The following is a 72,089-nucleotide window of genomic DNA, read 5'->3' as shown; positions in this document are numbered from 1 at the left end:
TCGCCAATATCTCACCTGGCATTTTGGTCAAGGGGGTGAAGTTATCATAATAAAAGGCAGGTCCGCTCCCTTGGGGTTTGTAGGGAGAATAAGTAGGCCTTGACCTGTTATGTTGCATTTTACCATAAGGAGGTCTTTTAGGGTAGAGATTACCTTTCTCATGAGACATCGAGGCCGAATTGGCTCTTCAGGGAGCAATGTCTAGTTCCTTAGCCTTGCTGATGGTATCTTTCCCCCAACGAAGTCTCTGACCTTGTCCATTAGCTCGTCAAAGGTTTCGGGGAACTCCTCACTCAACTTTTTGCATAGTTGAGTATGCTTCAGCCCATCCATTGATGAAACTATTTATCTTCGTCACTTTAGGGACTCCCTTGTTGTTCATGCTTTCCTTGATGAATCTCTTCATATATTGGTCTACCCGCTCGTTATCCTTCTGGCGGATGTGCATGATTTCGTTGGGATTCTTTATAACCTTCCACTGCTGGTTAAAATTCTGAAGGAATTTCTCACTCAGATACTTGTAGCAATCAATGCTCCCTGCCGGAAGCAGGGGCGAACTCAAGCATAGTCCAAGGTGGGCGGGCGCACCCCCGGGGAAAAAAAATTTAGTGCTAAGTTCCGTCGAAAATCTCGTCCGCACCCCTTGGAATTTTTCGTCCGCACCCCTTGCAATTTTTCGACCGCACCCTTGAATTTTTCGTCCGCACCCCTTGGAATTTTTCGACCGCACCCTTGAAATTTTTCGTCCGCACCCCTTAGGTAAAAAGTGTTATCAATTTATATTTTAAATTTTTTTAGTAAACTCTTATTTTTAACAAAAAAATACTACTAAATTATATAACTTTTAATACCTAACTAACTAAACCCAAATACCCATACCTTTACCCCTTTATTATTTTCCTAACTAGCTAGCCCACTAAGTCTTAGCCCATTAACCAAACCCAACAATATTTCAAACTATAATAAAATAATTAAAATCCAAAACCTTTAGAAATTCTCTCCCGCTCTCTCTCTCTCTTGTGTCCCTGCACTGCCAACGAACAACAGTCTAGCAACCGACGACCACCATAATCAACCACCATACCACCGTCGTTTGACCCTAAATCTAACCGGAATCCGAACATGGGTAAGTTTCTTTGTTATTTTGATGATTTTGGTTGATATTATAGGAGAAAAAAGGGTAATAAAATTGTTAAATAGGTTTGAAATTTTGTGTGTTTTGACGTTGTTTATGGTTGTTTAGATGATTTTTAGGGTGATTATATTGTTTATATATTTTTAGTGTGATTACAACTTACGTTATGAGTTCTAGGGATTGAATAGTTAAAAATTAAAATTAAAATTGAAACATTATATTATGGAGCGATGAACTTATGTTATATAGAGAAAGAATTGCTTAAGAAATTAGCTTTAGATGATGTTTTGGATAAATTTTAAAAAATGAAAACCCGTAGGGCGTCGACGTTTTAATTATGTTTGTAACAAAGTTTGACATGTTTTTGATGATTATATAAATTTAGTTTGATATTCGTTTGTTTTACATGACCCGACCCGATACGAACCGATTTTTTTACTTATATACCTAGGGGCCTAAAATTTTTAAAAATGTTCGGCACCCCCATGGAAAAATTCCTGGGTCCGCCACTGGCCGGAAGAATATCAAACCACAGACGAGCCCCCTCAGTCAGCATTTGTACAAACATGTGGTACCAAGTCGGCATGGACCATCTTCATACCTGCCTAGAACCTCTGAAAGCATGAAGATGATCCTCTGGATCTTTAGTCTCGTCGTATCTATCTATATTAACCGGAGGCTTGAGTTTGGGAGGTAGAGGGGCCTCAACATTCCTTTTAGTGAACTTTGAGATCTCAGCTAGGTCCTTTGGCAGGTATGGTTTATCTAAGACATTGTCACCTTGGTTAATCCTGTTCCTACCATCCCCTTCGTTGTCTCCCTTCCCTTTCACCAGTGCAGCTCTCTCCTCAGGCGTCATCTGCTTAAAGGCAGCCATAAAGGTTGTTAATGGGTCTGGGTTGGCATCCCGTCACATGGGACAATGTTGCGTTCATCTGGCGGTGAGTCAAAGACAAGTCTAGACTTGAGGCTTTCAAGTTTTACCCTTTTTTTCAAATCTTCTATCTGCTTCCGTAATTCGTCCTTGTGCTTGGACACGAAATCTGGTGTGATAACATTCTTCTTTATCGACTGTTCGGACCCGTTAATGGCTTCGAATTCACTTGTGATATCTTCGATGGTCACCTGTTCATCGATGGTCTAAACCAACTTTGTAACTTTTGAGTTACGGGGTAGTGGGGTAGTCATGTTACTTTTGAAAAGAAAAATCCTTCACAACGTGTAGGTTCTTAGTGGGATTACTCTATGGACAGGGGTCCCACGGATGACGCCAATGTCGGGTCCCTTTGCTCTGGTTTGAGGTCAACGAGTCTCGTCAACGTTATGATGGATTTTCCTTTGCCGACCTACAAAACAAAACACCGTTAGCCTCGCCATGGAGGACCCGGTGGGGGGGGGGATCCGTGACCAAGCTCCGGCGTGAGAATAAGAAAGCTTGCTGGAGAAGGTGGAGCTTATTCCGACGAGTTACAGTCGCCGGAATATACCTGGTGTGGACTCTAGCTAAGAGCCTTAAGTGCAAACTGGAGAATGTCCAGAGTCAATGCGAAGTGTGTGTTTATTGAATGTAACTGGAATTGAATGCTTACTTAGGATGATCTTGAACTTGTCTTATATAGCGGGGATGGTTTATCTCTCCGATGAGAAACCTAGTGCCATCTAACGGTATTTCGATACCTTTGGAAGACTCGGACACGTGTCCCATTCTCACCGGCATGATGCCTTGAGCATTAAATGAAAGCTACTCCTTCATCGTACCTCCTCGCGCAGTCCTGTCTTTTTTCCGGTTGCAGGCATTTAATGTCCCCTACAAGAGATATGACAACCCTTTTCCCGCTCTTTCTATTGTTCTCTCTTATAAGAAACAATAATAAACTTTGGGCCTACTAAGAAGCCCAACCGAAAGGAGCCCAAGACGAGTTACCCCAATCCAAATGGGCCTCGTCGACAGGATGCAACACCAGTTGGATCTTGAATTCGTAGAGTAATTTTTAATCTACAACAACATTTTAATAAAAGTTAAAAAAACATAGTCATGTAATTAGGGGGCAATCACAACCCGACCTTTCATTTCCGGGTAGGTTTGGGTAAAATATTTCTGCATTTGGGTTCCTTTGGATGTGTCAAATGTTAAGGACGGGTAAAAGTGGAACCCTAAAAAACTCTTCATCTGTAAAAGTGGGTCGGAGCGGGTTGAGGCAAGTGACCAACGGGTCGGAGTGGGTCAAGGTAGAAAATGAGTGGGTTATTCTTTATTCATACAAACTGAAGAGTAGCTTCCTTCATCTAGTGCCTTGGCCGTCGGCCCATCGTCTTCGTCTACCACCGTCCACCGTGGTCAACCACCGTGTCCACTGAGGTCAACCACCATCGTCCACGGCGTTCGTCTACCTTTAATTTTGGAAAGAGTGAGGCGAAAAAAAGTCGCAAAATCGATCTGAAAACGGAGTGCCCAAATAAAACCCAATTGAATTGAACAAACCATTAATTCCCACATTTTTATTGATTGAATCGCCAACAAGAATTTACATCTTGAATATTTTCTGGTTCTTCACGATTTGTGTGTGTGTGTGTGAGGTTGGACTATTAGAGATCTGAGTAGGTGGAGTGGAGAGAAAACCGATGGTAACTGAGAATATACTGTGGTCTGGTCTGTGAGATGACATATATACTATTATATTGTGCCAAAGCGGTTATGAAAATAGTTTATAAGCTTTTTTCAGCTTTTAACTTTTGTGCTGGATCACCAATTCACGATTCACCGTTAACCGTTTTAGATTTTAAGTTATTCAATGTTTTATTTCAATTCTAAGTTATTATTTAAGTCGGATATATTTTTTAATAGCTCGTTTTTCACCCGAACTTGTTCCGACCTGAACCAAAATATTCATCCGAACTTGTTCCGACCTGACCCGTTATAACCCAACAAATTGGCCCCTCGCTATACAATCTTTTTTTATAAAAAAAAAAAAAAGCAGTTTTTAACCGACCCGACCTGAAACCTGTTTTGACCCGGACACGTTCCAACCCGAACCCGTTCCAACCCGAACCAAAGGTAAAGAACCTTTTTTTAATTGACCCGTTTTGACCCATGACCCGTCCCGTCCCGACCCAACCCTTTTGCCAGGTCTACATGTAATCACATATTATACTACTGGTTGTAGTTATATATATAACTAAAGAGCTAATAATTAATACAAAGGACGAACCAATTCTGCGGATACCTGTAGAAGTTTCATCAACTGATGTTGAAAGCAATATGTTCATAAAGACATACTTTACTTGACTTATATTGTAAAAAAAATAAAAACAAAAATTATAACAACCTTTAAAAAAAGACGTACAAAATATATGAAAATTGATAGTTAATGAACGATATTTTAAAGGAATTGATATCTTCAATGTTATCATTGATGAAAAGCCTAGCAACGTAGTAAGAATCGGAAACATATGAATTAATTACCTTAAAAATAGAATGTAACAAATTATAAAGTATACATATTTTATGACATGCCAAAAAACTGGAAACAATCCATAATAAAAATAGAACATAATTATTGTACCTTGAAAAAACTTAAGTTTGTCAAATTGAAGAATGATAACGAAATTGTTATCATTTGTGTTGTTTTTAACATAAACAAACATTTGGTTAGGCCAAAGGGTGTGGCATCGCACCACCCCGCCACATCATCGATTTTGACGCCCTCTGGCGCCCTCCCCCACCCCCTACTCATTAACATAGGGGCGCTATCCCCTTGTCGTCAGCGTGCTAACGGCCAATTTTTGACATTTTCGAGGTGAATGGTCAACAAGACCTTTGGCAACGGTTGTTTGTTTAAAAAAAATTAAATCTAATATATATTTAAAAACCTATAACACACACCAATCACAAACTTAAACATACACCAATCACAAAATTCTCTACAATCACAAAATTCTCTCCAATCATTTTTAAGAATGTCATCTCACTCTTCATCCGATTCGTCCAGCTCTTCATCTGACGGTGTTCTCGACGATATGCTTATCGCAGTGACACAGGAGGCGATTAATTATTTGCGAGAAGAAGCCCAATCGTCTACATCGCGTACCAGACAAGCGCCTCTTGAACCAGATTGGTTAGGTGTGTAGGATCGTGTTCTCGACCCGAACGAGTCGTTCAGAGGCGTTCTTCTACGTTTCAGGTGCGGAATAACAAGAAATGTAGATAGAAATAGCTTGCACTTCACTTTAATCTACTGTTTCATTGATTTGACCACAATTACAGCTCAAACATCACGCCGGCAGCACCTCGGTATGGAATTCGTCAACCTTTTAAATGAGTTCGCTTCAATGGTATTTATACTGATCAGGTTTCGCTTGACGTGACATGTTCACACAAGCGAAACCTTAAGTGAGCACTCAAGCGAAACCATCCAAGACCATTCAAGCGAAAGCTCTAAGATATGTCCTTACAAGCGAAACCTTTTCTATCACACATACACTTGTCTATTTTCTCGTATATTGAGCCCTAATCTATACAATACAATGTAAGACTTGATCTAAGACGAAATCAACAGATGTAGTGCACCAACAGACTCCCCCTCAGATGTTGATGGAGTCGTTCATCACTAAGCTGTGTCTTCACATCTTCTGTCTTGATCAGTCTCTGGCTTTTCTTTTTCTAACTTCATCAATTCTCTTGATCAGATCTCTTGATCCCTTAAGTTTATCAGTTCTAGGATCGAAATCTGGTTCTCATTTTACTCAGTTATCTTTAGACTCCCCCTCTCGATTTGCTGGTATTCCTTTGTTCTTCAGCAACATCTTCAGGATCATTGTCTGGCCTATACAGGTTCTCAGGAGCAATCAGCCTGGCTCAAACATAGGTCTTCAGGACGAAACCTGGCACTCTATTTTTAAATCCAAGATCAAACCTGATTATACCTGCACATTCTTAATCCAGCAATAAGATTTCGAAAATTAACAACTTTAGTACACCAACACTAACTCCCTCTCAAAACAATGTGCACCAACTACAACTTTTCTTCAGAATACTTTCACTAAGATGAACCACTTTGTTGATTAATCAAAAACACAATTATTTTGATCATTTAGACACACACCACTCCCCCTCACAACAAGATCATCATGTCTAGCACTAGGAACTTTGAAAATCAGCTTTTCAACATCAGTTGTCAAAAATCCTTTTGAATTTTTGAAACTTGATGCTAAAACACACTTATAATCTTTTTGGATTTTGTAATAAAAGAACATGTAAAGCAGTAAATAAATATTTACAAACAATATTTTTGTGAGTTCGTGTAAGAGGATCATATCAGTTTATGAGACATGTCACTAACACCGTTAAGCTTGATTACATTTTCAGTTCTAAACAATTCACCTAGATTGTCAGTATATCGGTCCACTAAAATTTTCACACAAAGTTCCATTGATCCGAGATACGATGTTAATGTATTAGATACTAACTTATTCATGTGTCTCACTACTTGAATATACTCCCGTATCCAGATCCCAATATTCAGTCTTACTGGTGAGTATACCACAGCTGATATCTGTATAGGGGTTAGATGCGAGGGCCGTGAGAGCTCAGGTCGATACTTCCGTATACGCAGAGAGATGACGGCTTTGACTTTTCGGTGTGTCCCCTTTAGAGGATATTTTAGACTTCAACAGCAGTGACTATCAATTTTATTGTTTCATCAGCATGCTGAGGGTGAAGCTATGTTTCAAGCTTTTTGCGGAAAGCATTATCCGGGGACTAGGTCAGCACTTCCATACAGCAGAAGTCCCGGGATAATACCCCAGATATCACTGAGCATAAAGACCTAGTATCTCAGAATAAGGGATCTTTGAAACAAGATTTCAGGGGTTACCTATATATCCAAGTTTGTGTTAACCCACAGAACAAGCAAGTTTGAAATTTAGATTGATATCTCGTCACAATTTACTAAGTGTGTAAAAACCTACTGACATATCCACAGTGAGATTGTTTATCACATTTTATCTTTACATTTCTTTAGCATGTTGTGACAGCCTACTGATGTACTATCATTTCCTCTTTTCGCAACGAAACTCATTTTTGAATTTTATAATATTTTTTTGCTTTTACAAATTTTCTAATGTTTTTGGATTTTCTGAAATTTTCTACTCCCCCTAAAATGCAAACACATTTCAAAGGTAATTTAAAAACTACTAGACTCTTGACCCACTTGAAAACATAGAAAACAACACAAACTGTACAGAAACTTGACAACTAACATCGAATCACATCAAATCTCTATTCACTAGGCATAAACAATCTGAACTCCCCCTATCACTAACCATTTTCTCATTTAGATTTCAAAACACTTAAGTTTGTATTAATCAAAATGATTTTTCCGGAAAACGAGTTTGTTTTTACCACTTGTAAGTTTACCACTTGTTTTAAGTACGGGGATATGGTTCATCATCTTGTCAGTTTTATCCAATGTAGTAAATCAAGTACAACTTAATGTCCTTAATTCACTGTTTTGCAATAAAGCAACCTGTACCACTTGTAAAAATTAACACTTGTAGGTATAACCAATCAATACCAATTGTAGGAATGAATCATCTACATTTTACCCATCAAAGTGCCGATTCCTGCTTCACACTTACCAACCTGGAAGCTCCGGCGTAGTCCTTTCACCTGTAAAAATTCAAAACTATTCAAAATCTTTCAAACAAACTTTTCAAACACTAGAATGATGCCGATTCATGATCCACGATATAAACTTGGGATCTCCGGCATAGTCCTAAGACTATTATGGGAAGCAAACTTCCATCCAAGTCTTCTCAGACTTAATGGTTTTCAGTTCTTGCTCAGTGGGGTTGTATGTTGCCTTTTTAGTTGCGTAAAAGTCTTTAACCCCCTTTGCTTTCCCATTTAACATTTTCCCAAAAATCTTTTTAACATTCCCGTTGAATGTTTTCTCGACATCAAAATCTTTTTTCACATTGTAAAACTGATTTGAAATCTCTGTTTTACCAACTTTCTTTTTAACTTCTTCAAATTTCAGTGATGGAAAATCATCATCATTCACTGAAATTTTCTCCTCAACCTGTGGCTCTTCTGGCTTTATGGAACCAGATTCATCGCTGACATTCACATCAACCTTTTTAGCAACCCACATTTGGTTTTCTTTTCCTTTCTTTTCATACCTATTTTTCTTCGAACATTCACCAACCTCATAAGTTGAATTTTCAAAAACTTTAAGTTTTTTAGTTGGTGGTTCAACATCAACAACTTTTTCTTTTAATTTCTGAGAAACTCCCTGTTTTGTTTTTGCATTCTTCGAACAATTCCATGCAATGTGACCAGCTTCATTGCATTTGTAACAGGTTCTAGTCTCTCTTTGATACACCACTTCATCTCCATTCTTTCTCTTTTCAGCAAGAAACTCTTGGTTTGACTGTCTCCAGAATGGTTTCTTATGTTCCTCATCTGAGCTTCCACCTGACACAAATTCTGTTTTTGTTATAGAATTTTTATCATTTTTATAGTTTTCTGGCGGAACAAATCCTAATCCTTTCTTTTTGTAGCTACGATTTTGGTTAGGTTTCTTTTGAAAACCAGAACCAGAATTGTAACCTTTTTTTCTTGTTTAACCGTTGTTGAACTCTTGAAGTGTATTTTTTAGATTTTTCAAAACTTTTTAAAACTTTCAATTCAGGAATATTAATTTCTATTAGTTTGAAAGTTTTATTAATCAATTCTGTTTTAATACTCATTATTGGGAACTCTTTGTTGTAATATAATTTGTCAGAACCACTCAAAGTATAAACAACTTCGAATGTTTCATCATTCAAATTTGCCTTTGATAACAAAAATTCTTTACTATAAGACCGTTTGACCGACGAATTTTCCCTGTTGACTGACGAACTTGACTTTCCAGACTCAGACTTTGACTCAGATTCTTCATCAGTATCCAACACCTGATCGACCACTTTTTTTACTAACTCAGACTCATGATCAGTATCGGACGAGGTAAATGTGACATCAATGTTATCTGGTAAATCATCAGTTGTGTCGGTTTTTAGCTTTATATTGACTGCTTTTTCAAGTTGCTCCTCATTTGGTTTTCTAGGAGAGTACCCTTCCCAAATCGGAGGTGGACACTTGTTATAGCTAACAGTCGGTTTCTTACCACAATCTTTCTTTTCCCTCGGCTTCTCGTCTTTAAAAGCTTCCATACCTGCAACAGTTGGGTAAATACGATCAATGAGATAATCAGAACTAGAAAAGCTAAGCAGTAAACGTCTAATCCTCTCATTTTCGATCTTCTCGGTCTCCAACTCTTGCTTCCACTTAGCACTCTCTTCGATGTAAAAGTTTATGGCTTTTTGCTTTGACATCATGACAGCATTCATCATTGTCTGTGCTTGTTCTCTCTCTGAGTTTGTCTTTTGGAGGCCAGTTACTGTTTTGTTCAAGACATCATACGATTCTTTCACATAGTTGAGGTTAAACAGTAACTGCTCCTTCTTCTTCTCATACTCAGCAATGATGTCGTCTTTTTGTGCACAATCCTTGCAAGCTTCCAAACACTTTGTGCAAGGCTTGACAACTTCAACAATCTTCTCAACTTCGATCGTTTTCACAACTTCAATCACCTTTTCTTCTTCTTTCACCTTCTCAGCTTCAATTGTTTTCTCGACTTCAGTAATCTTCTCAGCAATACTTTCAACATTTTGATTCTGAACAACTTCTCCAATCTTAACTTGTTGTTGTTTTTTAGCAGCTCGTTTCTCCTTAAGTTTCTCCATTCGTTCTGCAAAATAGAAATGAAAACTTTCAGGAGAAAGATGAGTTTTAGCAACATTAATATGTTTCTCTTCCTCATCATCACTGCTACTATCAACAGGTGATTTATCAAACTTTACAGATTTTTCAGAATCAGCATCTGATGAACCAGAATCAGATGGTGTTTGATCAAATACAACTTCCTTTTCAGAACTAGCAACATGTTCAACACTTTCATCTGAACTCACTGAAATTTCCTCAACATTTTCTGAAGATTCATCACTACTTTTTGAATTTTCATCAGATGTAACAGACTTTTCATCCTCACTCGTCACATTCACTCCGATAGACTTCATCCATGTAGCAAACAAGTCTGGCTCTTTGACAATCTTGGCAATGAAAGCCTTGAACTCTCCTTTCTCATCAACAAACATATCCCAGCTGAAACCTTCAGGTAGTTTCTCATCTTCTTGATCAACTATACAGGCTTTGCTATCAGGAGATATGTATTTGTCCCAGCTGAAGTCCACTAAGCATGCTCTCTTTGAATCTTCGATCTTTCTACCATGAGCCGTCTGTGAGTCTTGAGATTGACCAACCTGCTGATAAATGGCTTTCCGGTAGTAGTCGTCTTTTCCGAACGGATTCTGAGCACTGCTAGCTTCTCTACCTTTGCACTCCCGTTTGAAATGTCCTTTCTCCCTGCATCGAAAACAAGTAACTTTAGATTTATCAAAACCTAAAGTAGATACATGCGCATCAAGAAAGTCGTTTCTCCCGGTAATCGTTTTGAACTTTTCAGCACGTCGAAGAACACTTGCAAGACACCATTTGATATCCATTAATTCCATCTCTTCGGCGTCTATTTGATCATAATCCTCTTTGGTAAGCATAGGATTCCTGATCCGACCAGCTACGAGACCCTCATAAGATAACAACACAGAACCAAGAAGTGCCATGTGGTCTTTAGCAGTGTCTTCTGAAAAGCTTTGACCTTCTGGAAGATTTAGAGCTATGTTACACTGAATCACATATCCATTTCCTGTCTTTGTGCCCTGAGACTGAAAACTTGTCTTTGACTCTTTGGGATTTACACTCGGAAATGATGAGAACCCACTGCTGCTGTTGCCCGAACCCTGATCAGCTTTTTCTGTTGAATCCCCAGCACTGAAAGCAGTTTGGATTTTTGGACTTCTCTCAAATTCAGGAACCGGAATACTACCTTTCTAATACATTTTTACATCCTGTTGACCACTCGGACTGTTCATCCTGGCGATCTTTTCTTGTTCTAGATCCTGACTCTCAATTTTTTCAATAAACTGAGAAATCTTAACCCATCATAAACACCCGTGTTTTTCAGAATCATAATCATCAGATAAGTTCCCCACTCTTTCTGTGGTAGTGCATCAGCCAACTTATCCACCCACTCTTCACGATCTTTTTCAACACCCAACATCGACAATGATCGCACTAAGTGACAGTATCTCTCAATTAGCTTCTTTGTATCCTCTCCCGGTAAGCTGCTGAACAGATCAAACTCTTTCTTAAGCAACGCCTTCTTGCTTTTAATCATATTCTCACTTCCCTCAAATTTCACTTTAAGAGCATTCCATATCGACTTTGCAGTTTTATCATGCTGTAGCAGAATGAATATATCTTCTTTAATCGGTTGCTGCAATAAACTGATCATCATCTTCTCGGCTTTGTACATCACTCGTTCCTGATCCGTAAACTCAGATAACTGTTTAATAACCTGCAACTCTGTTCTAGGCAACACATACTTCTTCAATATACACTCCCATGATCTAAGATGATTCGCCTGAACCCAGTTCTCAAATCTATCTTTCCACCCGTAGTATTCTTCGATACTCATCAACTTCGGGGGCTTTTGGGTGGTTCCCGTTTCGTTCTCTAAGTTCATGGCCTGAGCAATCGCAGCAGGAGTAGACGATGTTGCAAATGCGTTGTAAAACTCTGAATCCATAATGACTATGCACGTTTTTCAATAACAGTGACGAATAAGCGAAACTAAAATGATCACAGAAGCGAAACTACTGAAAAGCACTTGAAGCGAAAAACCAAATGTTCTTAGAAGCGGAACCACTGATGTATCAATAAGCGAAACTTCTTCAAGCGGAACTTTCAAGCGAGACTCTTAAAGCGGAACTATAATGCAATTTAAAGCGGAACTGTCAAGCGAAACTCCAAATTATCAATTGAAGCGGGACCTTTCAAGCGGAACTATCAAATGTTCATTGAAGCGAAACATAGTCCGAAAATCATTTGACCCATTTTTAATCCGAATTTTGGCATGAAACTTTCCAGGGTTTGTCAATAACCAGTAACACTCAATCTGTACAATTTTGACCCAAATCTAACCGATAAAACTTTCTGAAATGATAAAAGAAAGGTGTAGAAGCAGGAAATGATGATGAAATCTAGCTAATTTCTGTAGAAAACCTCCTCCCAAGCTCTGATACCACTTGTAGGATCGTGTTCTCGACCCGAACGAGTCGTTTAGAGGCGTTCTTCTACGTTTCATGTGCGGAATAACAAGAAATGTAGATAGAAATAGCTTGCACTTCACTTTAATCTATTGGTTCATTGATTTGACCACAATTACAGCTCAAACATCACACCGGCAGCACCTCGGTATGGAATTCGTCAACCTTTTAAATGAGTTCACTTCAATGGTATTTATACTGATCAGGTTTCGCTTGAAGTGACATGTTCACACAAGCGAAACCTTATGTGAGCACTCAAGCGAAACCATCCAAGACTATTCAAGCGAAAGCTCTAAGATATGTCCTTACAAGCGAAACCTTTTCTATCACACATACACTTGCCTATTTTCTTGTATATTGAGCCCTAATCTATACAATACAATGTAAGACTTGATCTAAGACGAAATCAACAGATGTAGTGCACCAACAAGGTGCTCATGAACGTTTAATGCACGATTATTTTTGTGAAAATCCGTTGTACGATGATGCATAGTTTAGGTGTTGGTTTCGTGTGAGCCGTCGTCTTTTCTTATGTATTTCTAATAATCTTGCGGCCAGATTCCCCTTTTTCACACAAAGAGAGAGTGCTAGTGTGACAACCAGTAATTTATGGCTTCTAATTACGCGATTAACAAACATTAGGACGATAATAAATAGTGTTTAAGACTCAAATTAACTTAATTAGTCCTTTGGAGTGTCTAGGAACGTCTAACCGGCTCTACAGTACGTGTATGATGATCTGGAAAAAATCTACGAAATGTTAAACGGTAACGAACTAACACCGTACAAAATACTGACAACGCCGACAATCGTGAATGTTCTACGAATATTTTACACTTATAAATTTAGTTTCACGAATTTATAGTGCTTCCATACGCCATAAAACGTAAACGTGAACGGAAAACGCGACTTTGACCGTGATTGACGAACGAACGCGCGAACGCGATTACCGACACTAAATTACGTTTCTTGATTTTGTAACAATAATTTACGATATTTTTTTTAGAAAAACGGTTGTTGAAAACGGGTCTCGTAGGAATTACGGGACACACGAGACGCAATATTAGGCTTGTGGGCCTTGGGCCCAAGCCCAAAGCCCACTAATATAACCCTAGTATAAATTAGAAGTGAACCCTAGTTCCACTTCAGATTCATCAGCCGCTATTTGTTGCCTTTCCCCTCTCATTCTCTCAAAACCATATCTCCATCTTCATAACACAAACAAAATTTGCATCATTTCTGCTTCCTCTCTCTCTCGATGACATCCATACACACACACAAATGAAACCCCATTCCGCCTCTCGATCTTCAACCTGTAATCACACAAAAAAAAGGAGAATCAGGTTCCCCATTTGCTCCCTCTATCTCTCTCTTGATGAACATCTGGCCCAAACACCGACAACCGGAGCCGGTTAACCGCCGACTGTCGATGTTGTTACCACCCGACAACAACATTTCTCCCTCCCTCTGATTACTCTCCGGATACCGGAATAACCGGAAGCCGAACCACCGGCGTTTCGACGTCGAGTTCCACGTCAGCAAACACCCCCCTCCTACAGCTCGTTCTCTCTCCCCATTTTTCCGGTCGGACCAGCTCCGATCGTCGTTTTAGGCGACGATGACGAAGCACGACGGTGGAAGACCAGGTGGCGTCGGAAAGCGGCGGCGGCAGTGGCGGTCTATGTTTCTTCTCCGGGTGATGATGGCAGTTGAGGTGGTTTTGGTGTGGCTCGGTTCGGGTTTGTTTCAGGTGTTTCAAGTGAGTTACGGGTTTTGTCTTATTCAGTTGTGGTTCGAGTCTCAGGTCAGACACAGTCGAGTCAGATATAAAGTTTCAGATTTAGCTCTATGGGTTTGGCTTTCAGTGCAATGGGTTCGGTCAAAGCTGGTCAAACCCCAGCTTCGGTTCAGTTCTCGGGATTCGGGCCAGTTTTGATCTCGGTCAAGCTCAGGTCCTCATGGTTCGTGGTTCGGGTCTTGCTACGTTTCGGGTCAACAACAGTCAAAAAAAGAAGTTTGGTTCAGGTCGAGTCGGTCAAACTGAGTCAACTCAGTCAACCGTAGTCAACCTGGTTGACTCGGTCAACTCAGCTGGTCAACTCAGTCAACGAAAGCGGGCCGAAAGACTTGGGATATTATAGAATGCGCGAGCCACGTCTTGGAAACGACATCGCAGAGTCGTATTTAGCTAGCTTGCACAGGAATGTCAAGGTGAGTTCATAACCCCCACGTTTTATGGTTTTACATTTTTATAAATGTTTTCGGGGATGGAAAGACATGCAAGTTTTACAAAAGTAAACAATTTTTCAATAAACGAAAACTCATATTTCTGAATCATGTTACGGATGGATTTCAAGGAACTCAAATGGTTTACGAACGATTTATACTAAATATACCGGTTTTACAAAAAAAATGTGTATTTTCGAAACGTGAATGATTTTCATGACTACAGACAGGATCGTCCTAGTTATGATATCGGGACTAGGTTGGTCTGTGTACGAAAAATGAGACAACCCAATGGTTCATGTCCCCCTTTTCTCTTAACTATTTTCGGATTTTATAACTCTCGGGGGTGAAATACATGTCAACATGGGTATGATTTGGCTATGAAATGAACTATTAGATCATGTGAGCATAGGCTGAAACTGAAGTGCCATTAACTCTCTTAAGAACCATGGACAAGGGTTAGATCCAACGGGTACGGCCGAGCCCCGCTCATGGTCCTTGTGTGACCACTTAGAGTGCTGTTGTGTCCCAGTTGAGGTGATTCGACAACGGTCAAGGTGATTTGACACAGTCAAGGTGATTTGATACAATCAAGGGGATTTAACACAGTCAAGGTGATTCGACACAGTCGAGGTGATTCGACACTAATAATAGTCTACTTGGGTTGAGTACTTCCTATGTCGTCACATATATTAATGTCCTTGCAAAACATTAATTGATCTGTTCATAGACGCTTTACATACCGGTTATCAAAAGAATCTCTCAAATGTTTACAAGTTTATTTGGAGCTCACAGTTTTCATATAACATGCCGAGAAAAATGATTTTACTATATTTTCACAACAACTTTTACAAACAAACTATGAACTCGCTCAAGTTTATGTTTATTTTTCGCATGTTTCTTTCTCAGGTTGCATTTCAAAGTTAAGGCACGGTTGGAATAGGAGAACCATGTGGAGTCGAGTATTTAGTGGGCATTCGTTTTCTAGAAGTCTAAGCTTAACTGCTTCCACTATGCAATGAAGATACCAGTCCAGTCACACTAGCTCTGATATTTCAGGGTGTGACAGATTGGTATCAGAGCTATAGGTTTCAGCGAATTAGGTTTCTGTAGAGATACCTAGGCTCTAACCTCACCTTTCTCTGGGACTTAGACTATTAAGACTTTGAATACATATAGAATGCCTAAGACTCAAATATAGTCTCCAACCGTTGCCGAAGACAATGAGTCAAAACTTTGTTTTTAAACATACGCACACGTTGTGTTTTATACACGGTACACAAAACAATTACACACAGAACACATAACTTTGAGAGTTTAGAAAACATGCATTTAGAACCTTTAGAAACTTATGTCGAAGTTCATTAAAGATTATCTCATAGGAAACACGACTATTAACTCGGGCGAACGCCATTATTAAGTCGTCTACGCTATTTTATTTAACCGAGCAGGTAACCTACGCAAAACAAAGCACGGGCGTGCAAGATTTCATGAAACTTAATCTATACATCAACGGAGGTTGAAGTACGTCACACACGACTATGGAGGCAAGGCCTTTGAAAAGACACGATGGCGCAATTCAACGACGACGCTAGATTCTGTCAACAGGGGAACTACCGATCAGGATGCGGTGATGTGTCACACGGTCCTGCAAACGACACGAATTACACCACGGAGAAGCCACATGTCTCCGCATTTCCCCTTCCTCATTAACGACAAATACTCTATGTTCGACATTCCATGCTAATGTCACCTAACAACCGGTCATCGCATGAAACCCTAGGTAAAGTTCTTAAATTTCTTTCAATGAAATTCCGACTTTTGCATCTAGTGAGTAGGTTTTCACATCTCTACTCCTCTTAATGGTCATTGCATCATGATAATTCCTTTTATTATAGCGAACACTCATTTGCTTCAACTCTTGAAAAATCCATATGCTACACATGCATCGTTTGTTACGCATGTCTAATTATTTCTTGGTGGTTCGAATGACCTACATTATTGTAAGTGTTGACTCCTTGCTATCGAGTCAACGAATTTCTTGAAACTCCTCTTTCTTTTCAAGTCACGTACATGGTTTTTCGTCGTCACCATGTTGAAAATTCCTTGTCGATACATGTATTTATTGTTTGATTGCGCTTAAACCAAGTTCAATTGTTTGAACTTGTCCGTTACACATATTCAATTTAAGACACCATATGATGTATTGAGAGCATCATATTCAAATCTATTTTCTTAACAAGCGATTCATTTGTTCCGAGTCATAGTGGACTTGTTTGGTTTTCAACTCCACTAAATCGTTTGTTAGTCACAACCATCTTGTGGTGGCGTTTTCACTAATTTGAAGCTTACGCTAATCTCGTTTACACATCTCATGCACGGATTTAATTATTTATTTATTGATTTGTTTTAAATCCGCTTTGATTTATCATATTAAAGCAGTCTTTACATGATCGTGTGTTAAGACAATGGTACACAAATTCATTTTATACTCCGGTGTACCTACTAACGATTCTTTCATTATTGATCGAATGTTTCGCGATATTCACTGCTTCTTCATTTTCGGTCAAAAACATTATTTCTTTGATGTTCTATTTTCAGTTGAAAATCCTATGAGGTTGTTTGAAACAAATTTTCAGATTTACTTTGTTGTGCTTTCAATTGATTTCAAACACGGTGAACTTGTTCGATCACCGTTATTATTAAATTATTTCATTCACTACGACACCTTGTGGTGTCGGTATAAACTTATAGCTTGTGCTAATCATGGTCAACCGTTTCATACGTAACTAAGTATACTTTTCGTTTGACTCATCATTTAAACACTCTTAATGCAACTATGTCTTAAGACGATGATACACCAGGTTAATTTGTATTTCATTTCGGTGTATCCTTGCAATTCAATAATGTCAACACGCTAATTTTATTCATCTATTGGTTCGAAAGTTGACAAATCATTTTCATGTTTCTATTTCATTGAGCCTGTCGATTCTAAGTTTCATCTAGAGGATATTATCATTTCTATAATTCATTTGCATATTGTGAACGTCCGTTTGGAATTCTATTGCTCAAACTTCCTCTTTTATTGGACCCCTGTTAATTAGTCACCCTGGTGACTGTATGAGTACGTCTCGTTTCCTTTGACATCAACTTCTGGAACACATTTCTTTTAACCGTTGGGTTCTTATTGCTGTAGTACGTCCTTGAATTCACATGATTCGATTTCATGTTCATTCACTTTGGTAATATTTGTATTTACCTACGCATAACATAACTCTAAGGAGTTAACGTAGTCTAAATTTCGAGGACGAAATTTTATTAACAGGGGGAGAATGTGACAACCGGTAATTTACGGCTCCTAATTACGCGATTAACAAATATTAGGACGATAATAAATAGTGTTTAAGACTCAAATTAACTTAATTAGTCCTTTGGAGTGTCTAGGAACGTCTAACCGGCTCTACAGTACATGTATGATGATCTGCGGAAAATCTGCGAAATGTTAAACGGTAATGAACTAGCACCGTACAAAATACTGAGCCGACAATCGTGAATGTTCTACGAATATTTTATACTTATAAAATTATTTTCGCGAATTTATAGTGCTTCCGTATGCCACAAAACGTAAACGTGAACGAAAAACGCGACTTTGACCGTGATTGACGAACGAACGCGCGAACGCAATTACCGACACTAAATTACGTTTCTTGATTTTGTAAGAATAATTTACGACATTTTTTTTAGAAAAACGAGTGTTGAAAACGGGTCTCGTAGGAATTACGGGCCACACGAGACGCAATATTGGGCTTGTATAAATTAGAAGTGAACCCTAGTTCCACTTCATATTCATCAGCCGCTATATGTTGCCTTTCCCCTCTCATTCTCTCAAAACCCTATCTCCATCTTCATAGCACAAACAAAATTTGCATCATTCCTGCTTCCTCTCTCTCGATGACATCCATACACACACACAAATGAAACCCCATTCTGCCTCACGATCTTCAACTTGTAATCACACGTAATCACACAAAAAAAGAGGAGAATCAGGTTCCTCATTTGCTCCCCATATCTCTCTCTCGGTGAACATCTCTCCCTCCCTCTGATTACTCTACGACGACCGGAATAACCAGAAGCCGAACCACCGGCGTTTCGACATCGAGTTCCACGTCGGCAAACACCCCCCTCCTACAGCTCATTCTCTCTCCCAGTTTTTCCGGTCGGACCAGCTCCGATCGTCATTTCCGGCGACGATGATGAAGCACGGCGGTGGAAGACGAGGTGGCGTCGGAAAGCGGCGGCGGCAGTGGCAGTCTGTGTTTCTTCTCTGGGTGATGATGGCAGTTGAGGTGGTTATGGTGTGGCTCAGTTCGTGTTTGTTTCAGGTGTTTCAAGTGAGTTACGGGTTTCGTCTGATTCAGTTGTGGTTTGGGACTCATGTCAAACACAGTCGAGTCAGATATAGAGTTTCAGATTCAGCTCTAGGGGTTCTGGTTTCAGTGCAACGGTCAAAGCTGGTCAAACCCCAACTTCGGTTCAGTTCTCGGGATTCGGGTCAGTTTTGATCTCGGTTAAGCTCAGGTCCTCATGGTTCGTGGTTCGGGTCTTGCTATGTTTTAGTTCAACAACAGTCAAAAAAAGAAGTTTGGTTTGGGTCGACTCGGTCAACATGGGTATGATTTGGCTATGAAATGAACTATTAGATCATGTGAGCATAGGCTGAAACTGAAGTGCCATTAACTCTCTTAAGAACCATGGACAAGGGTTAGATCTAACGGGTACGGCCGATCCCTACTCATGGTCCTTGTGTGACCACTTAGAGTGCTGTTGTGTCCCAGTCGAGGTGATTCAACAACAGTCAAGGTGATTTGACACAATCAAGGTGATTTGACACAGTCAAAGGGATTTGACATACTCAAGGTGATTCGACATAGTCGAGGTGATTCGACACTAATAATAATCTACTCGGGTTGAGTACTTCCTATGTCGTCACATATATTAATGTCCTTGGAAAACATTAATTGATCTGTTTATAGGCGCTTTACATACCGGTTATCAAAAGAATCTCTCAAATGTTTACAAGTTTATTTGGAGCTCACAGTTTTTATATAACATGCCGAGAAAAATGATTTTACTGTATTTTCACAACAACTTTTAAAAAAACCGGTTATTAAAAAAGATTTATTTCAAATCTTTTAAAAACAAACTATGAACTCGCTCAACTTTATGTTGATTTTTCACATGTTACTTTCTCAGGTTGCATTTCAAAGTTAAGGCACGGTTGGAATAGGAGAATCATGTGGAGTCGAGTATTTAGTGGACGTTCATTTTCTAGAAGTCTTAGCTTAATTGCTTCCGCTATGCAATGAAGATACCAGTCCAGTCACGCCAGCTCTGATATTTCGGGGTGTGACAGCTAGTCGCAAAATTGGTTTTTCTGGAATACAAAAGTGTACTGCCGCAATTAAGTAACTAGCGTACGACACAGCGAATGATGCGTGGGATGAATATTTAAGGATGTCGGCCAGAAGTTGTCGTGATTGTCTTGAAAATTTATGTGAAGGTATTTTTATTATTAGTATTGTTATTATTATTATTATTATTATTATTATTATTATTATTGTTATTATTATTATTTTTATTATTTACAGTTTATTATTATTATTGTTATTATTATTAATTTTTTTATTTATAGTTTATTAACACTATTATATTAGGTGTTAACTTTCTTTACGGGAGGCGATATTTGAGTATGCCAACCGCTGACGACGTTCCACTTTTATACGAGGCCCATCAGCGGATACACGGGTTTCCCGGGATATTAGGTAGTCTTGATTGCACACACTGGGAGTGGGCGACATGCCCAACCGTTTGGAAAGGACAACACCATCGTGGTGACCACGAGCACCTATGGTTTTGTTGTGAACAAGGAGGACACGACGAGTGATTTTTTAGTGACATTGTATTTTTTTATTTAAATTATGACATTGTATTTTTATTTAAATTATGGCATTTTATTTTTCATTTAAATTATGAGTTTTAAATTAATATATCAAAATTAAATAATGTTTAAATTTAAATAAAAATAATTAGTTAATGATGATGGGAGCTTTAAACCATTGCATGCAAGCTAAAGGAAGAGACTTTAAAGCCCCCTGTATGATGTGGCGGTGAGGTGACGCTGAGGTGGTGTGATAAAACCATTAACGGCTTTATACCGCACTTGTAGCCTTACAATTATCATCCCACAAAGTAACATAGATTTGACGGCTCCTACAAGACTGCGGGCGTGTGAGGGCTTGGGTTGACATGTGGCATTTGTGGGCTCCACCAGTCCACACCCAAAATAGTAGGGTGTGGAGCTGGCGTGGTTAGGTGGCGTGGGGTGCCATTTGGCACCTATGTTTCTTTTTTCTTTTTGGTTTTTATATTTTAATCATAGAATTTAACATATTATTGTTAAAAACACCTATTTAATTAATATTAAATAAATACAACAAAAAAATACATTACATTACGAAAAAAATCAATCATCTTCATCTTCGTCTTCAATGTTGTTAAATCTAAGTGTTAAAACATGTTGTACCAAATCAGCTTGAAGATTTGCATTTATTTGTCATGAGCCGATTAGATTTTGGTTTTGCGTTCTCTGTTTGTCACTAATGTCTTTGTTATTTGATTGGGTCCCTTCGGGATAATATTCAACTATTGCCCGGCCTTAATCCTCTAAAATCATGTTGTGTAGAATGATGCATGTGTACATCACGTTTCTTATTTGATCTTTTTCATACAATCGACATGGCATGCTCAAAATGCGCCACGTTTTCTGCAAAACACTAAATGCTCGCTCGATGTCTTTGCGTGCCGCCATCTGAACTTTGTTAAACTTTACTCTTTTAGGATCTAGGGTTCCATCTCTTGAAAAAGATTTCACAAAAACAGTCCACTTAGGGTAAATTCCATCAACAAGATAGTACCCATGCATGTATTCAACATCATTTACAAAAAATGTTCCTTTAGGTCCAACACCATTTATCAGATCATTGAAAAGGGGCGAGTGATGAATAATGTTTATATGGTTATGTGAACCTGGCATACCAAAGAATGCATGTCGTATCCAAAGATCTTGTGATACACTAAACGTGATGTTCATGATATTCAGCCTATCATCCCGAGGAGACCATGATATTCAGCGTGATATTCCATAATTTGTTGCATATCACTAAACGTTGGTTTTCTCAAGTACTTTTTCATATATAGTTAAATGATATACGCACAAAAATTGTGAAGACTTTCCCTAGCCACCCGTCCCGACATTTTTAAATACTCGTCCATTATGTCAGAACTATTCCCATAAGCCAATTGTCTTGGGGCGGCCGTAACCTTTTGCCATGTGTTAAATCCTAAATTACCACGTGCATCGGGTCTTTGTCGGAAAAAATCGTAATTATCCTCTAAATCCTTTGATATTCTTAAAAATAAATTTCATTCGAAAACGACGCCTAAACATTCCTTCATCACTTCATCATACGTTGGTTTGGGTGACCAATAATCGCTTACCAGCAAATCATTAGCGGTTTCGCGTTCACGAATGATATATTTCCTCCGTTTGGGTTGGGGTTGGGAAGTCCCTTCTTCTAAATCTTCAACCATAGCTTTCAGGACCGTCGACACTGTATATAACAATATTTCTGCTCCGTCGCTCGACCAGGATGAAGAATCATAACTATCTGACGAATCGTTTGAACTTGAAGAATTCATTGTATATATTTTTTGGGTGATGGGAGGTGGTTTTTGAATATTTGGATAGTAAAATTTAGTAAGAATTGGTTGGCCAACGGCTAGCCCAACGGTCACATGAACTAGGGGTGTGCATGGGTCGGTTTGGGTCGGTTTTTACTATTATCCATAACCATAACCGCTAGTTCGGTTATGGAGTTTTGGTAACCATAACCATAACCAAACTTCAGTTGTGGTTAATCGGTTATGAATTCGGTTATGGTTCGGTTTTGGTTAATTTTGGTTAAGTAATCAAACAAGGTTTGAAATAAATAGGGTTGTGCACGATTTGAACTTAGCTTGAGCCTATTTTATAAGATAATGAAGACTAAACTTTTTGGTTAAACTACCGATTTAGAGTTCTTTTTAATAAGATAATTCTCAAACAAAAACAATTATGACCATAACACCTTAGTTCTTTATCAAAATAAATGACATCTATATCAAGATCATTTTGTTACTAACATACTTTTATCTTAGTAAAAACCCTCTATATGGTTTTGTAAAACACAAATCTATTATATAAAGTTAACATCACAACTTCGGTTCGGTTTTGGTTATATTCGGTTAACCAAAGCTTCATAACCATAACCATAACCGATTGAGCGGTTATACAAAGTTTCATAACCATAACCATTGGTTATATTGGTTACTAGTGGTTCGGTTATGTCGGTTATGGTTCGGTTACCCCTAACATGAACTCAGCCAATCTCAGTCATCCACATCATCTCCCCAACCCGTCCCACGCTAGGCTTTATAGCCACGCCAACGAGCCAACGCCGCTACCCACGCTGGCCCGATATGACTAAAACGGTGTTACTTGGCTACCCACACCCCAAACCCAAGTCCACACCCCGCATTCTAACAACATTATGCATTAATGTTTAATAATGAAAAAAAGTTGATGTTAATATGAAATTGTATATGGAAAAACAGAAAAACTCATAAAAAACGGTACATGAAACGTGAATGATATGGGTATTTATAAATTAGATAAAATGTGCTCTTATGAAAACCATTTGAATTAATCATTTAAAAAGGAAACAATATAAATTTAGTAAATGATACGATAAAAAAATAAATTGTAACTAACTAACTAACTAATTAATGATTAATAAAATGGGTTTTTTTTTTTTTTTTGAAAAAGCTACTTTTTTTTTAAACTTAATTGATTGAAAAAAATATGGTGAGGGCTTAACTTCAAAAGAGCATGCGTAAGCATTTTGTTTTGTTATATAGTATAGATATAGATTTATATATTATTAGGTTATCACCCGTGGTACCCACGGGTTGTTTTATTTTATATGCGACACAGGTAGAGAAATTTATTTATATGTCAAAACATTTCCCTTAGTAAATCGAGTCCCCCTCTACAAAAATAACCAACAAAATTATAAGTGTTTAAATATATAAAATAAACGTTGGTCTAGATACCATTCTACTATTATGTTACTTTATATTTTAATAATCACATACCCATACGGTCATACCTGACCCAATACCTCGTGTATTACGCAGATTGAATAATAAAAAAATGTTATCATTGACATGTGTAGACGTGCAGATGACTTCCAAATTGCCTTTTTAATCAACTTTTTTTTCAAATTATAAATAGAATATGGTATACTAAAAACAATGCAATTGACTTTCTATAGTCAAAATAACTGAGTTTGACATTAACGACTCGTTCAATAACAAAGTTGACTTTCTATATAAATCTTTTTTATACTTTTCATACGTACATATCAACAGTAACCTAAAATTTATATTTAAATAAGCTTTATATACAATTTACTATATAAACAACCCATATGTAAAGCTTGCTAATGCACTGAATATGGCATGAACAAAAGGCGTGCCTTGGTTTTACCTACGCCTCCTGTACAACCATAACCTCAAAACAATCAGACAAGTTTGCGTCTAAGTGCGCCAAAGTGAGGCAAGCTTTTTATAACTAAGAAGTCAAGTGATCAAAAGTAAACACAGACTGTGGGGAATGAACAAATTAGTTCAGTAATATGCAATGATAATAAATTATATGGTCTAGATGTACACTACTCACAAAGATGAATGGGTAGGTAAATATAGTATATCTAATGGGCTCGACAGGCAATCTTTTTTTCAAATAAAAGAACTTAGTTAAACACAGTATGGGTCAAACTCATAAATTTATTTTTTAAAGTTAAAAAAAATCAATACTATATTTAGAAGCCCCATTACATAAACCTCCACTTGATCATAAACCCACTATGATTTTAAGTCCTCTTTAAAAAAATTCAATACAATGTTAAGCCTCTATATCAAACCTTATGGTAAACCTGTTAGAATAGGTTTCCTTCTTCCCATTGTATTACCCTGTGTCCCATCTGGCATTCTTCGGCCTTTCGAACAGTGATGTCTCATTGGTGATGCATCCAAATGTGCTGACCTGCTTGTATGCCGGGATGGTGCAAGAAGCCCAAAAGTACCGTGGGTCAGGGTGCGTGACTTTGATTTACCACAGCCACGTCCCCATCCTTTCTTTGAATTCTCCTAAGCCTGCCAATATGTAGTGTCTGAGTCATAAACTTTTATAAAAAAAAATCCAGATTTTCTAGCATCAGTAATTAATGCGATAAATAATTCAAGTTTTTAATTAAACAGAAGTTATATACTTATACGCGTTAGAATAATACTTTGTGCAAACCCATTAAACCCGTTAAGTTTTGTTTATTCGACTTGTTTGGAGTAGAAAGGTTCACAGTAGTTACATACTCAACGCCGAATCAACAACCAAACACGAAAACCTTTTCTCCAAATTCTTTCATCATTTAATTTGTTAACCTGGATGACGTCAGCAAGATATTCAAAAAGATGGATGAACAAAAACCTGAACATTAATTCAAAGAAATTCTATGTTACTTGAGCAGTTTCATATCAACAGTAGTGCGGGACTGCATAAATTAAACGAAACAAATTAAAGTTCTGGAAAATAACAATGTGGTACTGCATAAATTAGAAACCTTACTTGAATTGGAGTTTCAATACTTAATGAACATTAGAGGATCCACCCCCCACCTCAGCAATGGGGCAAGAGACCATAATACCTGCATGATAAAAGACACTCAGTTTACACAAAATCCCCTTAAAATATCGCAATAAACCAAAATCCCTAATTTATAACCCCCCTCAAATTCAAAACATGCTAATAAACATTTAATGAATATCTGTATATAAATACATTAGAGTACATATTTGTCAAAAATACATAAGAGAACCTGCTTGCATTTAAAGCGAATACATTATCAATTTTCCTCACCTCCTTGCATTTAACCTATGAAGTGCACAATCCATGACCAAATTTTTGGAATATGTAGTTATGTATATATATTATAGTCATGAACCATTTTATCATTTGAAAATTTTATACATACTTTCTTAGAAGGAAAAAAATATCAATTCAAACAGCCAATCTATCCGGCCACCCAACCAGGTTGAATTGGTTTATCATTTCCAGAAATCGTAGTTAGCGGTTTGACCTAGAATTTTAGTCAAAACCAGACCACAAACACCCCTACTAAGAGTTACAAACAAACCTCTGGTGCAAAAACAGCAGCATTTTCAAATGGTACTCGTGAATAAAGTAAAGGAACATCTAGTATATTCAGAGATGGTAAAAGAAACCTGCAAATAAAAAACAAAGACTTTCACTATTTAAAAAGGTTAGAAATATTAAAAATTTACAAAACTTAAATCTTTCCTGATTGAGAACATGTACTCACATGTAATTAAGAAGAAGAAGAAAGTCATATAACCCATGTACATCATTATCGCTGAACACCGATAAAGATTCTGGGGTATTATCCACATCAGAGAGAGAAACCGTACGCCTAGTCTGCATAAATATGTAACGGGTCGATCAGTTTAAATTAATAATATCGTTCGATCATGAGTGGATCAGGTAATAATAATACCATTCCCCGGTTGTACTTTTCAATCTCTGAGAGCTCAAAGAGGTCTTCTGTAGTTACTTTCTCCACTTTAGAATGGCACAGAGGCATACTAAAAGAGATAAACTTAAATACATTAAAAAAACAATTAGCACAAGAACAAAAAATATGAAAAGACTAACATACCCTTTTGAGGGAATGATTTACTTGTTCTTTTAACAGCGACCTCAAGTTTCTTGTTGATTGGGATATGCATACTGTAAACTGGCAAGAAAATCTATATATTAGAGAAATGAAACTATACGTGCGTTATCACCAGATATATATGACAGAAAAATAACAAAGAAAAGAAGAGAAAAAAAACATACCGAACCGGAAACGAACCTGGGTAGTGCAAATTAAAAACCAGCTAACGTTGTTGCATGAGCTACATCTTGAAACGATGCATCGTTTACTAAGCAAAAGTTAGTTAAAAGAAATACGTCAAAAATCACCCGAAATATACTTTTGAAGTTGACCCTATCAAACCTTTTCCTCAAAAGGTTAACCAATTTAAATTCAACCACCCAACATTCCCATAGCCATCTCTGTAGTCTTTAGCACTAAAAATGTTTTCATTAGATTTATATAAAGGGATATGTTTTCTAGTCAATTAAAATTAGACAAAAAGCATTTGGGGCTAACTCCTGTACAAAAAAATTACCAGCTTTGACCCATTACCTAACTCATCCAATCGCGCCATTTTCCACCTCTACTAAAGACCGAAGGTAGAGAGGAACTGGACACAGTCATCTGTTCCTGTAATGTTTACTTTTCTTCCTTGAATTCCAAATCTGCAAAAAAAAAAATACTTATGAGAATATTAAAACATTATGTAGTTTTTTTCCTTCTAAAATGACACTTTTTGACCTGAAACTATTGAACACACTTTTAATCTGGCCCGTTCTGATATGTTAACTAACCATTATCAAATTAAACTTTTGAAACTTGCAAAACACAAACAACTGTAGCAAGTAGGAACTAATTAAGACTTATTACACTATCGTTTAACACTAACAATTAACAATTGTACATACATTTTGACATTTTCACTGGCGGCCACACCTTCTAGATAGACTCGAAGATCACCATCAGGGCCTGCAAGAAAGAAAGCATACAGTTTCACACAGTTAGGGAGTCCAAAATATAAACGGCAGGATTATAATATCTATTTTCACAAAAATACAAAAATAAATGAATTATAAAACAACTTACCTAAAGAGTTGTCATTTATATCCTTGTGCGTGTAAGACAACGGAAAGATTCAAGTGTGCTTCTACACAATAATGAACGTAACAGAAATTGAAACATGATACGCGACAAAGGTTTGTATGTAAGTTTTAATAAGAGAAAGAGATGAGACTTACAGGATTAGGCGATACGACCATTTCCTTCCCATATCTTCCCAGTTTCTTGAAGACTATGAACTTGTGATAGTTTTCAAGGCTTCAGGCACTTGAATTGGTGCAGTGAGATATGTCCTAAAAACAATAATACATCTTATAATAACATTAGTTAATAACAAACAAATATAATGCTGCCATTGACCACATCTTTTCAATGAAGGGTCTCTTGAAAAATACGAAACACGTACCCAAATAAACACCAGCTTCTTCTTCAAATCCCCTAACAAATAATCAACCATAGGGTCCAAAATTTTCCTATGCATAATTTCATGATTTACAAAGTGCTCACAGCGTATTATAGGAGACACTGAATGGTAAAATACATTTAACTTACTAACAATATAATACCTGGTTCTTGAAGACCAAATGGCAACGTCAAATCTCTCAAAGAAAAATCCTAAAACGTCATCCAAGAAGGGTCTCTTAAATACTGCATTAAACGAAAGATGATAAATAACAATAAAAAACAGGATATGTAATTACCAGAGACAAAAATTATAATAGTCCATCTTCACACCACCAGATCAGATCTGATCTCACCACAACAAAACTCGCTTTCCTCTGTACAATTCAATCAGTTAAGTATACAAATTAGAGACTTTCCTTTGTAATTCACCAAATGTCATCCACAGTAACCAGACCAGAAATAGAAATCTGAAATAAACCCTACCATAATTCAAAATTTTAATCAATTAACACACAACAATGAAAAGACATGAAACATAAACGATTAAATGTAATTAAGCAACTGATAGATCGTAATATCAAACAACACCCAAGTTGTAACAACCGAGAATCATCAAAACCCCCAAATCCATGAACATACTCAGATATTAGATGAATGTTAGTAAATCAAACATCGTGGTGTCGAATAAAATCCGCGTTGAACTTAACTTCAAACTTACCTTGAGGGTTTCGATGACGGATTGGGAATGGAGAAGAAGATTACCTTCAGGAAGTCAATACATCTCTGATATTTGCAGACTCCATGGGAAACCTTTAATCGGTTGTTGAATTGAAATTGACAATCACCTTAAACGGAAGATTGAAATCAAAGCAGAGGATAATCAGAAAGCATCAGCGCCGATGAATCATGGTCGGCATATCAAACCATCATCGCTTGAATCCAACTATGTTACCTCTGATTGCCACAAAAATGAAAGCGGCGATGAAGTTTTTGATTAGGGTTTACAGGGAGAATAGGAGAGAAAGCGGAAATGAAGTTCTGTAGTGTTCTTGAGTGAAAAGAAAATTTTAGAAACAATATATACCCGGTTCAAAATCCGGATCCCGTGTATACCCATATGAAGAAAAAAAAAAGACCCGAAATTTTGGAGCCAAAACCAATTTCTAAAATGCCTAAGGTGATGCCACATCATTTTCCAAGCCCTCATATCATGACACATCAGCCCTTATTTATCATGTTTATATATATATAGATTAAAGGTCGGTGATAAAAGCCACCAACCCTTTTTACCTCTTAAATTTTTTGTAATAACAAAACTAACCCTTTAATTTTATACATGTCATTTTAACCTCTCATGTTTCAAAAGTATTGAGTTTATCCTAAAACTAATTTCTTACGTTGTTATTTTGATGTACGCATCAGTATAAATTAAATTCGAGTTTGTCTACGCGTTAACGTATTTTTCTTTTGAAAATGAGTCGGGTCAGTTACAAAATGTTTTATTTTTATGTAAATTTTGTTCGGGAACAAATCAGGTCAAATATAATACGTTTCATTCGATGAGATAAATTTGAGTTGCTATGTTTCGACGTAAATTTAATTCAAAAAAGAGTTGGGTCGATTTTAGTCTATACTTTATCTTGTCGCGTACGATGCCTCCACACATGTTTACATATATATTAAAACTAAAAGTCGGTGGCTTTCTACTCACACCCACCTCTTCTTTCTTATATATTAAACTTTGGCGAAAAACAAACAAAATGGGAGTCTGCTATATTGGTTGGGCGTATAAATAATAAACTAGACATCAAGTGTTCGATCCCTGATCTGTTCTTTTTTATTTTTGCTATTAGCAATTTTTAAGTCTCATATAGTCAACTAAAAATGGTTATGTCATTATTAATAAAACTAATATATATTAAAAGTGTGAATTAGTATACACACTTTTTAATTTTCTCTCAACTTTAATATTGATATTTACACCCCTTTTAATTTTTAAAAATTTTGTAAAATGTCATTTAACTATCTTTAGTTTTTAAAGTTTAAAGTTTATTCCCTTTACTTTCATTCTTTAACTAAAAAACTATGTTCTTATGTGCTTATTTTTATGGACATGTAGGTATAAATTCAAGTTGGTTTATGTTTTAATATCATTTTTTTTAAACGACTAGGGTCAAATATAATATGTTTTCATGCCTATTTTTATGTACGTTTTCAGTTGATCTACGTTTTGACGTAAATTTTGTTCGGAAACAAGTCAGGTCAAATATAATATGTTTTTATTCGACGGAATAAATTCGAGTTATTGTATGTTTTGACGCAGCCGCAACGCACGACGGGTACAATTACTAGTATAGATTGATATTGAAATAGATTATATATACATAGATTTTTAATGCATGGTACACATCAAAGGAGAATGGCATTGATCTTAATTTGTTGAAGTTCTTTTATCTTCTTTTTTTTAAATACTAGATCACACCCACTCACTCATCTTATTAAACATTTTTAAACAATTAAGCTTATTAGTTAGTATGTTAAGTTTGTTACTTAATTTGTTCAATTGATAAAGGCAAAGCTTTTAAAAAACACTTAGGTTGTAAAAGGGAAGGTTTTGAGTTCAAATCACAATAACAGGTGATTAAGAGATTAGTCGTTTAAAAAAAAACTTAATTTATCGATTCAGTTTATTATTTAGTTTTGTTATTTTTGTATATTTCTATTTTACTTGAATGATGAATGTTTACTTCTTAGGCTTTTTTATATTTACATACTTTTAGATTTTATATTTTATAATATCAAATCCAGTTTTTGACACTGTCCAAATTGTAAACACGTAGAACTTTCTTAAAACACTAATAAACACATAAAATGATACCAACTTATCTAAATAACGTTATAATATCGTATATTCATTTCATAATAACACAAACTCAATGAGGTAACACCGAAACCGTGGTGTTAGCGCTGTCCCCAACCTTGACTATCATTTTCATTAACGCTTGGCAATCGGAGCCTATAGTGCTGATGAAACAGTAGAGTCCAGGGAGGTTCAATGGAACTGTAGCAGGCGAGTTGGGGTACATTTGATAAACTTCCGATCCGTCGCATCTGTCATGAGCCGACAGCGAAACTACTGCAGCGTTATGGACTCCTGTCGGGAAGTTAAAAACCAAAACATCGTTAACGAAGTATTTGTTATTCGGCACATTCCAACCGAACGGACCGCCAACTATATGTTCTTTTGCCAATGTGCAATGGAACTCCATGGATACAACTACCATGGCCATAACCACAAGCAAATTCAACTTTAAGTTTTCCATTTTTTGATTGATGAAATAGATGATACCATAGAGATGGAACTTGGGTTCTTACATAGATGGTGGAATTGCAGATATTAATGGTAATTAAATTTTAAAGTTTACTATTTAATGTAATGTAATTATGTAAATATGTTTCATTCTAAACATAAATGTGTATAAGAGAAATAATATTATGGCATAAAAGGTTATATCACGATTTGTATATTCTACAATACAACATTAGAGCATATTGATAACTTAGAAGTGGGATAAGGCTTAGGGACCATTAGATCCTGGGTTTGATTCTTACAAGGAGGTTATTCCCAGATTTATTGGTTTTTCTCCTGAATTATTATATAGGCATTATTGCAAAGTGAAAATGGATATCATCGAGTAGTTCTACTGATGGTAAGATGATACTCCAGTAGTTGATCCAAATTTATCGTTAAAAAATTGTCAATCTAATATTGTTAAAATTGTAAATCATCTAAGTTTAAACAAATTAATTTAATGTGCAATCAATAAAACATAAAATAGGTCTCAGGTCTAGATTTTATTCTCTTTTGGACGATAGATTACATTGGATGTCAAGATTGATCACATGTCTCTTTTAGTAATGTTATAATCAATGTTTTAAAAACCGGTTTTATAATCATATTAGATTGAGCTCTAAAATAGTTTAATCGGTTGAATCGAGTTGTACCGGCCGGTTCATCCGGACAACTAATTAACCCTACAATTTCATAAAATACAAATTTATCTCAAAAAATAATCTAATCTCAATAGGGATTTATGTAACTGATCATGGCTTTATTTAAAAAATAACTATTTTCTTGTAAAATATTAAGCATTTTAAGAGCAATTTATCTATACTATATTATAATGCATTGGGGGGGGGGGGTATTTTAAGATGCTCAAAAAATAAGAACTTCTTCCTTCTTTATTTATAAATAGACCCCTAAAATGAGGGTAACTTGGTCTTTTAAACACTAATTATATTTTAGACCCTCGTATGATTACACTTAAATCCCTTTATTTTAACAAAATTATGGCTAATTAGCTACACTTATCCCCTTCCACAACAAACTTATAATTATTTAACGTATTATTGTCATATCTTATAAACTATAATGTTTTACAAAAATCCAAGGGTACTGTGACAACCTACTCATTTTTGTCGACGTTCGATAGTTGTCTTGGTCAGTATTGCTGTGCAGATTAAAATGTACAAGTAGACGATGCATTAGTGTACAAGTGATTAAAGCAATGTGTCCAATCACATTTCAAATGCTCAAGACTCTCTACGTTGTTGTCATTATTATCAATTTAATGATATTCCAACCCTTTTCACTCAAATTTTTGTTTGATTAAGATTATTCACCAATTTGTTCCGACGACTCGAAACCTTACACATACAGGTTTGATATTAGCTTTGTTTGTATTCTGTATGTTTGTGTATTTACTTGGTTGGGTGTACACACTTACATGAGTTAGCAAGTAGTAAATTGACATCAAATAAGCTTATTTGTTTTATCAAATTTGTTATATTAGAAAACTTTATATAATACCATATTCAACAAAATGCACTTTTAGTTTTCATAAAAAAAAAAATTATAAAAACGTTTTTAGAAGCATTTCCGTTTTCATAAAACCTGTTTTTATAAAAGTTTTTTTTAGAAGTTTGGTAAATAAGTTTTCCACCAACAAACTTTTAGGAAAAAAACTCCATAATCTAAACATAATACATATTCAAAAACTGAATACTGTTATAAACCAGACATTTTAGGCCCAACCCATTACTTATGGGCTTTAGGGTTTACAGTTTTGTTTATCTATATATTGTAATGAAACAATGAGAATTCAGTTGGATCTCTATTGCTCTTTGGTTTTTATCTCGGCCCTCACAAACTAAATTGATACATGAAACCCCATCATTTTTAGAAAGAATCCAAGGGGATATTTGTGGGCCTATTCATCCTCCATGTGGACCATTCCGCTATTTCTTGGTCTTATTAGACGCATCCTCAAGGTGGTCACATGTGAGCCTTTTAGCTACTCGAAATATAGCATTTGCCCGACTTTTAGCTCAAATCATACAATTGAGAGCCAATTTCCCCGATAATCAAATTAGAAACATCCGGATGGATAATGCGGGAGAGTTCACATCTCAAGCATTTAATGAGTATTGTATGTCAATCGGGATCAATGTTAAACATTCAGTACCTCATGTTCACACACAAAACGGTTTAGCTGAATCTCTGATTAAACGATTACAAATAATCGCTAGACCACTTTTAATGAGATGTAAATTACCATCTTCTGCATGGGGTCCTGCTTGCCGCTGCATTGATTAGATTGAGACCAACTGCTGATCACGAATACTCCCCATTGCAACTGGTCTCAGGACGAGAACCAAGTTTGTCCCACCTTAGAATTTTTGGTTGTGCGGTATGTGTACCAATACCGCCACCACAACGTACTACAATGGGACCCAAAGAAGACTGGGTATCTATATTGGCTTTAACACCCTGTCCATAATTAAATATTTAGAACCAATGACGGGAGACATGTTTACAGCACGGTATGCTGACTGTCATTTTGATGAAACAATGTTCCCAGTCTTAGGGGGAGATAAGGACAAAGAAAGACTGGTAACACAAGAAATAACGTGGAATGCATCATCGCTATCAAATCTCGACCCCCGAAGTGGTCATTGTGAATATGAAGTCCAAAAGATCATACATTTGCAAAGAATAGCGAATGAATTACCAGATGCATTCTCACATGTACCAGCATCAAACGCACCTGCTCGAATTGAAGTAATCCCAGAAGTGATTACTATACAACGAAAGCGTGGGAGACCAATCGGTTCCAAAGACAAAAACCCACGAAAACGAAAAGAGCAAAGTAACGCAGTTGGTGAAAACTCACAAAAGATTATAAATAAAACCCCAGTAGAGGTAAATGTCCCAGAAGAGACAACTATAATTCCAGAGGAAAATGAAGTTTCAGAAGAAACACCGGTACCGAACGAAAATGAGATCTCTATTAATTATGTACAAGATAGTACAACGTGGAACTGGAATAAAACACGTGTTGACGATATATTCGCATATGCTATAGCAACGGATGTAATCAATGAAAATGATTACATACCTAAAACTTTAGAAGAGTGCATGCACAGAAATGATTGGCCAAGATGGCAAGAAGCCATAAACGCCGAATTGAATTCGCTCGAAAAGCGACATGTTTTCGGACCTGTAGTCCGAACGCCCATAGACGTCAAACCAGTAGGTTATAAATGGGTGTTTGCAATAAAGAGAAATGAAAAGAATGAGATTGTACGATATAAGGCTCGACTTGTAGCACAAGGGTTTTCCCAAATCCCAGGAGTTGATTATGAGGAAACGTATTCCCCTGTAGTGGATGCGATAACCCTAGGTTCCTAATCGGCTTTACAATCTTTGAAGGACTTCATATGAGACTAATGGATGTCGTCACTGCGTACTTATACGGGACACTTGAAAATGACATCTACATGAAAATCCCTAAAGGATTAAAATTGCCTGAAGCATTAAAATCAACACCTCGAGATATGTGTTCTATAAAGCTCCAGAGATCTTTATATGGTCTCAAACAATCTGGTCGTATGTGGTACAATCGACTTAGTGAATATCTCGAAAAAGAAGGATAGAAGTCTGATGTAATCAGTCCATGTGTTTTTATAAAAAGAACACTCTCAAGTTTCACTATAATAGCAGTCTATGTTGATGATATCAACATCATCGGATCTCCTGAAGGGATAGAGAAAGTTGCTCAGTTATTAAAGAAGGAATTTGAGATGAAAGATCTTGGTATGACAAAAGTATGCATCGGACTACAATTTGAGTATCTGTGCAATGGCACATTTGTCCATCAATCAAACTACATCCAGAAGATGTTAGTACGTTTCAATATGGATAAAGCACATCCGTTTAGCGTACCTATGGTTGTCCGACCGCTAGATCCACACAAGGATCCTTATCACCCTCAAGAAGAAGGCGAAGATGTACTTGGTCCAGAAGTACCGTACTTAAGCACGATCGGTGCCCTTATGTATCTCACAAATAACACAAGACCTGACATTGAATTTGCAGTACATGTACTAGCGAGATACAGTTCGAATCCAACATGTAGACACTGGAATGGTGTAAAACATATATTCCGGTATATTTGCGGGACACAAGACTTAGGTCTTTTCTATCAGAAAGATCAAAAGTCCTAGCTTGTTGGGTATGCTGATGCCGGATATCTATCAGATCCTCACAAAGCAAAATCTCAGACAGGTTATGTATTCACATACGGTGGCACATTAATTTCCTGGAAGTCAACTAAGCAAACACTTACAGCAATATCATCAAATCATGCCGATTAGAACAGATCAAGAAGGAGCCAACAATTATTTATGAAGACAATGCTGCTTGCATAGCTCAGATCAGAGAAGGTTATATCAAGGGTGATCGAACAAAGCACATTTCACCAAAATTTTTCTCAACATATGACTTGCAAAAGGAAGGGGAAATTGATGTTCGCCAGATTAAGTCAAGCGAAAATCTAGCTGACCTGTTCACGAAATCTTTACCCAGAAGCAGTTTCGAGCAGCTATCACACAGGATCGGTCTTCGTAGATTGAAAGATGTTTGTTGAATTCAGGGGGATAATTATGCACGTTGTACTCCTTTTCCCTTAACTAAGTTTTGTCCCACTGGGTTTTCTTAGTAAGGTTTTAATGAGGCAGCATGGCTGATCCAGTAGTATCAGTTTATTTATTCAGGTCCTGAACTACCTATTTAACATCATCCTGAAGTATGTTGTTAAACTGTGTGTAATTCTAAATGTCTGAGGGGGAGTGTTATAAACCAGACATTTTAGGCCCAACCCATTACTTATGGGCTTTAGGGTTTACAGTTTTGTTTATCTATAATGTTTTACAAAAATCCAAGGGTACTGTGACAACCTACTCATTTTTGTCGACGTTCGATAGTTGTCTTGGTCAGTATTGCTGTGCAGATTAAAATGTACAAGTAGACGATGCATTAGTGTACAAGTGATTAAAGCAATGTGTCCAATCACATTTCAAATGCTCAAGACTCTCTACGTTGTTGTCATTATTATCAATTTAATGATATTCCAACCCTTTTCACTTAAATTTTTGTTTGATTAAGATTATTCACCAATTTGTTCCGACGACTCGAAACCTTACACATACAGGTTTGATATTAGCTTTGTTTGTATTCTGTATGTTTGTGTATTTACTTGGTTGGGTGTACACACTTACATGAGTTAGCAAGTAGTAAATTGACATCAAATAAGCTTATTTGTTTTATCAAATTTGTTATATTAGAAAACTTTATATAATACCATATTCAACAAAATGCACTTTTAGTTTTCATAAAAAAAAAATTATAAAAACGTTTTTAGAAGCATTTCCGTTTTCATAAAACCTGTTTTTATAAAAGTTTTTTTTAGAAGTTTGGTAAATAAGTTTTCCACCAACAAACTTTTAGGAAAAAAACTCCATAATCTAAACATAATACATATTCAAAAACTGAATACTGTTATAAACCAGACATTTTAGGCCCAACCCATTACTTATGGGCTTTAGGGTTTACAGTTTTGTTTATCTATATATTGTAATGAAACAATGAGAATTCAGTTGGATCTCTATTGCTCTTTGGTTTTTATCTCGGCCCTCACAAACTAAATTGATACATGAAACCCCATCATTTTTAGAAAGAATCCAAGGGGATATTTGTGGGCCTATTCATCCTCCATGTGGACCATTCCGCTATTTCTTGGTCTTATTAGACGCATCCTCAAGGTGGTCACATGTGAGCCTTTTAGCTACTCGAAATATAGCATTTGCCCGACTTTTAGCTCAAATCATACAATTGAGAGCCAATTTCCCCGATAATCAAATTAGAAACATCCGGATGGATAATGCGGGAGAGTTCACATCTCAAGCATTTAATGACTATTGTATGTCAATCGGGATCAATGTTAAACATTCAGTACCTCATGTTCACACACAAAACGGTTTAGCTGAATCTCTGATTAAACGATTACAAATAATCGCTAGACCACTTTTAATGAGATGTAAATTACCATCTTCTGCATGGGGTCATGCTTGCCGCTGCATTGATTAGATTGAGACCAACTGCTGATCACGAATACTCCCCATTGCAACTGGTCTCCGGACGAGAACCAAGTTTGTCCCACCTTAGAATTTTTGGTTGTGCGGTATGTGTACCAATACCGCCACCACAACGTACTACAATGGGACCCAAAGAAGACTGGGTATCTATATTGGCTTTAACACCCTGTCCATAATTAAATATTTAGAACCAATGACGGGAGACATGTTTACAGCACGGTATGTTGACTGTCATTTTGATGAAACAATGTTCCCAGTCTTAGGGGGAGATAAGGACAAAGAAAGACTGGTAACACAAGAAATAACGTGGAATGCATCATCGCTATCAAATCTCGACCCCCGAAGTGGTCATTGTGAATATGAAGTCCAAAAGATCATACATTTGCAAAGAATAGCGAATGAATTACCAGATGCATTCTCACATGTACCAGCATCAAACGCACCTGCTCGAATTGAAGTAATCCCAGAAGTGATTACTATACAACGAAAGCGTGGGAGACCAATCGGTTCCAAAGACAAAAACCCACGAAAATGAAAAGAGCAAAGTAACGCAGTTGGTGAAAACTCACAAAAGATTATAAATAAAACCCCAGTAGAGGTAAATGTCCCAGAAGAGACAACTATAATTCCAGAGGAAAATGAAGTTTCAGAAGAAACACCGGTACCGAACGAAAATGAGATCTCTATTAATTATGTACAAGATAGTACAACGTGGAACTGGAATAAAACACGTGTTGACGATATATTCGCATATGCTATAGCAACGGATGTAATCAATGAAAATGATTACATACCTAAAACTTTAGAAGAGTGCATGCACAGAAATGATTGGCCAAGATGGCAAGAAGCCATAAACGCCGAATTGAATTCGCTCGAAAAGCGACATGTTTTCGGACCTGTAGTCCGAACGCCCATAGACGTCAAACCAGTAGGTTATAAATGGGTGTTTGCAATAAAGAGAAATGAAAAGAATGAGATTGTACGATATAAGGCTCGACTTGTAGCACAAGGGTTTTCCCAAATCCCAGGAGTTGATTATGAGGAAACGTATTCCCCTGTAGTGGATGCGATAACCCTAGGTTCCTAATCGGCTTTACAATCTTTGAAGGACTTCATATGAGACTAATGGATGTCGTCACTGCGTACTTATACGGGACACTTGAAAATGACATCTACATGAAAATCCCTAAAGGATTAAAATTGCCTGAAGCATTAAAATCAACACCTCGAGATATGTGTTCTATAAAGCTCCAGAGATCTTTATATGGTCTCAAACAATCTGGTCGTATGTGGTACAATCGACTTAGTGAATATCTCGAAAAAGAAGGATAGAAGTCTGATGTAATCAGTCCATGTGTTTTTATAAAAAGAACACTCTCAAGTTTCACTATAATAGCAGTCTATGTTGATGATATCAACATCATCGGATCTCCTGAAGGGATAGAGAAAGTTGCTCAGTTATTAAAGAAGGAATTTGAGATGAAAGATCTTGGTATGACAAAAGTATGCATCGGACTACAATTTGAGTATCTGTGCAATGGCACATTTGTCCATCAATCAAACTACATCCAGAAGATGTTAGTACGTTTCAATATGGATAAAGCACATCCGTTTAGCGTACCTATGGTTGTCCGACCGCTAGATCCACACAAGGATCCTTATCACCCTCAAGAAGAAGGCGAAGATGTACTTGGTCCAGAAGTACCGTACTTAAGCACGATCGGTGCCCTTATGTATCTCACAAATAACACAAGACCTGACATTGAATTTGCAGTACATGTACTAGCGAGATACAGTTCGAATCCAACACGTAGACACTGGAATGGTGTAAAACATATATTCCGGTATATTTGCGGGACACAAGACTTAGGTCTTTTCTATCAGAAAGATCAAAAGTCCTAGCTTGTTGGGTATGCTGATGCCGGATATCTATCAGATCCTCACAAAGCAAAATCTCAGACAGGTTATGTATTCACATACGGTGGCACATTAATTTCCTGGAAGTCAACTAAGCAAACACTTACAGCAATATCATCAAATCATGCCGATTAGAACAGATCAAGAAGGAGCCAACAATTATTTATGAAGACAATGCTGCTTGCATAGCTCAGATCAGAGAAGGTTATATCAAGGGTGATCGAACAAAGCACATTTCACCAAAATTTTTCTCAACATATGACTTGCAAAAGGAAGGGGAAATTGATGTTCGCCAGATTAAGTCAAGCGAAAATCTAGCTGACCTGTTCACGAAATCTTTACCCAGAAGCAGTTTCGAGCAGCTATCACACAGGATCGGTCTTCGTAGATTGAAAGATGTTTGTTGAATTCAGGGGGATAATTATGCACGTTGTACTCTTTTTCCCTTAACTAAGTTTTGTCCCACTGGGTTTTCTTAGTAAGGTTTTAATGAGGCAGCATGGCTGATCCAGTAGTATCAGTTTATTTATTCAGGTCCTGAACTACCTATTTAACATCATCCTGAAGTATGTTGTTAAACTGTGTGTAATTCTAAATGTCTGAGGGGGAGTGTTATAAACCAGACATTTTAGGCCCAACCCATTACTTATGGGCTTTAGGGTTTACAGTTTTGTTTATCTATAATGTTTTACAAAAATCCAAGGGTACTGTGACAACCTACTCATTTTTGTCGACGTTCGATAGTTGTCTTGGTCAGTATTGCTGTGCAGATTAAAATGTACAAGTAGACGATGCATTAGTGTACAAGTGATTAAAGCAATGTGTCCAATCACATTTCAAATGCTCAAGACTCTCTACGTTGTTGTCATTATTATCAATTTAATGATATTCCAACCCTTTTCACTCAAATTTTTGTTTGATTAAGATTATTCACCAATTTGTTCCGACGACTCGAAACCTTACACATACAGGTTTGATATTAGCTTTGTTTGTATTCTGTATGTTTGTGTATTTACTTGGTTGGGTGTACACACTTACATGAGTTAGCAAGTAGTAAATTGACATCAAATAAGCTTATTTGTTTTATCAAATTTGTTATATTAGAAAACTTTATATAATACCATATTCAACAAAATGCACTTTTAGTTTTCATAAAAAAAAAAATTATAAAAACGTTTTTAGAAGCATTTCCGTTTTCATAAAACCTGTTTTTATAAAAGTTTTTTTTAGAAGTTTGGTAAATAAGTTTTCCACCAACAAACTTTTAGGAAAAAAACTCCATAATCTAAACATAATACATATTCAAAAACTGAATACTGTTATAAACCAGACATTTTAGGCCCAACCCATTACTTATGGGCTTTAGGGTTTACAGTTTTGTTTATCTATATATTGTAATGAAACAATGAGAATTCAGTTGGATCTCTATTGCTCTTTGGTTTTTATCTCGGCCCTCACAAACTAAATTGATACATGAAACCCCATCATTTTTAGAAAGAATCCAAGGGGATATTTGTGGGCCTATTCATCCTCCATGTGGACCATTCCGCTATTTCTTGGTCTTATTAGACGCATCCTCAAGGTGGTCACATGTGAGCCTTTTAGCTACTCGAAATATAGCATTTGCCCGACTTTTAGCTCAAATCATACAATTGAGAGCCAATTTCCCCGATAATCAAATTAGAAACATCCGGATGGATAATGCGGGAGAGTTCACATCTCAAGCATTTAATGACTATTGTATGTCAATCGGGATCAATGTTAAACATTCAGTACCTCATGTTCACACACAAAACGGTTTAGCTGAATCTCTGATTAAACGATTACAAATAATCGCTAGACCACTTTTAATGAGATGTAAATTACCATCTTCTGCATGGGGTCATGCTTGCCGCTGCATTGATTAGATTGAGACCAACTGCTGATCACGAATACTCCCCATTGCAACTGGTCTCCGGACGAGAACCAAGTTTGTCCCACCTTAGAATTTTTGGTTGTGCGGTATGTGTACCAATACCGCCACCACAACGTACTACAATGGGACCCAAAGAAGACTGGGTATCTATATTGGCTTTAACACCCTGTCCATAATTAAATATTTAGAACCAATGACGGGAGACATGTTTACAGCACGGTATGCTGACTGTCATTTTGATGAAACAATGTTCCCAGTCTTAGGGGGAGATAAGGACAAAGAAAGACTGGTAACACAAGAAATAACGTGGAATGCATCATCGCTATCAAATCTCGACCCCCGAAGTGGTCATTGTGAATATGAAGTCCAAAAGATCATACATTTGCAAAGAATAGCGAATGAATTACCAGATGCATTCTCACATGTACCAGCATCAAACGCACCTGCTCGAATTGAAGTAATCCCAGAAGTGATTACTATACAACGAAAGCGTGGGAGACCAATCGGTTCCAAAGACAAAAACCCACGAAAATGAAAAGAGCAAAGTAACGCAGTTGGTGAAAACTCACAAAAGATTATAAATAAAACCCCAGTAGAGGTAAATGTCCCAGAAGAGACAACTATAATTCCAGAGGAAAATGAAGTTTCAGAAGAAACACCGGTACCGAACGAAAATGAGATCTCTATTAATTATGTACAAGATAGTACAACGTGGAACTGGAATAAAACACGTGTTGACGATATATTCGCATATGCTATAGCAACGGATGTAATCAATGAAAATGATTACATACCTAAAACTTTAGAAGAGTGCATGCACAGAAATGATTGGCCAAGATGGCAAGAAGCCATAAACGCCGAATTGAATTCGCTCGAAAAGCGACATGTTTTCGGACCTGTAGTCCGAACGCCCATAGACGTCAAACCAGTAGGTTATAAATGGGTGTTTGCAATAAAGAGAAATGAAAAGAATGAGATTGTACGATATAAGGCTCGACTTGTAGCACAAGGGTTTTCCCAAATCCCAGGAGTTGATTATGAGGAAACGTATTCCCCTGTAGTGGATGCGATAACCCTAGGTTCCTAATCGGCTTTACAATCTTTGAAGGACTTCATATGAGACTAATGGATGTCGTCACTGCGTACTTATACGGGACACTTGAAAATGACATCTACATGAAAATCCCTAAAGGATTAAAATTGCCTGAAGCATTAAAATCAACACCTCGAGATATGTGTTCTATAAAGCTCCAGAGATCTTTATATGGTCTCAAACAATCTGGTCGTATGTGGTACAATCGACTTAGTGAATATCTCGAAAAAGAAGGATAGAAGTCTGATGTAATCAGTCCATGTGTTTTTATAAAAAGAACACTCTCAAGTTTCACTATAATAGCAGTCTATGTTGATGATATCAACATCATCGGATCTCCTGAAGGGATAGAGAAAGTTGCTCAGTTATTAAAGAAGGAATTTGAGATGAAAGATCTTGGTATGACAAAAGTATGCATCGGACTACAATTTGAGTATCTGTGCAATGGCACATTTGTCCATCAATCAAACTACATCCAGAAGATGTTAGTACGTTTCAATATGGATAAAGCACATCCGTTTAGCGTACCTATGGTTGTCCGACCGCTAGATCCACACAAGGATCCTTATCACCCTCAAGAAGAAGGCGAAGATGTACTTGGTCCAGAAGTACCGTACTTAAGCACGATCGGTGCCCTTATGTATCTCACAAATAACACAAGACCTGACATTGAATTTGCAGTACATGTACTAGCGAGATACAGTTCGAATCCAACACGTAGACACTGGAATGGTGTAAAACATATATTCCGGTATATTTGCGGGACACAAGACTTAGGTCTTTTCTATCAGAAAGATCAAAAGTCCTAGCTTGTTGGGTATGCTGATGCCGGATATCTATCAGATCCTCACAAAGCAAAATCTCAGACAGGTTATGTATTCACATACGGTGGCACATTAATTTCCTGGAAGTCAACTAAGCAAACACTTACAGCAATATCATCAAATCATGCCGATTAGAACAGATCAAGAAGGAGCCAACAATTATTTATGAAGACAATGCTGCTTGCATAGCTCAGATCAGAGAAGGTTATATCAAGGGTGATCGAACAAAGCACATTTCACCAAAATTTTTCTCAACATATGACTTGCAAAAGGAAGGGGAAATTGATGTTCGCCAGATTAAGTCAAGCGAAAATCTAGCTGACCTGTTCACGAAATCTTTACCCAGAAGCAGTTTCGAGCAGCTATCACACAGGATCGGTCTTCGTAGATTGAAAGATGTTTGTTGAATTCAGGGGGATAATTATGCACGTTGTACTCTTTTTCCCTTAACTAAGTTTTGTCCCACTGGGTTTTCTTAGTAAGGTTTTAATGAGGCAGCATGGCTGATCCAGTAGTATCAGTTTATTTATTCAGGTCCTGAACTACCTATTTAACATCATCCTGAAGTATGTTGTTAAACTGTGTGTAATTCTAAATGTCTGAGGGGGAGTGTTATAAACCAGACATTTTAGGCCCAACCCATTACTTATGGGCTTTAGGGTTTACAGTTTTGTTTATCTATATATTGTAATGAATCAATGAGAATTCAGTTGGATCTCTATTGCTCTTTGGTTTTTATCAAATACCAGATTGTGTTGCATTTTTTTAGGGATTATAAGTTCAAAATTACTCTTATAGATAATATTAGTTAGTTAAAAAAGTTACAGGTTATTTAATTCGTTGGTTTATAGGTTGTTTATATAGTATAATTCATTAGTTTTTTTCACTTCAAGAAATTTCTTGTTCTTTAGATATAGTATAACTCATTAGTTTTTTTCACAACAAGAAATTTCGTGTTCTTTAGAATTCTTGGTTTATAGGTACTTCAATTTTCTGTTGTGTATAACTTTGATTTATTCTACTATGCTCACACTTAACATTCATCTTATTTATTATTTAGTGGTTTTGGAGCTTCAGCATTCATCCTTTCAGATCTTTACACAGGTATGAATGTTTCTAAAACACGATATATTGTTTTTTTTTGTTTTTATATTATGTTTAACTGTGAACGTCATTTTTTATCCTATATTATATATAACGGTAACATTATTAAATTATGTAACAAAAATACTTAACATTTGTTTTTTCCAGTTCCCAAACTGCTCCAACTGCTCCAACTACTACTACTACTACTTACTACTACTACTACTACTGCTGCTGCTGCTTCTGCTTCTGCTTCTGCTTCTGCTTCTGCTTCTGCTTCTGCTACTGCTACTGCTACTGCTACTGCTACTGCTACTGCTACTGCTACTGCTACTGCTACTACTGCTACTACTACTGATGATGTATCAGTTAAACAGGAGAACAGAGAAGAAACTCATTCTCCAAAGGATGTTAAAATCAAACAGGAATAGATACAAGAAATTCTGGAGGACGCTGATCTCGATGATGACAAATGGTGGTGTGACAAAAATAGATGACATCCTTGAGATGTTTAAGCCGTACGATTACTAAACTGATCTCATCATAATGCAAAGTACTTGACACTTGAGCTTTTAGTTTTCAACTTTTATATTTAAGTCTTATATTTCCTTATTCGTGTGCTACTTTGTATAACTTTTATTTATGTTTAAAACTTATTTTTTTATTCGTGTGTTACTTTATTGCATCAATGGTTTCTTTAAATACTTGATAATTTAAATTCTAAATGTAATAATTACTAGAAATGTGTCATACTTATGACATATACCCACCACAATAATGCTAACATAAATATTATACGAATAAAAAAACTACCAGAAATGAGTGCCGCAATGCAAAGTGTTGTCTCCGCCGCATCGCGTGAGCACTGATGCGTGTGTAGTGTGTATATAATTTAGATATATTATTAAGCCCTTTTTACACCTTTAGCCAAGTTTTAAATTTATAAAACACGATATTTACTAACACTAAACACACATATGGGCAAGTGCACCCATTGTGGACGTAGTATAGTGTTGGTAAGATACCGAGGTCGTCCAATGACACAAGAGCTTTTAGTACCGGTTTATCCTCAACGTCTAATCAAATCAAAAAGTTAGAAAAATGTTTTTTAAACTAAGAATATAAAAACTAACTAAATGCTGAAAAATAGAAATAAAATAAAAACAGATAGACAAGATGAATCACTTGGATCCGACTCGTGTATTAGTATAACCTTTGATTATTTTCGCACTTTTGCACTTGTTTAAGAGATTATCTTAGTTATTGTAGTAGGCCCCTCTTTTGATGGCGACGTTACCCTCAACCCAGTAGTTTGAGTCAGCAAGGATACAATCCTAAAGGGTTGGATTATTGGAAGATAATGAATTAAGTTATTAATGCAAATTGTGGTAGGCCCCGCTTTTGGCGGTGACGTTACCCTCGGCTAAGTAGTCTGAGTCAGCAGGGATACAGTCCTAAATAGTCGGGTTATAGTATTAATAGTAGTTAACTTATGAGGGGGTCAAAGAGTTTCGATCCCCGCCATCCAATACCTATGGGCATTGAAGGAGATCCTACTAAATTTGACCTAGGTTCCTTGCAGGACCTCTAAAAGCTGAACAAGGGCAAGACCCTTACCAAACCGTTCCCTTAACCCCTGACCAGGTAGCCAACATACCTCCATATAGACCGTGCAGATATGAATGGTGAAAATCTTTTATTTTATATAGACAGTAAAATAATGGCAAGACACCACGGACAAACGATAATGAAAGATCACCTTCAACATAAGCAACTAGTTATTAAAGTCATTAATACAAAACCAAATAAAAAGTGCAAAAGATTAAAAATAAAAAGTATTATACTAAACACTTGTCTTCACCAAGTGATGTAAGAGACTTAGGCAAACATGGCCTTGATTGTCAAGAACTCTTACTATCAATCTTGGATCCCGAGACGACTCACACACTCTACGATGGACAATGGATGACGGTGGTGGATGATGGTGTTATGGTGGTGGTGGGTGGTGGATGAAGTGTGAGAGAGGTGGTGTGCCAAGGGATGGATTGGAATGAAACCAAGCACTCCTATTTATAGGCTGAACAGAAGGCTGGGCACGGCCCCGTGTCCGCTGGACACGCCCCCGTGCCCGTCTGACACTCTCTCTCTTCATTAATTGTAATTCGCAATTACAATTAATGCGCCTGCTGTACTTTTGCCACGCCCTCGTGCTCACTGGACACGGCCCCGTGGTGGGCAATAGAAGCTTCTACAGGTTTGTCTTTTCTGCTGCTTCTTGGGCACGGCCCCGTGCTGGCTGAGCACGGGGCGTGTTCAGGCTTCTGTTTTCTCTTCTTCGCTTGAGAGGATGCCGTTGAGGGTTCGGGCAGTCTACTTTTATTCCTTTTCTTGTATTTATGTTAGAATTAGCTGTCTTTTTGCTTCTTTTGTGAATTTGAGCTCATTTCATCCTGAAAATACAAAAGGAAGACAAAAACACTCTTTTTCCAACATTAGTACTTAAAAAGGGTTAGTTTTATGCCTTAATTGATGTCATTTATATGTTGCATTTTACACACATCAAATACCCCCACACTTAAACTTTTGCTTGTCCTCAAGCAAAACTCTTTAAATGTGGCTTACACTCCCAAATGGAATGGGTAGAAGAGAAGGTTTTTGGCTTGTCATAGAGTGTCGGGAATCCAAGATCTTTTTGGGTTTTATTTTTATTTATTTACAATCCTATTCGTTATGATTTATTTAGAACGCTTCATAGGATAAATTACTTATTTGGGCATAACATGCCTTTTTAAAATTCCATTTATATACAAGTTCACATACCTCACGGGAGAAATCACTCAACACTCGGCCGAAGGTGTATTTTTTTTTAGTGAATCAGTCGAGAGCGGCATAGAACTTACGCCTTCCATAGGCTTGCCAAGCAATCAATCCTCCTCCTTTTTAACTTTTATACCTTTGTAAAATATCAAGAGGACTTTTTGGGTGAAGGGTTAGGCTTGGGCTAAAGGTAGGTGGTTGGGTTAGTGGTTAGTAAAAGGGCGAAAAGCGTAAAAAGCGTCGGTTTTCATAACACACTTTGTTTTTAGTGACTTTTTATTTTGAAGTATTTCTTCAAACAAGCTTTTGTTTGCATACCTTGTTTGTTTTTAACTTCATCATCATATTATTATTATTTTTTTTAGTCACATAAAAGAACGAGCTTTGCGAAAAACCGAGCTTGTTACTAAAATAATGGGTGAAAAATAAAAAGGGTTTTTGGTGGGTAAAAAGGGTTTAGGGTAAAGAAACCAAAGGTTTAGGCTCAAAGGGGTTAATTAGGGGGATTTTGGGTAGGTGGTAAAAAAAATGAAAAATAATGGTGTAGAAGGAAAAAATGGTTAGTCCTAATGCCTCCATCATTTACTTACTTGGGTTTAAGTTGGTAAGGACCGGGAATGAATCGTCGTGGCAAGTTCTAGAGTTGTAAGAACCAAGCGGCTATTCACACAAGAAACGAAAAATGAGCATTTAGTCTAAAGATGTAAATTTGTATGCTCAATAAAGGCTCAAAACTCACTTTTGTGGGAATGGGTTTTTCAATGTGATCAAGTATATATAATCAAATTTTAACTAGACTTGTTATGCCGTTTCATAATTTTCTTATGTTGGTTCTTGTTATCACAACGCTCTCGGTTGTAAATTTTTTTAAAAAAAATATATATAACCTTATTAATCTTGTGATTCCTAACTTAAACTTTAGACAAGTAAAAAAAAAAATTTGTAAAAAATTTGGGGTGTTTGGCGGTTACAATAGAGTTTTGTGTAAGGCTTGTTGTTAGGACTTGCAAAGTTTCAAAGTGTTAGCTTCCCCCCACACTTAAATTACACATTGTCCTCAATGTGTCCAAAAAATAAATTTTTAGGTTGATTGGATGTGTAATGTGGTGTTAAAAAACAAAGATTTATGTTACTGGCAATCTGGACACGGCCCCGTGGGGACCGGACACGGCCCCGTGTTCAGGTGCCAGTAACAGAAATTAAAGAAATGAGACAGAAGCCTTGACACGGGGGCGTGTCTGGTGAACACGGCCCGTGTCCAGTTACCTGAACTGGGCGTTTTTCTGCAGGTGGCTCAGCACGGGGCCGTGTTGGTTGAGCACGGCCCGTGTTGAGCCTTCTGTAATGGAGATTTGTGTCGGGTTGCTTCGTTCTTTGTGCATGGGGCCATTTTTCTCGTCCCCTTTTTCATCCATTACCACCATGAGTGTGTTTTATTCCTGCAAATTAAAACTAAAAGATTAAACTAGACTAAGGATAGTTCCGCGGAATGCCCCCGTGGTGCGCCACGTTTATAAGGGTCCTTGGCTAGACCCAATGTGAGGTTATATATTTTCTGAGTGGGATGCTTGGCGTCCCATGTTACACCGTCGGAGAGCAGCATCCAAGCTCGAATCAATAACCTTCATGTAGTTGACCGGGTCATCGTCCTCTATTCTCTTCCCAACTCCGAATTTACTTGATCATCCCCATACCTCAAGGTGAGTGTTCCGTCATTCATATCTACCACCGCTTGTGCGGTGGCAAGAAATGGTCTCCCTAGTATGAGGGGGACCTCGGTGTCTTCCTCCATATCGAGTATGACAAAGTCGGATGGATAGACGAATCTGCTTACTTTTACCCAGACATTTTCAATGACACCTTGTGGGAATTTGACGGATCGATCAGCGAGTTGTATGCTCATTTTTGTAGGACTCGTGGTTCCCAGGCCAAGTCTTTTAAACATTGATGAGGGCATGAGGTTAATGCTAGCCCCAAGATCGGCTAGGGCATTACGAACGGGGGACTCCCCTATTGAGCAGGGAATCGTGAAGCTTCCGGGATCGATTTTCTTTTGGGGAAGTTTATTGAGTACGAGGGCAGAGCATTCTTCGCCTAAATTGACTAATTGCAAATTTTTAATTTTCTTTTTATGAGTGACGAAGTCCCTCATGAACTTAGAGTATTTGGGCATTTGGGTTAGGACCTCAATAAAAGGAATATTGACATGCAATTGCTTTAATAGACTTTCGAACTTCGCGAATTGCTCATTGGTCTTCTGACGAATTAACCTACCGGGGTACGGAACTCGAGGAGCTTTGGTAGGCTCTGGTGACGGAGGGGAGTTCTTTTCCTGCAGAGGTGTGGGTGCCGTTTCTTCTGTTGGCGGCGGCGCTTCTGCAGGCCCTACGGTGCGGTTTCGTAGCGTGATAAGGTGAACTTGCGCTTTTGGGTTTGTTTCGGTATTGCTAGGTAATGCGCCTTGCGGTCTCTCGGCAAAATTTTGAGCTATTTGATTTAATTGTTTTTCTATGTTTTGAATACTAGCTTGTTGATTTCTAAAATTTGATTCTAATTGTAGAAATCTTTCCGAGTTTTTCTTTTCAGTGTCGGAGATGAGGCGAGATACAGTATCTTCAAGCCTTTCTCGTCCACTTTGTTGTTGAGTGAAATTTTGTGACTCATTTCTTGGTTGTTGAAAGTTTGTTCGTTGGGTTTGTTGGTTGCTACTATTGCCGGGTTCTCTCCAACCAAGGTTTGGGTGGTTTCACCATCCTTGGTTATAAGTTCCCATTGGAGGACCCGTCGGCCTAGGTCTATTATCAATGTAGTTTACCAATTCTTGTTGATCGTCCGTTTCTTTCATACAACTCCAATTTTCATGTGACCCACCACACCCTTCACAAGCCATAACCGAGACTGTTTTTGTCATTTCCAATTTTTTTATTTTTGAAGAAAGGGTCTCGATTTGAGCTTGTAAAGAAGTGCTTTCATCGACCTTATGGGCGCCCGGGGCAATAGATTTATTGCCTCTGGGGGTGTGCCATTGAAAATTGGTTTGAGCAGTTTCCTAAATTTGGTTATATATTTCATGCGGGCGTCGATTACCTAAAAGTCCCCCGGAGCTAGAATCAAGTGTCTGCCTTGTGTGTGGCAACAATCCATTATACAAAGTGGATACTTGTTGCCATATCGCAAGGCCGTGATGTGGACACTTGCGTAATAACTCCTTGAACCTTTCCCAAGTTTCATATAAGGATTCCCCGTCCTCTTGTGAATATGTATTAATTTCAGTCATTAATTTAGTCGTTTTAGCGGGAGGGAAATACTTATATAGAAATTTTTGGGCTAGTTCATCCCAGGTGTTTACCGATCCAGCTGGGAGGGCGTTGAGCCAAGCTTTCGCTCGGTCTTTTAGTGAGAAAGGAAACATTCGGAGGCGGATGGCGTCATTTGATGCTCCGTTGATCCGAAAGGTATCACATATTTCTAAGAAATTAGTGATATGTAGATGGGGATCCTCGTCCGCAAGCCCATGGAAGGTTGCGGAGTTTTGGAGCATTTGTATCAGATGCGGCCGAAGTTCGAAGTTATTAGCTTCAACATTCGGAGCATTGATAGCGGCGCCTAGGTTACCTACGGTAGGTCGTAGATAATCCATGAGGGTACGTTGGTCCGCCATTGGAGGTGGATCACCCGAAACTTTCTCTTGGTTTTTAGCTTTTAATCTTTTTCTGAGAAAGCGTTCGGGTTCTTCTAGAGGTTCTTTTATGTCCTTATTAGAACTGGAGCTCATACACTATGTAAGATTGGCGTCTGGTTCCAAGTCCTGCAATAAAAACAGAAAAGAATGCTGGTCAGAAGGTTCACCACGGCCCCGTGTTCAGTGAACACGGCCCGTGGTCGGAGTTACAGTGATTGTTTTCCAGATCCCAGTTACTGGAAGTTGGACACGGCCCCGTGTTGCACCGACACGGCCCCGTGGTCAGCCTTCTGTAACTTAGAAAACTAAAAACTGCCAGTAACGATGCTGAGCACGGCCCGTGTCCGACCAGGCACGGCCCGTGCTGAGCTCTGCAGAAGCTGAAAAACTAAGAAAATCCTAAAAATTAAAAAGAAGAATAAAAATATGATTAGGCCGTTGATTCCTAACTTTCTTAAAATCCTTGTGTCCCCGGCAACGGCGCCAAAAATTTGATGCGTGTGTAGTGTGTATATAATTTAGATATATTATTAAGCCCTTTTTACACCTTTAGCCAAGTTTTAAATTTATAAAACACGATATTTACTAACACTAAACACACAAATGGGCAAGTGCACCCATCGTGGACGTAGTATAGTGTTGGTAAGATACCGAGGTCGTCCAAGGACACAAGAGCTTTTAGTACCGGTTAATCCTCAACGTCTAATCAAATCAAAAAGTTAGAAAAATGTTTTTTAAACTAAGAATATAAAAACTAACTAAATACTGAAAAATAAAAATAAAATAAAAACAGATAGACAAGATGAATCACTTGGATCTGACTCGTGTATTAGTATAACCTTTGATTATTTTCGCACTTTTGCACTTGTTTAAGAGATTATCTTAGTTATTGTAGTAGGCCCCTCTTTTGAAGGCGACGTTACCCTCAACCCAGTAGTTTGAGTCAGCAAGGATACAATCCTAAAGAGTTGGATTATTGGAAGATAATGAATTAAGTTATTAATGCAAATTGTGGTAGGCCCCGCTTTTGGCGGTGACGTTGCCCTCGGCTAAGTAGTCTGAGTCAGCAGGGATACAGTCCTAAATAGCCGGGTTATAGTATTAATAGTAGTTAACTTATGAGGGGGTCAAAGAGTTTGGATCCCCGCCATCCAATACCTATGGGCATTGAAGGAGATCCTACTAAATTTGACCCAGGTCCCTTGCAGGACCTCTAAACGCTGAACAAGGGCAAGACCCTTACCAAACCATTCCCTTAACCCCCGACCAGGTAGCCAACATACCTCCATATAGACCGTGGAGATATGAATGGTGAAAATCTTTTATTTTATATAGACAGTAAAATAATGCCAAGACACCACGGACAAACGATAAGGAAAGATCACCTTCAACATAAGCAACTAGTTATTAAAGTCATTAATACAAAACCAAATAAAAAGTGCAAAAGATTAAAAATAAAAAGTATTATACTAAACACTTGTCTTCACCAAGTGATGTAAGAGACTTAGGCAAACATGGCCTTGATTGTCAAGAACTCTTACTATCAATCTTGGATCCCGAGACGACTCACACACTCTACGATGGACAATGGATGATGGTGGTGGATGATTGTGGGTGGTGGATGAAGTGTGAGAGAGGTGGTGTGCCAAGGGATGGATTGGAATGAAACCAAGCACTCCTATTTATAGGCTGAACAGAAGGCTGGGCACGGCCCCGTGTCCGCTGGACTCGCCCCCATGCCCGTCTGACACTCTCTCTCTTCATTAATTGTAATTCGCAATTACAATTAATGCGCCTGCTGTACTTTTGCCACGCCCCCGTGCTCACTGGACATGGCCCCGTGGTGGGCAATAGAAGCTTCTACAGGTTTGTCTTTTCTGCTGCTTCTTGGGCACGGCCCCGTGCTGGCTGAGCACGGGGCGTGTTCAGGCTTCTGTTTTCTCTTCTTCGCTTGGGAGGATGCCGTTGAGGGTTCGGGCAGTCTACTTTTATTCCTTTTCTTGTATTTATGTTAGAATTAGCTGTCTTTTTGCTTCTTTTGTGAATTTGAGCTCATTTCATCCTGAAAATACAAAAGGAAGACAAAAACACTCTTTTTCCAACATTAGTACTTAAAAAGGATTAGTTTTATGCCTTAATTGATGTCATTTATATGTTGCATTTTACACACATCAAATACCCCCACACTTGAACTTTTGCTTGTCCTCAAGCAAAACTCTTTAAATGTGGCTTACACTCCCAAATGGAATGGGTAGAAGAGAAGGTTTTTGGCTTGTCATAGAGTGTCAGGAATCCAAGACCTTTTTGGGTTTTATTTTTATTTATTTACAATCCTATTCGTTATAATTTATTTAGAACGCTTCATAGGATAAATTACTTATTTGGGCATAACATGCCTTTTTAAAATTCCATTTATATACAAGTTCACATACCTCACGGGAGAAATCACTCAACACTCGGCCGAAGGTGTATTTTTTTTTAGTGAATCACTCGAGAGCGGCATGGAACTTACGCCTTCCATAGGCTTGCCAAGCAATCAATCCTCATCCTTTTTAACTTTTATACCTTTGTAAAATATCAAGAGGACTTTTTGGGTGAAGGGTTAGGCTTGGGCTAAAGGTAGGTGGTTGGGTTAGTGGTTAGTAAAAGGGCGAAAAGCGTAAAAAGCGTCGGTTTTCATAACACACTTTGTTTTTAGTGACTTTTTATTTTGAAGTATTTCTTCAAACAAGCTTTTGTTTGCATACCTTGTTTGTTTTTAACTTCATCATCATATTATTATTTTTTTTAGTCACATAAAAGAACGAGCTTTGCGAAAAACCGAGCTTGTTACTAAACTAAAGGGTGAAAAATAAAAAGGGTTTTTGGTGGGTAAAAAGGGTTTAGGGTAAAGAAACGAAAGGTTTAGGCTCAAAGGGGTTAACTAGGGGGATTTTGGGTAGGTGGTAAAAAAAATGAAAAGTAATGGTGTAGAAAGAAAAAATGGTTAGTCCTAATGCCTCCATCATTTACTTACTTGGGTTTAAGTTGGTAAGGACCGGGAATGAATTGTCGTGGCAAGTTCTAGAGTTGTAAGAACCAAGTGGCTATTCACACAAGAAACGAAAAATGAGCATTTAGTCTAAAGATGTAAATTTGTATGCTCAATAAAGGCTCAAAACTCACTTTTGTGGGAATGGGTTTTTCAATGTGATCAAGTATATATAATTAAATTTTAACTAGACTTGTTATGCCGTTTCATAATTTTCTTATGTTGGTTCTTGTTATCACGACGCTCTCGGTTGTAAATTTTTTTAAAAAAAAATATATAACCTTATTAATCTTGTGATTCCTAACTTAAACTTTAGACAAGTAAAAAAAAAAAATCTTGTAAAAAATTTGGGGTGTTTAGCGGTTCCAATAGAGTTTTGTGTAAGGCTTGTTGTTAGGACTTGCAAAGTTTCAAAGTGTTAGCTTCCCCCCCACACTTAAATTACACATTGTCCTCAATGTGTCCAAAAAATAAATTTTTAGGTTGATTGGATGTGTAATGTGGTGTTAAAAAGCAAAGATTTATCTTACTGGCAGTCTGGACACGGCCCCGTGGGGACCGGACACGGCCCCGTGTTCAGGTGCTAGTAACAGAAATTAAAGAAATGAGACAGAAGCCTGGAAACGGGGGCGTGTCTGGTGAACACGGCCCGTGTCCAGTTACCTGAACTGGGCGTTTTTCTGCAGGTGGCTGAGCACGGGGCCGTGTTGGTTGAGCACGGCCCGTGTTGAGCCTTCTGTAATGGAGATTTGTGTCGGGTTGCTTCGTTCTTTGTGCATGGGGCCATTTTTCTCGTCCCCTTTTTCATCCATACCATGAGTGTGTTTTATTCCTGCAAATTAAAACTAAAAGATTAAACTAGACTAAGGATAGTTCCGCGGAATGCCTCCGTGGTGCGCCACGTTTATAAGGGTCCTTGGCTAGACCCAATGTGAGGTTATATATTTTCTGAGTGGGATGCTTGGCGTCCCATGTTACACCGTCGGAGAGCAGCATCCGAACTCGAATCAATAACCTTCATGTAGTTGACCAGGTCGTCGTCCTCTATTCTCTTCCCAACTCCGAATTTTACTTCATCATCCCCATACCTCAAGGTGAGTGTTCCGTCATTCATATCTACCACCGCTTGTGCGGTGGCAAGAAATGGTCTCCCTAGTATGAGGGGGACCTCGGTGTCTTCCTCCATATCGAGTATGACAAAGTCGGCTGGATAGACGAATCTGCTTACTTTTACTAAGACATTTTCAATGACACCTTGTGGGAATTTGACAGATCGATCAGCGAGTTGTATGCTCATTTTTGTAGGACTCGTGGTTCCCAGGCCAAGTCTTTTAAACATTGATGAGGGCATGAGGTTAATGCTAGCCCCAAGATCGGCTAGGGCATTACGAACGGGGGACTCCCCTATTGAGCAGGGAATCGTGAAGCTTCCGAGATCGATTTTCTTTTGGGGAAGTTTATTGCGTACGAGGGCAGAGCATTCTTCGCCTAAATTAACTAATTGCAAATTTTCAATTTTCTTTTTATGAGTGAGGAAGTCCCTCATGAACTTAGAGTATTTGGGCATTTGTGTTAGGACCTCAATAAAAGGAATATTGACATGCAATTGCTTTAATAGACTTTCGAACTTCGCGAATTGCTCATTGATCTTCTGACGAATTAACCTACCGGGGTACGGAACTCAAGGAGCTTTGGTAGGCTCTGGTGACGGAGGGGAGTTCTTTTCCTGCAGAGGTGTGGGTGCCGTTTCTTCTGTTGGCGGCGGCGCTTCTGCAGGCCCTACGGTGCGGTTTCGTAGCGTGATGAGGTGAACTTGCGCTTTTGGGTTTGTTTCGGTATTGCTAGGTAATGCGCCTTGCGGTCTCTCGGCAAAATTTTGAGCTATTTGATTTAATTGTTTTTCTATGTATTGAATACTAGCTTGTTGATTTCTAAAATTTGATTCTAATTGTAGAAATCTTTCCGAGTTTTTCTTTTCAGTGTCGGAGATGAGGCGAGATACAGTATCTTCAAGCCTTTCTCGTCCACTTTGTTGTTGAGTGAAATTTTGTGACTCATTTCTTGGTTGTTGAAAGTTTGTTCGTTGGGTTTGTTGGTTGCTACTATTTTCGGGTTCTCTCCAACCAAGGTTTGGGTGGTTTCGCCATCCTTGGTTATAAGTTCCCATTGGAGGACCCGTCGGCCTAGGTCTATTATCAATGTAGTTTACCAATTCTTGTTGATCGTCCGTTTCTTTCATACAACTCCAATTTTCATGTGACCCACCACACCCTTTACAAGCCATAACCGAGACTGTTTTTGTCATTTCCAATTTTTTTATTTTTGAAGAAAGGGTCTCGATTTAGGCTTGTAAAGAAGTGCTTTCATCGACCTTATGGGCGCCCGGGGCAATAGATTTATTGCCTCTGGGGGTGTGCCATTGAAAATTGGTTTTAGCAATTTCCTCAATTTGGTTATATATTTCATGCGGGCGTCGATTACCTAAAAGTCTCCCGGAGCTAGAATCAAGTGTCTGCCTTGTGTGTGGCAACAATCGATTATAGAAAGTGGATACTTGTTGCCATATCGCAAGGCCGTGATGTGGACACTTGCGTAATAACTCCTTGAACCTTTCCCAAGTTTCATATAAGGATTCCCCGTCCTCTTGTGAATATGTATTAATTTCAGTCATTAATTTAGCCGTTTTAGCGGGAGGGAAATACTTATATAGAAATTTTTGGGCTAGTTCATCCCAGGTGTTTACCGATCCATCTGGGAGGGCGTTGAGCCAAGCTTTCGCTCGGTCTTTTAGTGAGAAAGGAAACATTCGGAGGCGGATGGCGTCATTTGATGCTCCGTTGATCCGAAAGGTATCACATATTTCTAAGAAATTAGTGATATGTAGATGGGGATCCTCGTCCGCAAACCCATGGAAGGTTGCGGAGTTTTGGAGCATTTGTATCAGATGCGGCCGAAGTTCGAAGTTATTAGCTTCAACATTCGGAGCATTGATAGCGGCGCCTAGGTTACCTACGGTAGGTCGTAGATAATCCATGAGGGTACGTTGGTCCGCCATTGGAGGTGGATCACCCGAAACTTTCTCTTGGTTTTAGCTTTTAATCTTTTTCTGAGAAAGCGTTCGGGTTCTTCTAGAGGTTCTTTTATGTCCTTATTAGAACTGGAGCTCATACACTATGTAAGATTGGCGTCTGGTTCCAAGTCCTGCAATAAAAACAGAAAAGAATGCTGGTCAGAAGGTTCACCACGGCCCCGTGTTCAGTGAACACGGCCCGTGGTCGGAGTTACAGTGATTGTTTTCCAGATCCCAGTTACTGGAAGTTGGACACGGCCCCGTGTTGCACCGACACGGCCCCGTGGTCAGCCTTCTGTAACTTAGAAAACTAAAAACTGCCAGTAACGATGCTGAGCACGGCCCATGTCCGACCAGGCACGACCCGTGCTGAGCTCTGCAGAAGCTGAAAAACTAAGAAAATCCTAAAAATTAAAAAGAAGAATAAAAATATGATTAGGCCGTTGATTCCTAACTTTCTTAAAATCCTTGTGTCCCCGGCAACGGCGCCAAAAACTTGATGCGTGTGTAGTGTGTATATAATTTATATATATTATTAAGCACTTTTTACACCTTTAGCCAATTTTTAAATTTATAAAACACGATATTTACTAACACTAAACACACATATGGGCAAGTGCACCCATCGTGGACGTAGTATAGTGTTGGTAAGATACCGAGGTCGTCCAAGGACACAAGAGCTTTTAGTACCGGTTTATCCTCAACGTCTAATCAAATCAAAAAGTTAGAAAAATGTTTTTTAAACTAAGAATATAAAAACTAACTAAATGCTGAAAAATAAAAATAAAATAAAAACAGATAGACAAGATGAATCACTTGGATCCGACTCGTGTATTAGTATAACCTTTGATTATTTTCGCACTTTTGCACTTGTTTAAGAGATTATCTTAGTTATTGTAGTAGGCCCCTCTTTTGAAAGCGACGTTACCCTCAACCCAGTAGTTTGAGTCAGCAAGGATACAATCATAAAGGGTTGGATTATTGGAAGATAATGAATTAAGTTATTAATGCAAATTGTGGTAGGCCCCGCTTTTGGCGGTGACGTTACCCTCGGCTAAGTAGTCTGAGTCAGCAGGGATACAGTCCTAAATAGCCGGGTTATAGTATTAATAGTAGTTAACTTATGAGGGGGTCAAAGAGTTTGGATCCTCGCCATCCAATACCTATGGGCATTGAAGGAGATCCTACTAAATTTGACCCAGGTCCCTTGCAGGACCTCTAAACGCTGAACAAGGGCAAGACCCTTACCAAACCGTTCCCTTAACCCCCGACAAGGTAGCCAACATACCTCCATATAGACCGTGGAGATATGAATGGTGAAAATCTTTTATTTTATATAGACAATAAAATAATGCCAAGACACCACGAACAAACGATAAGGAAAGATCACCTTCAATATAAGCAACTAGTTATTAAAGTCATTAATAAAAACCAAATAAAAAGTGCAAAAGATTAAAAATAAAAAGTATTATACTAAACACTTGTCTTCACCAAGTGATGTAAGAGACTTAGGCAAACATGGCCTTGATTGTCAAGAACTCTTACTATCAATCTTGGATCCCGAGACGACTCACACACTCTACGATGGACAATGGATGATGGTGGTGGATGATGGTGTTATGGTGGTGGTGGGTGGTGGATGAAGTGTGAGAGAGGTGGTGTGCCAAGGGATGGATTGGAATGAAACCAAGCACTCCTATTTATAGGCTGAACAGAAGGCTGGGCACGGCCCCGTGTCCGCTGGACACGCCCCCGTGCCCGTCTGACACTCTCTCTCTTCATTAATTGTAATTCGCAATTACAATTAATGCGCCTGCCGTACTTTCGCCACGCCCCTGTGCTCACTGGACACGGCCCCGTGGTGGGCAATAGAAGCTTCTACAGGTTTGTCTTTTCTGCTGCTTCTTGGGCACGGCCCCGTGCTGGCTGAGCACGGGGCGTGTTCAGGCTTCTGTTTTCTCTTCTTCGCTTGGGAGGATGCCGTTGAGGGTTCGGGCAGTCTACTTTTATTCCTTTTCTTGTATTTATGTTAGAATTAGCTGTCTTTTTGTTTCTTTTGTGAATTTGAGTTCAGTTTATCCTGAAAATACAAAAGGAAGACAAAAACACTCTTTTTCCAACATTAGTACTTAAAAAGGGTTAGTTTTATGCCTTAATTGATGTCATTTATATGTTGCATTTTACACACATCAGCACCCTACTAGTTACTTATAAACAATATTATAATGGACAAGGTGAGTAACGGTTTCAACAATGATGGAATATTGCAATAGAGGACAGTATGCTAATTACCTTACATACGGAAGGTCAATATTACCTTAATATCTTATTTTATTAAAATAAAAAAAAAATCAAACTTTAAGATAATGCAAACTGGTTCAACGGTTTGAACCGGTAGAACCGTATTTACCGCGGATACATAAGACATACCAAATTTGGGTTTAACCGGTCTTTACCGTACCAGGCCCGAGTCCGATATTCGATTTAACCGATATAACCGGCCTGTTCATACCGGTATTTAAAACAGACTTTGGGATAAATTTATGTATATTTTACCCTGGGTGTGGATCACAAGTATATTATCTGGAATGGGAGGAAAAGAACGGGTTCTCCACAATGAAATGTTTTCATTGCCACGTATATTTTGATGGATCTAGTGGCTTTAGATGATGAAGTTGATACAATAAACATTCTAGGGTTTTCGATCTTTGTATAGTATGATAACAATTGATTTACCCGTATACGATTGTTGGTACTATGTTATCAGAGTTGTCTTCGAAAATTCGAGTGTCATGTGATAGTAGAAAAAATTGGACCCTTATAATATATACTTATATATAAAAAACTTCAATAATATGATGGTAATTGAATAAAAAAATTCGACAATATGATAATTGTAATTTTTTTTTTTTGAACGTCCTTACTCTTGTCTTCACTGTTGTCGTCCTTACGATGTGAATAATGAATGACCGAATAAAATCATTCTTACTCCTGTATCTCTGGTAATCTTCAGTATAGGAGAAAAGGACCTAGAACACTATAGCTTGAACTAGGGCTGTTCACGAGCCGAGTCGAACCGAGCGGACCTTTGCTCGTGCTTGGCTCATTTACAAACCGAACCGAGCGGAGCGGCTCATTTAAAACCGAGCATCAAATCAAGCGAGCATTTTTCGAGCAGTAAAAATTCTGAGCGAACGTCGAGCGAAGTTCGAGCGATTTGGACAACCGTGTCACCCAATTTAAATTTGTTGATAGAAATAGTGATAATGTTGGGTCTCAAGTTTTTATGTCTTTAAAAACATGCACGTTTCATGGCATAATATTTTTCTTATGAATAACAATGTTGTGGTTGACGAGGTGATGATCATATTGCACGAACAATTACGTTGAGAGAAGGAGATGATCGACTTAGGGTAACGACATGAAACATTGAGGCGATGAATAGACTGTTGTTTATTGGTTTAGGGTTTAACTTTTAGTTTTGATTTTAATTTTTCATTGGTGTGGTTGGGCTAGTACGTATAGATATAGTTGTAAATTTGTATATAGTTGACCAAAATCTAATAGATTGATACATATAAAACTATAAATTTAATTTATATTTAAGTATATATGTATGTATAAGTGTGTGTGTGTGTATATGTATAGGTGTATGTGTGTATATATATGTATGTGTATATGTATATGTATATATATACTAATTAAAATAATAATTCGAGCCGAACCGAGCCGAGCGGACCTTTGCTCATGCTTGGCTCGTTTACAAACCGAACCGAGCAGAGCGGCTCATTTACAACCGAGCGTCAAATCGAACGAGCATTTTCCGAGCAATTTCCGAACGAGCGTCGAGCGAGCGACGAGCGGCGAGCAATTTGAACGGCCCTAGCTTGAACCAGTGGCAGATTCAACTTGGAGGTAGGGTGGGCCTCCGTGCACTCCGACCCACTTACATAACTTTTGTGTTTTCCGTCCATAAATCTTTGTTTTTCACATTTTATATATTACACATTACAACTAAAGTTCACTTTGTTGTTTGTATGTACTTCATTAAACAAAGATGATGGTATAAATTAAGGAGTACAAATTTTAACGAAATAAGTACATATTATTTTTTTCTAAACAAATTTTTTTAAAAGAAGATAACTATTTTCAAGAAAAATTTATCTTATTATTATGTAAATAAGTATGAATAATTTTACAATATTATTAACTGGATAAGTATGATTTGGTTTTACCCGACTCATTTTGACCCGACTTGTTTTGACCCGCCTTGTGTTTGACTCAGCCAATTTGTGCCCCTTGTAAAAAAATATTTAGATTCGCCACTTGCTTGAACCATCCCTAGTTGTAATCACAGTCCGCAAGTTTCTATTTTTTCCAAAATTGTCATGCTAGTTAATTAGTTATTTTTAATTTGGTTTAAATTGTTAAATTTTAAAATGAGCAATATTAGTTTAAATAGGTATATGACGATCGGTTAGATGATTTAAACTTACAAGGTTAAGGGTATATGACCCTGTACGTTATGAACTTAAAAGGTTAGATGAGTGATGAGTAGAAGCTAAGGGTATATGACCATGTACGTTATGAAAGTGAGTAGAAACTAAGAGGGAGGGCAGGCTCTACCATAAAGCATGTGAAGCAATTGCTTTAGAGTATGTGGTGTAAAGGGACTTGAAAATAGAGTGTTATGCGACACGTACACGACACTGCAGCGTGCGTTAGAAACTGGGCGTGTGGCAAAAATGAGGGGTGTGGGACGGGCGTGGTTTAGTGGGCGTTATTCGACACGTGGCACACATTTTTTGTTATTATTTTATACTTAAATTTTTTTAAATAAACTTACATAAATTTAAAATAAAATTACGTAAGCATTAATCATCTACTCCTTCTTCATCAGGGTCGTTTCGTGGAACTCTCCAAATGTGTTCAAACAAGTTCGCTCGAAGGTTGTGGTGTGTTATATTATGTTTAATTTCGTCGAACTTCTTTTCTTTATCTTCGTCACTTATTCTACGGTGGTGGTTGGTTGACTCGGTGATATGCTTAGAATTATACATATTTTTCCTATCAAATTCCCTATATATTGAGTTGTTCGTATGTGATTTTTCCGGGTTTACAATATTAATTTGGTTAATATGTGAATTTGCAGGAATTGGTGAAAAACCAGTCAATTTTGTGGAGAAAATGGAAGAAACAGAAAGAAGATACGAGGCCAGGAAGTCGAGCATCAACAAAATCAAGAAAACGGAAAAGTTTTGTTTTTTGGACCCTTTACGGATCGTAAAGGGTACCAGATTCGGTCCGTAATGGACCCCAGATTGTTTTAAATATATACAAACCTTACGGAACGTAAAACATGTTGGATACGGTCCGTAAGGGCTATGGTTTTGCAAAAAAAAAAAAAAAAATTATAAATAAAGCCCTATCAACCTAGGGTTTGATCTATCTCGCAAAGTAGCCATTCCAGAGCAAAAGTTGGACAAATTTGAAGATCCTTGGAGCAGATTGAAGGTCTAGGAAGCTTTGGGATCGAGTTTTGAGCATCACGGGTTCGATAATATGTTGTTCTTTCGTATCTTTTGCTTTAGAAACATGTTTTGCTTGGAATTTCATTGTGTTTATGTTATGTTAAAGAATATTATGACTAGCTAAACTCTTAAACTACTTAGGTTGAGATGATCTAGATGATATGTGATGATGTTTTGACTCGGTTTTGATTGTTTTATGCGATTTACATGATTATGCTTTGAATCTGAGCTTGATATTGCATGTTGATGTTAGTTTTGTTGATTATTGGTTGTTGATTTCATCGTTTTAGGTACCTAGAGATTTCACCTATATCTAGAAGTCAGTTTAAATCGTCAGTTCTAGGGTTTTTGGTTTAGATCTTGTTTTAGAAATAATTCAAGTTAGTTAAGAAGTTAAAAATTAGCTAACTAAAACATGCATCCTTACCTAGTGAATCGGGAGGAGAATTAGGTTTGCTAGGTTACTAGCTAGCCGTTATTGGGTAGATTGGGTGGCCGATATCTTGGATTCCTCTATTTTTCGCGTTTAAGGTTTTCTAGGATTTCCATTTTCAAGGTTTTATCTGCTTCACAAATTGAGGATTTTGACACCTAAGTTGTCGCATATCTAATATTTGCGGGATTTGGTATCCATAGGTCGAGCCGATCCACCATAGCACTTTGCATTTTGCTCATTTTCATGCACGGTTTATCATCTCTAGTGGGAGGTTTATCAGGTAGATCAGGGTATTCAATCCATAGCCACAGTCAGGATATCATTAATTAGTTTAGGGATTCAACACCTAGGTAGTTCTTTCTCATATCTGATCTTAGATCCCATTCTCCAAGTCGGTTTGCTGTGTTCAGTTTGCTTTGCGGAGTTGTCTGAGTGAATCACCATTTAATGCTTTTCGTGCTCTTTGTTTTGTTAGGTTTTTAGAAAATCATAAACCGATCATTAGAATTGACTAGGTTTTTTTTATAGAGGTTCAATATCGAGAGTTTGCCCATAGTATCCATAGATTGATATATAGTCTTGCCATCTACACTACACTGCGACCGATGTACTTGTCAATTGTGTATGGTTTAGTTAGCGATTCCATTTTTAAAACTTTTTTGAAATTAATACACATTTTTCACACATCAAGTTTTTGGCGTCGTTTCTGGGGCACTGACACTTTTGAGAGCGACCCGAGTCGTTGACCTAGTATTACTTGCTTTCTTAGATTTTTCTTCTGCCTTTAGGTGCCTTTACTTGCAATTTGTGCCTTTAGGTTTAGGTTGTTTTTGAATTTTTAGCTTAGTAATTTTTATGCCACAAACTCATTCATATAGACCGCCTACATTCGTTGCTTCTTCTGAGCCTGTCACACCCTGATTCTCGGTGGGCCCGGACTTAGGGTTTATGCGTGGCGATTGATATCAGTAATCACAAAGCACAGCAGAAGATGGGAATTTAAAATAATTATTACAAGTACAAACGTAAAAGTCCAAAGTTCAAAAATAATATACAGACGACTCTTACTAAAAGATCCACATGTGGACGGAATACAATAAAATATGACTTGAGACTAATAAGGTCTTTCGTGGAGTTGCAAATTCCAAATCTCCTAGACCGAGCAGCTACAATCTATATCGTATTTGCTATATAATCTGCGCATAGTCTTTTAAAAATACGTCAGTTTTCACTGGTAAATACAATTAACCTACTCTTCTTGAAAATATTTTAAAAAGTTTTTGATTTGGTATATCATTTTAAAAGTAACATGGGATAATATAATGTTTCTTGTTACCAGTTTTACATGCTTGTCAATACATATGGGGACGGAACTAAACGTTGGTACATGATTAACCGACACACCACATTTTCAATATCATAAAAATTAGCATTAGCATCTGTTAGGTGTATGCCTACACCCCGCGCTTAGGTCGTGACAATTTGCAATTAAATGAGCCGAGGATATCCAGGACAAAGTCGTATTAACCCCCAATGTTTAAGTTATCAAGCAAAAAGGATTAAAATGGGTTATTTAAATTTTTAAGCAACATTCTCCCATAATTTAATACCATTCAAAGACGCTAAAAACGGCTGTTAATCAAAAAAACTAAAACCGGCGGCTCCTAGTCTGGAATGAATGGAACTATGATCCGTTAGAATGTTAACGGGTCTTATACAAGTCATCTGACTTTGACCGGTTAACTTTAAATGATAAGTACGGGTCGCTAGATTAAGCGGAAACTAGATAGAATGTGGTTTATACCCTTCCGGGCACAAAGGACTCATATGATAGGGGTTAAATAACCAAACATTCTGATTAGAACTGAGTTGGAGTGATTTTGACCCGATTCGTCTAGTTTATATAATTTATGCTTATTAAACTAGTCGTACACGCATATGCTGTATCGGGTGGTAGAATGGGTCTAACACAAATCGATAATGCCAAAATAAATTTCATGTTATCATGACATCAGTTTCATAATCAGATCAGATGTTCATTTTGTTTTAAAATCATATTTTGTGCCATAAGGGCATTTTAGGCATTTATTTGGCCTAATATGTGGACTTTGCAATAGACCCGACAAATAGAATAATCAGAAGGTATAACATCTAAGGGTTATTCCTTACAATAATATGATCATATAACAATCTTTAATCAGTCTCTAATCTTGCTCAAACAGGTCAAAATCGAAACTCAAAGTAGAAGTCAAACTATTTAACTTTCGGTTGCGAACCGAGCTCTACACAAGAAATGATGATTTGGATATGATCAAACATGTCCTAATATGTTATATAAGCTGTTATAATGTCAAAAATTAAGGTTTTGATAGTTAGAAGTTCATTTAGCGTAATTTACAAAAATCAATGTTTTAACTTTTATTTAATACTCAAAAATATGTCGGGTGTCAGTTCGTTTGGCCGTACGGTTGCGTTGTTCGGTTAATTACGACGAAACACGAACGGACGAGAAAACCGATCCAAATTACGCGACGAATGGAATTTTATCATGCCAATCACTAAAGTACAATATTTTAATGATTACATAAACTTTTGGATGTCCGGGTATATTCAGAACGTAAGATATGCGCGAAAATGCAAACTTATGCACTTTTTGACGCTTTTAGTCCCTGAATGACCAAAAAGTTTATTTTAGCACACCAAACCCCTAAAAGCCTATTTCTAAGCTATGTAAAGGATATTTAGGGTATGTTTAACTTATGGTCATGTTCCGGATTGTCCGTTACAGTACGAATCGGCGTACTTTCACAGTTTGTCGAATTTAGTCCCTGTAAGCGAATAAACTTGATTTTGCCATACCAAAGCCTTCAAAACTTATTTCTAAGTTATGTAAAGGTTATTTAGGGTATGTTAAGCATATGTTGATGTTACAGAGTGTTTGTCGCGTTAAACTGATTATGTTTACGTATCGGTTTGCGTATAATTCTCTAGAAAGTGGTATAGAGTTTGAAATTGAATAAAAATCAAAACATGCAAAATGTTAAACATAAACAAACAAACATTGGGATCAAGTAACATTATTTCATTGATAACTGAACTGTTTACAATGATTACAAGCACAGGTGTCACAGTCTCCCCTACTTGTGGAAATTTCGTCCCGAAATTTATTTAGAAGAATCTCATGAGAAAAGATGTGGATATTTCGCCTTCATTTGTTCTTCACGTTCCCAAGTAAACTCTGGTCCACGTTTAGATTCCCAGCTAACTTTGACCAAAGGAATGCGCTTGCGTTTAAGCCACTTGACTTCACGGTCCATGATTTCCACAGGTTTCTCAACAAAATGCATCGTGTCATCAACACGAATCTCATCAAGTGGTATGTGGAGGTTTTCATCAACTAAACACTTCTTGAGATTGGACACGTGAAAGGTTGGTGAACGTTTCCAAGTTCAGGAGGTAACTCAAGTCTGTAGGCTACCTTACCGATTCTTTCGACGATCTTGAATGGTCCAACATATCTAGGTGCAAGTTTTCCTGTATTTCCAAATCTGATCACACCTTTCCAAGGTGAGACCTTAAGTAATACACAATCACCGACTTGAAATTCCAAGGGCTTTCGTCGTCGGTCCGCGTAACTCTTTTGACGGCTTCTAGCTGTCTAAAGGTTATCACGAACTTTCTTAACCTTATCTGTTGTCTCTAGAATGAGGTCAGGTCCAGTAAGCTGAGCCTCACCAATCTCATTCCAGCAGACTGGTGAATGACATTTTCGACCATAGAGAGCCTCGAAAGGAGCCATGTTGATGCTGGAGTGATAATTATTGTTGTAGGAGAATTCAATCAACGGAAGATACGAATCCCAACTACCACCAAAATCGATCACACAAGCTCTAAGCATATCCTCCAAAGTCTGGATTGTTCTTTTAGTTTGGCCATCTGATTGTGGATGATAAGCTGTGCTCAAATTAAGTTGGGTCCCCATAGCAGATTGCATGGTTCTCTAGAAACGAGATGAGAATCGAGCATCTCTGTCAGCAATAATATTCAAAGGAACACCATGTCTAGATATAATTTCATCCACATAGATTTTAGCAAGCTTGTCAGCAGATAGATCTTCATGGATCGGCAAGAAATGTGCTGAGTTTGTTAGACGATCAACAACTACCCAGATTGCATCATGACCTCTCTTAATGCGCGGAAGTTTGGTAATAAGATCCATTGCAATGTTTTCCCACTTCCAAACTGGAATCTCTGGTTGCTCCAATAAACCAAAAGGATGTTGATGTTCAGCCTTAACCTTGAGACAAGTAAGGCATTTTGATACGTACAAGGCAATGTCTTTCTTCATACCAGGCCACCAATACTGAGTATGAAGATCCTTATACATTTTGTCTGCACCAGGATGAATAGAATAACGAGACTTATGAGCTTCATCCATAAGCAAGGTGCAAAGATTGTCTTGACTTGGGACCCACAAACGGTCCATGAAATAGTATGATCCATTGTCCTTCAGTTCAAGATCGGGCTTAATGTGATAGGGTAATTCCTTACCCATCAAACCTTGTGAAACACAAGTATGTTGAGCCTGAGAAATGCGGGTTTGAAAATCAGATCGAACTTTGACACAATGAAGCTTGACACGCTCCTTATGACTCAATGCGTCAGCCACGATATTCGCCTTACAAGGATGGTAGAGAATTTCGCAGTCATAGTCATTTAGAAGTTCAACCCAACGTCGCTGCCTCATGTTGAGTTCTTTCTGATTAAAGATATGCTAAAGACTCTTGTGGTCAGTGAAAACCACACATTTTGTACTATACAAATAGTGTCTCCAGATCTTGAGAGCGAAGACAACTGCACCTAACTCAAGATCATGAGTGGTGTAGTTCTTCTCATGTATCTTCAACTGCCTCGATGCATATGCTATGACTTTGTTCCTTTGCATGAGAACACAGCTAAGACCCAAGTTTGATGCATCACAATATACGACAAAATCATTATTGCCCTCAGGCAAAGATAGAATAGGTGCATCACAAAGCTTCTGCTTCAAGGTCTGAAACGCTTCTTCTTGTTTGGTTCCCCATTCAAAGGGTTTGTTCTTCTGAGTTAGAGCAGTTAGGAGAACTGCAATCTTTGAGAAGTTCTCGATGAAGCGGCGGTAATAACCCGCGAGACCAAGAAAAGAACAACCTCAGTAGGAGTAGTAGGCGTATCCCAATCCTTAATCACACTGATCTTGGAGGGATCTACATGAATACCTTGTTCGTTGACAATGTGCCCAAAAAATTGAACTTCCTTAAGCCAGAATTCGCACTTGGTGAATTTGGCAAAAAGTTGCTCTTTCTTCAGGAGTTCCAGAGTAAGACGAAGATGTTGCTCATGATCAACTTGCGTCTTAGAATAAATCAAGATGTCATCAATGAAAATGATGATGAACTTATCTAAATAAGGCTTACAAACCCTATTCATCAAGTCCATGAAAACAGCAGGAGCATTAGTCAAACTGAAAGGCATAACTGTGAACTCATAATGCCCATATCGAGTGCGGAATGCTGTCTTGGGAATATCTTCTTCATGCACACGAAGCTGATGATACCCAGAACTTAGATCAATCTTTGAGAAACAAGTAGCACCATGTAAGTGATCAAAGAGATCATCAATGCGAGGTAGGGGATATCGAGTCTTGATGGTAAGCTTGTTAAGCTCACGATAATCGATACACATCCTGAAAGATCCATCCTTCTTCTTGACAAAAAGGACTGGAGCACCCCAAGATGAAAAGCTAGGACGGATAAACCCTTTGTCAGAAAGCTCTTAAAGCTATTTAGATAACTTTTGCATCTCAGACGGTGCAAGATGGTATGGAGATCTGGCAATAGGATTTGCACCAGGTACAAGATCAATACAGAACTCGACTTGGCGCGCTGGGGGTAAACCAGGTAACTCTTCAGGAAATAACTCAGGATAATCCAGAACAACAGGGATATCTTGAATGGACTTACCTTTTCCTTTATCTGCTATGACATGTGCCAAGAAGGCCACACAGTTCTTTCACAGATACTTCCGAGTCTAAGTACAAGACATGATCTTGAGACTACTAGCAGGTTTCTCACCACGAATGTCACGGCCCCCGACCCGGTTTGACCCGTTTCAGGAGCCGCGGGATAGAAATCCCGCGGTACTTAAATTTTAGGCGACAGCGGAAGTCTTTTTAAAACAGGATCTTTTAATAATTAAAACTGATCGTTTCATAACTGAGGGATAAATCCCATAATTTACATTAATGTGATTTCACTGGAACTCTTTATTTTTCAAAACATGTTTATTTATTTACACTGAGCCACTTTTCTAAGCTGGTAGTGCTTCCTGGCACTTTTCTTTGCTCACAACAGATCACCTGAAACATGTTTGAAAAAGGTTTTGTCAGCAGGGAAATACTGAGTGAGTTCATTCAGGTTTTATGAAATGACCCATAGTTATAAATTACAGCATAAGAGCGATTACAATGGTTCCTATCTTATCTTTATTTGGCTTTCTGTCACAATGGTGACAAGTCACAATGGTTGTGACAACCCTCTCAAAACCAGGTATCCGTACGACCTAATTAATTATTAATTGTTGCCTAATCACTGTGCTTTACTGAGTTTGCTGATAAACTGCTACTTGATTTCTGATAATTGTACATATCTGCATCATACTTTGATTTCCGTCACTACATTAATTACATGCTGAACCCTAGTGACAAACTTGATGCACAAAAAGCACAGTAGCACTAAACGGATACACAGTGAACATGCTGATATAGCCAGCATCAGGCAAACACTGCCTCTAAAGGCCTGAATGAGCCAGAATTATTTTATTACACCCATAGTGTGTGTAAGGATACAAGGGTTGTATGATTACGTCTCTAGGAATAAGATATAGAGATTTGGATGTGCCTAAAACATACTTTAAGCACGAAACACAGCACTTTTATCAACATACTAGCTTCTAGCTAATTAATAAAGTGCCAAAACATGAGAAAATATTCCTGACACTTTGCAGAATAAATTGTGTCGCTAAAAATATTATTTATGACGCTTAAAGGATTACTTAAGCACTTTAACGGATTACTATCCAACCGAACAACCGGACTACACCCGGAACATAAAAATATTGTCAAAAATATTATTAGTATTTTTCTGAGCCAGTTAGGGTCCCTGATTACCCTAACACCCGCATTATAACGCATTAAACAACTAACGGAGTTAACACTTAAAGTTAACCCACTTAACTAAACTAAACTCTAACTGAGCAATCGAGATCGAACCGGATGCCATTTCTTTCTAATGGAATCGGTCACTATGATGTGACATGAGAGTACAACTTTAATTATATTTAATTAGATTACGCGAGTATCTAGGAGCATGGAGAACCGTTGGACGATGGAGCTAAATATCTCTATAAAAACCCTCCACTCTCTCTCACACATAACACACACACACAAGAAAATCTCTCTCTCTCCCTTGCTCCTCCCTCACGGCCGAACATAGCACCCCCCATCCATCCATTTTTCGGTTCAATTCTTGCCATTCCAAGCTTGTACAAGTGTCGGTGATCGCATACAACGAAGCTCGGAACAAACGGAAGTTGAAGGACCTCTACCGTTAGCTTTTATCCACGCAGTTTTCGACTAGAATCTTCCCTAGCCCCGAGCTAGAGGTATATTGTTTAAAACTCATTGTTAGTCATGTCTAAAGTGGTTAAAAGGATTTTTTATCGGTTAAATGTTGGTAACCCGCTTGATGAATCTAAAAAGTCTACTAAAATGCGTATATCGTTGGATAAAAGCTCATAACGCGTGTAAATGTCGTAGTATTTGAATATGTTGGTTATTGTGGCCCGATCTATGATGTGGTGGCTCTTATCATCGTTTAACCCGACTTTGTTAAGATCCCGAATCTTGACATACACTTGTTTCTAGCGGTACAAGGGTTAAAAGGTGAAACTCCACCACACGGGAAACATGAACTTGTGTAAAAGTGTTTTGACATGCAAAATAGTATTTAAAACGAGCCGATCTACGTATGTACAAGTGGTATATTCGTAGGACCGGGTGCCGAGAAAATCATGTTTTATAAAAGTGGATAACATGTTAATAAAAGATGTTTTCTATAAACTACAAGTGTAGAAACACTTGTAAAATGAAAGATCCGACAAAATAACAGTTTTTACAAAAAAATTGTCGGGAAGTTGTGAAGAGTGATTTGTTTCTAAAGACGGGGTTTTTGCAAGACTAAGTTATTTTATGAATAGATCCACTAAATATAAAGTGAGCTACAATACGACTTTTGGAAAAATTACAAGTTCATGTGATAATGCGATTTTACATTCTAGTCTACAAGTTTGAAGTGTTGAAACTTGGTTATTATGTTGAAAATTGATTGATTGAAATAAAGAAAGTGTTGAAATGATTTTGTAAAAGAAAATGATACGCTTGAAAGCGTGGCCACCTCCAGTTACAGGGGAAACTCTGGCGAAATTTTTCTAAAATCTAACACTTAGAATTATTTACAAGTGTTAGAGCTATTATTGGAAATATTTACAAAATATATTCGCCATGACTTTATTTATTAAATAATCGGAGGTGGGGTTTTCACAAAAATAAACGTGATAAATATATATATTCGGTAAATATATTTTATCATCACACTGTTTATGATTATTTTGTGAAAATGTATAAATATTATTTTTAGAGTAAAAATAATATTTACAAACCTTGTCGAGCCCGAAATAATACGGACGCTTATACGTCAAGAATATAAGTTACAACGGTAATTATCATTACCACTTAATCGCCAAAACATAACTTACGCTTTATTCGGAAATACTCATAAGCGCGTGTGTTGTCAATATATTATTTTGGGAAAATATTATGTGGAAAAGGAAATATATTGTTTTTGAGAAAAATAAATATATTTTGGAATTAGGAATAAAATATATTAAGTGGGACTTAATAAAATGATATAATTACACATGTATTAATTCCCCCATCCTTGGGAAGGAGAATACGTTATCAAGTATACACACGGAGCGGTTGTCTAACCGTTTCCCAAAAATATAAACTATGAAGCTAAAGCACGGCCATCCGTCTAATAGAATTAGCACATGTAGGTCGTTGCGCAGCACCTGGATATTTGGATTACTTGATATTGTGACGCATTCACTGTGAGTTCATGTCCCCCTTTTCTTT

At 37.7% G+C, this 72,089-nt stretch overlaps 1 protein-coding gene, 1 long non-coding RNA gene and 2 other non-coding genes across 19 annotated transcripts; 2 read left to right on the top strand and 2 right to left on the bottom strand.

Moving 5' to 3' along the window:
- Nucleotides 1-24,585: 24,585 nt before the first annotated feature.
- Nucleotides 24,586-28,998, bottom strand: LOC110940735. 16 transcript variants are annotated; one of them, XR_004893344.1, is made up of 17 exons: nt 28,726-28,998; nt 28,260-28,442; nt 28,125-28,173; nt 27,965-28,031; nt 27,738-27,851; nt 27,586-27,646; nt 27,408-27,468; nt 27,052-27,164; nt 26,700-26,785; nt 26,518-26,595; nt 26,356-26,443; nt 26,164-26,276; nt 25,978-26,065; nt 25,660-25,715; nt 25,410-25,488; nt 25,153-25,271; nt 24,587-24,940 (listed from the first exon to the last, which is right to left on the bottom strand). It is a non-coding gene; the product is annotated as an uncharacterized LOC110940735 (long non-coding RNA). The 16 variants fall into 16 exon arrangements; XR_004893342.1 differs by having other exon boundaries at nt 28,125-28,206; nt 28,317-28,442; XR_004893346.1 differs by having other exon boundaries at nt 24,588-24,940; nt 28,260-28,337.
- A 1,898-nt stretch (nt 28,999-30,896) lies between these two features.
- On the bottom strand, nt 30,897-31,286 carry LOC110943297 (uclacyanin 1-like). Its single transcript, XM_022185047.1, has one exon. The coding sequence runs from the start codon at nt 31,284-31,286 to the stop codon at nt 30,897-30,899; it is 390 nt and encodes a 129-aa protein (XP_022040739.1).
- An 18,997-nt stretch (nt 31,287-50,283) lies between these two features.
- On the top strand, nt 50,284-50,390 carry LOC118492658. Its single transcript, XR_004894661.1, has one exon. It is a non-coding gene; the product is annotated as a small nucleolar RNA R71 (small nucleolar RNA).
- Nucleotides 50,391-56,390: 6,000 nt separating this feature from the next.
- On the top strand, nt 56,391-56,497 carry LOC118492661. The gene has a single exon (XR_004894664.1). It is a non-coding gene; the product is annotated as a small nucleolar RNA R71 (small nucleolar RNA).
- The last annotated feature ends 15,592 nt before the right edge of the window (nt 56,498-72,089 follow it).

Source organism: Helianthus annuus, chromosome 5 (assembly GCF_002127325.2).
Source record: "Helianthus annuus cultivar XRQ/B chromosome 5, HanXRQr2.0-SUNRISE, whole genome shotgun sequence".
NCBI lineage: Eukaryota > Viridiplantae > Streptophyta > Magnoliopsida > Asterales > Asteraceae > Helianthus > Helianthus annuus.
This window is presented reverse-complemented; position numbering and strand designations above follow the sequence as displayed.

What these genes read in the sequence shown, in the direction of transcription:
- LOC110943297 (XM_022185047.1), bottom strand. Translation starts at nt 31,286, where the DNA reads ATGGAAAACTTAAAGTTGAATTTGCTTGTGGTTATGGCCATGGTAGTT.